This window comes from Schistocerca americana, chromosome 5 (genome assembly GCF_021461395.2).
Source record: "Schistocerca americana isolate TAMUIC-IGC-003095 chromosome 5, iqSchAmer2.1, whole genome shotgun sequence".
Taxonomy (NCBI): domain Eukaryota; kingdom Metazoa; phylum Arthropoda; class Insecta; order Orthoptera; family Acrididae; genus Schistocerca; species Schistocerca americana.
The window spans coordinates 283,456,451-283,528,539 of NC_060123.1; the positions used below are offsets into that span (position 1 = coordinate 283,456,451).

The 72,089-nt window shown below is 43.3% G+C and overlaps 9 non-coding genes across 9 annotated transcripts; 8 read left to right on the forward strand and 1 right to left on the reverse strand.

The window, feature by feature from the left end:
• Positions 1-18,542: 18,542 nt before the first annotated feature.
• On the reverse strand, positions 18,543-18,617 carry Trnas-cga. The gene has a single exon. It is a non-coding gene; the product is annotated as a tRNA-Ser (tRNA).
• Positions 18,618-19,318: 701 nt separating this feature from the next.
• Trnas-cga lies at positions 19,319-19,393 on the forward strand. The gene has a single exon. It is a non-coding gene; the product is annotated as a tRNA-Ser (tRNA).
• Positions 19,394-19,922: 529 nt separating this feature from the next.
• Trnas-cga lies at positions 19,923-19,997 on the forward strand. Its single transcript has one exon. It is a non-coding gene; the product is annotated as a tRNA-Ser (tRNA).
• A 529-nt stretch (positions 19,998-20,526) lies between these two features.
• Positions 20,527-20,601, forward strand: Trnas-cga. The gene has a single exon. It is a non-coding gene; the product is annotated as a tRNA-Ser (tRNA).
• Positions 20,602-21,130: 529 nt separating this feature from the next.
• Trnas-cga lies at positions 21,131-21,205 on the forward strand. The gene has a single exon. It is a non-coding gene; the product is annotated as a tRNA-Ser (tRNA).
• A 227-nt stretch (positions 21,206-21,432) lies between these two features.
• Trnas-cga lies at positions 21,433-21,507 on the forward strand. The gene has a single exon. It is a non-coding gene; the product is annotated as a tRNA-Ser (tRNA).
• Positions 21,508-21,734: 227 nt separating this feature from the next.
• Trnas-cga lies at positions 21,735-21,809 on the forward strand. Its single transcript has one exon. It is a non-coding gene; the product is annotated as a tRNA-Ser (tRNA).
• Positions 21,810-22,036: 227 nt separating this feature from the next.
• On the forward strand, positions 22,037-22,111 carry Trnas-cga. The gene has a single exon. It is a non-coding gene; the product is annotated as a tRNA-Ser (tRNA).
• A 227-nt stretch (positions 22,112-22,338) lies between these two features.
• On the forward strand, positions 22,339-22,413 carry Trnas-cga. The gene has a single exon. It is a non-coding gene; the product is annotated as a tRNA-Ser (tRNA).
• Positions 22,414-72,089: the final 49,676 nt, after the last annotated feature.

Genomic DNA, 72,089 nt, shown 5'->3' on the forward strand with positions numbered 1-72,089 from the left:
TCATTTTAAAAGAAGGGATAGCTTTGCTCATCCTACGTGTCAAGGTACAGAAACGACTGTATTTTTCAAAGTTTTTCGACTTTTTCTTATAATTTAAATTAAATATTTTGAAATATTCTCACGTAAGGGATGACATAGAGGTAGCAAATTTATGCTCCCGAGTCCAAGAACCTCGTTGCAACAGGAACCGCAGCTTACTTTACCACATGCATTGCGAATTCTCTTTCTTAAACAACACTGGGACAAGGGAACTACATCTGTTATAGTTATATGCTATCTTAGCGGTAGAGTGTTCACTCTTCAGTGAAACGATTGCATTAATTTTCCATTCTAATCTCCCTGTGAAAGAGTCGCTAGCAGGCATACCTACAATCAGTAAGACAACCGTAAGAAACTTCTTAACTATAAGTTTCGTTGCTACCTTGATTCTGTACTTTGTCGATCTAAAGATGAAAAACTCGCAGAACTGCACACTTTTTAATGTCTGTTTTTTCTGCTTCCGTCGATTGTATTAACTTAATTGTTGCACTGAATGATTTGTTACCTTGATTTAGTTACGTAGTTGCCCCTGATGCCAAAGCTGCACACTTTTGTCGTCGCCCTTCCTGTAACGCTGCTTCAGTATGACTGTGAACTAAACATAGACACAGACTGATACGAAGGTGAAAGTGTGTATTATCCAGCTAAGTTTTGAATATTTGAGATACTTTGTTTTATTGAGAGACTTTTTTCGTAACACTATTGTAAGTTGTAATTCATTTGTATTATTACAGTGCACACTACAAAGCATTTTTCGCTAGACTATGAACACAATACATAAATATAATAGATGTATTAGTCAGCAACAGTATAGTCCCCCACATTATCTAAAACAGCCTGATAAAGCTAGGGTAGTTTTTTGACTTCATGCATGTCGACAATTTATGATGATAGCACTTCGTCTCCTTGCACATTATTGTCACAAACGGTAAACTTGTGCGGTTCAGCATAACGGTCAGACAAATGGTCTCACGCTTTGTGCCACTGGCTGTACGTTCGTGGAGCAGTCGAAATATCTAAGAATAAGTTCAGTAGCAGAAGGTGTGACAGCTACCGGCTTTTGTCTTTGCGGCTACCCGCTACCAGGGATGTAAACACCCTGCCATGGAGAGAGATGACCACAAACAAACACCAGGGAGCAACTGAGACAGCAGCACAACAACAGTATGTCCGATTCCCCTTATCTTTCAGTATCAATGTCATGGATTCAGCAAATAACGACAGTCCTGATGATTTTTATCTAGTAAGTGGATTTGTGCGAAAATGGGTGAGGAAGTAGCCTGTTATAAGTGAACGCGACAGTGTTCAGCCCTCCAGACACACCGGGGGGTTCGGCAGAAGAGCCCAGTAGAGGGATCGAAACAACGAGCAGTGCAGAAATCTGAAGTGGAATACTACGCGGCCGAACGACTAAGAAGATTTTATGATCAGTGACATCGGCAGACTTACATTATCTATGTAATACGGAATTTCAGTTGAACGGAATGGACAGTGTCTTGAAAGGAGGATATAAGATGAACATCAACAAAAGCAAAACGAGGATAATGGAATGTAGTCAAATTAAATCGGGTGATGCTAGGGGATTAGATTAGGAAATGAGACACTTAAAGTAGGAAAGGAGTTTTGCTATTTAGGGAGTAAAATAACTGATGATGGTCGAAGTAGAGAGGATATAAAATGTAGACTGGCAATGGCAAGGAAATCGTTTCTGAAGAAGAGAAATTTGTTAACATCGAGTATAGATTTAAGTATCAGGAAGTCGTTTCTGAAAGTATTTGTATGGAGTGTAGCCATGCATGGAAGTGAAACATGGACGATAACCAGTTTGGACAAGAAGAGAATAGAAGCTTTCGAAATGTGGTGCTACAGAAGAATGCTGAAGATAAGGTGGGTAGATCACGTAACTAATGAGGAGGTGTTGAATAGGATTGGGGAGAAGAGAAGTTTGTGGCACAACTTGACTAGAAGAAGGGTTCGGTTGGTAGGACATGTTTTGAGGCATCAAGGGATCACAAATTTAGCATTGGAGGGCAGCGTGGAGGGTAAAAATCGTAGAGGGAGACCAAGAGATGAATACACTAAGCAGATTCAGAAGGATGTAGGTTGCAGTAGGTACTGGGAGATGAAGAAGCTTGCACAGGATAGAGTAGCATGGAGAGCTGCATCAAACCAGTCTCAGGACTGAAGACCACAACAACAACAACAAATTTCCCACTAGATGTCACGAGAGGGGGACCCGCCAGTATAAAAGGAGGCGGGGAGCCTAATGTTGTCAGTAGAGAAGCAGTGACAGAGGAATAGGACAGTTGATTGGTTGATTTGGGGGAGGAGATCAAATAGCGAGGTCATCGGTCTCATTTGATTATGGAAGGAAGTCGGCCGTGCCCTTTCAAAGGAAGCATTCCGGTATTTGCCTGAAGCGATTTAGGGAAATCACGGAAAACCTAAATCAGGATGGCCAGACGAGGGATTGAACCGCTGTCCTCCTGAATGCGAGTCGACTGTCCTAACCACTGCGCCACCTTGCTCGGTGAATGGGACAGCTCATTGACTTTGAACGTGGTTTAGTCGTTGGATGTTACCTGAATAAGATATCCATCAGGAACATTTCAGTCCTTCTAAAGCTGCCCAAGTCGACTATTGGTGATGTTATGATGAAGCAGAAACGCGACATAACAAGCACAGTTAATCCAAGACTATACAGACGTCTTGAAGTTACTGCTAGGCAACATCGAGGATTGGAGAGTCTGGCTGTAAAAATTGCAAGAAATAAGTGGAAGGAATCAAAGTGCTACCATGAGCCCAGCGAGCACAGCGTCGGGAGTTTAATAGAATGAGACACAATGCTCGAGCCTCTACTCATAAGCCACGTATTTCTGCAGTCAGTACCAGGCGATGTTTGGGTTATGTAAAGAGCGACGCCGCTGGACAGTGGATAACTGGAAACGAATGATTTGTAGTGCAGAATCATACTACACACAGCGGTAAACAGATGGAAGGGTCCGGGTATGGCAAATACCGACAGTTAAGTGCGTATGAGATAGTGTTACGGTATCGTGGTGTTTTTCGTGGTTATTGTGTAGTCCCATTACTGAATTTAGGAAAGTGCTAAATGTGGAAGAATATGAACGTATTTCACACCATTTTGTGTTACGTACAGTAGAGGAGCAGGTGGGAGACGATGGTTGTCGGTAGCAGCATGACAATGCATCCTGTCATAAAACAACATCAGTGAGGCAATGGTTTGAGTAGAATAACATTTCTGAAATGGACTGGCCTGCACGAGCCCAGAGCTGAACCATATGGAAAACCTTTGGGATGAGTCAGAACGTCGTCTTCGCACCAGATCCCAGCGCCCAACGTCACTACCTTCTCTGGTTTCGGCTCTTGTGGAAGAATGGGCTGTCCTTCATAGACGGACATTCAGATACCACACTGAAAAGTGTCCCTTGCAGAGTCACTCCATCATAATAAAGACGAAGGATGGACACTATTAAAGTCCACTAGTAGGTATCAGAATAATTTTGATCAGATAGTGTAGATAGTTACCTAGTTCATATAACCTGTGAGTGGTTGGAGTCGTGATAGCACTACTTCATACAGACATCGCCAAGCCATCAGTATAAATATATTGATGCATCAGTGTACAAAATGCTCAGAAAATGTTTGGAATCACTTTAAAGTCTTGCGTAGCTGGTGATTTGTAGAGCGGCAGCTCGTTCTCCATACTCTTTCGACCTCAACAAATCACAATATACAGCCACAAAAGTAGTGGAATCTAAGTGCAGTTCAATGGAGTGGGCTGTACAGTGCTATCAGTCTCCGGTGATGCCTATTTGCTTGCCCGGCGTGACTCTACCAGCAAAGCGGACGCAGAGATTCTTTTCTGCGCATTATAGAATTCGAAAGTACAAGCTACTCTCGATACGTCAGCTGATAAGGGATCCTGATGACTTACCGAATGCAACTCAACTGCTTTATCAGGAGATGGTTTAATGAAGACCTCTACGATTAGGAAATCTGCATAGGATTGTCGACACTGGATATTTTCACACACAAATGTACAACAACGACTAACAATCCGATCAGAAGTAGTTGAGATTTTACAGCGAATGGGTTGGAGCACTTCCACCGACAGAAAACCAAAGGGAATTGCACTGGCTTTGTGAGCTCCCAGTATGTTGCTGAGCAAAGATTTGTACTCGGCATTTCTCAAGTAGGAAGCTTTTCTATTCCTGAAAACTTTTCTTACGTCAAGAAACACATAACATTGGCCATTACTAAAATTAAGAACATAATTTTTAGGGTTCCGTACCTCAATTGGTAAAAACGGAAACTTTAAACGATCATTTCATTATCTGTCCGTCCGCCTGTCTGTCTGTCTATCTGCCTCTCCGACAGTGAAACACCCGTTTTCTCAGGGAAGGTTAGACTTATCAGGTTGAAGTCTATGTCACACATTAGGGTCTACTGTCCCTTTTGGATGCAAAAAATTGAAGCTTATAAGACAGTGTAATCAAAAGATACAGCCATTTATGTAATTTATTTTGATACTCACAGATTCACTCATCAAAACCCATAGGATACTTCGCATTAACCTAGAATCAAGAAATTTGGAGAGTAGCGAGGTTACACAGTACTAGTGAGGAAAAAAATCCTAAAATTGTTAATTTGTGATTAGATCACAGTTTTTCCCCATTTCGTATCTGATTGTCTGTCTGTCCGTCTGTTAAGACCCCTCTTTCCCAGGAAAGGGTAGACTATTAGGTTGAAATTTATTTCACATATTAAGGTCTTCTGTCCCTTGGTGATGTAAAAAATTGAAACTTCTAAGTCAGTGTAATCAAATGATATTTCTACTTAATTCACATATTTCATAATCGCAAACTGACTCATCAAAACTTCATCTACAGACATGATATCTGTCAAGAAGCAGGGTACCACAGTACATTTAAAGGAAAACATCCAATAATTGTTAATTTGTAACTATATCACACGAAAAAAATTATGTTTTTGTCATTTGTCACCCGAAGGTTTTTGTGTTCTCTTATGCCCCGTTTTTGTCAGGAATGTCTGTCTACAAAAAAGAGTCTTTCCTGTATCGATATCAATAACAGGCAAAAAATGCCGACATTCTTGATTCCCGGGGTGGATCAACTGTCTAAAAACATAATTAAGTTTGTTCGGAACCGACGGTGCGCGAGTACTACTCACACTTATCCTGGTATTTCACGCTTAGCCATACTACAGAGATATACCGAGGAGCCAAAAAATTATGACCACTACTCTCCGTGCGACCTGAACGTCTTCTGGTGACGTCACGGGCTCTTAAGTTGGCAAGGAAAGTATATATAATCTGTTGCAAAGAGGTGCACGATGACTTCCTAGTGGATCGTCGGAAGTCTGTAGGAGTTAGTCAACTTCGGCCCGCTCCTGTTTAGTTTACAGCTGCTGCCAACCTCAGCGATCTAATAGAGAACCTTGGGTATGTAGCCATTGCGAAGCGTTGATTGCGGTGAGTTGCGTTGTATCGCAAATACATCTCTTGATGAGTGACGAAGCGGTTTCTGGTTCATCGCGGGCAGCGCCAGATACTCATTCCACTCCTCGGAGTAGGCCAAGGAGTAGTACTTTACCGAGCGGAGCTATAAGAAATGCTTGGCAACGTTGCTGAATGTTGTGAGCAAGAGAGCAGAAATAAAGAGCTCTTCCGTCCTGTCTCTAAGCTAAAGTTGCCAACTGTCCCGATCTTCTAGGGATCGTCCCTACTTTTCCTTGACTGCCCCATGTCCCTACATGAGTATGACGGAACTTTCTCAAGCCCATAGTCTTTTGGTTTACTTTTGTAGTTTTCCTTTTTTATACCATACTACGTAATTTTTAATTTCGTCTTCGTAAGTTTATCATCTTATTCTTCTTAGCCAAAGCCAATACGTCTAAAATACACGAGAGAGTAACAAAACAATGTGTTTAAAAGTCTTCTGTTTCGCCGCCTCGTTTTCATACTACTTGGTGCTGAAGAGGCAGATTACAGTCATTTTAGGTTTACAAAAGTTCGAATCATATGTAAAATGCTCAGTAGAATAAGGGAAATACAAATAGCAATGGCTTTTACTACAATAATGACAATTACGTGATTCAGAAAGAAACCCGAAAGAAAAAAGAGAAAAGAATGTGGTCATTTCGTAATGAATGGTTAGAGGATAAACAATTCAAAATTTGAAACTTCATGGCAGGTTAAAACGTTGTGCCGGACAGAGACTCGCGCTCGGAACCTTTGCCTCTCGCGGGTAAACGCTCTATCGAATGAGCTACCTAAGCACGACACAGGACCCGTCCTCACAGCTGCACTAACGCCAGTTCTGATTTTGTAGGCGTCATCCCTACTTTTCCTTAACCGTCCCATGTCCCTACATGAGTATGAAGCGACTTCCTCTCGAAAGGCAAAGGTCCCGAGTTCGAGTCTCGGTCCGGCACACAGTTTTAATCTACCAGGTAGTTTCATATCAGCGTATACTCAGCTGCGGAGTGGAAGTGTCATTTTGGAATTCAAAAGTTGATTAGCTAAAGGTGACGATGAAAGGAAGGGAAATCGCACAGAATGTCCCGCTCCTTTCAATAAAAAGTGAGGGTGTCGGGACTGCTACATAAGACAACAAGTCTGACTATTAGCTGCAGCCCCAGCCCCAGCCCCACTGGTTTTCACCAATGTATAAGGTCAGAGCTGTTAATGTTTACATATTTTAAATTTCAAGTGTGGCGCTTGCGGTTTAGTTTTGGTGTGAAGATAAATACTGACGAACATTAGCAATACGTTTGAAGTATCCCGACGTTTTACTTGCCGAAGGTGGCAGTGTCCCGACTTCTCTGAGTTGCCAAAGGTGTCAATCCTACCCTCAGCCGGTGCGCCGAATAGTGATGTACACTGCAGCAAGCTTCAGCTCTGTGAAAAGACTTCGTAATTTTTTCAAAGCTAATCCTGGAAAATCTCCAGAACTTCCCAGCAGAAGGAGGTAAAGTCTAATTTTTCTGTTCCACAGAGTTTTGAAACTGCCTTCCTCCTTTTTTGAATTGGTTTAAAATGGTCATTTTGCTTGTGGGTGTAAAAGCAGTGTAGCACCAGCGCGGGACCCACGAGAAATAGGGGCTCCACAACGAGCTTGGGACGTCACACTGGTTGCCTTCAAGGTGTACGAGAAAGACAGGCCGCGGCGCGTGCGTCACAAAGGTAGGCCTGAGTTCGCTCGCACAACTCAGCAAACAAACTACGTTTCTACATCTGTTAACTCGAAACTAGGAGTATACATACAAACGGGAACTGCATCTCCTACTGGAATGAGTTATTGTGGATCTTACTGTTATTAGTCCTACAGTGATCGGAAGTCCATGGGCCTATTTATAAGTTGTTATGGCTGTATTGGGGTATAATAAAATTAAAATCTTGCCAAAATGATTATCAGTTACATAGGCACCACTTCTTGTATGAAATAAGGACTGTTAAGCAGAAGAGACTAAACACCACAAACAAGCCGGTATACCGTTTATATGGAATATTGATCTTAAATTAAATTTTGTTGTAGTACTATTAATCAGTAAGACTTCATAACAGCGGATTCCAGTAGAAAATACAATTCTAGTTTGTACGTACACGTCCAGCTGCAAGTTAACAGGTCCAGAAACGCATTTTATCTGCTGACCTGAACGAGCGAGCGAGTTCAGGCCTACCTTCGTGACAAACGCACCGCGGCCTGTCTTTCTCGGGGGCCTCGTGTTGCCTTCTCAGATACACTTCGCGAACGCTCGGCTCCGTCCGGAGCCTATGGGAAATCAGTGTCAATGCAAAGGTACCCACTAAACTTCATAACTTTTTAATGCGTTAGCCAGAGCTTGTACGCGCCGCCAGCTGTGCTGATTGTCCCCCCCCTCCCCACCTGCCCGCACCACACCCTAACGACCCTCATCGCACGGTAGCCTATGTGCCGGGAATCGGTGGGCGGAGCTCGATTCCGTCTGCGTCCCCACACCCCCACAGAATTCTTTCATCTCCTCTTGAACAGATCATAAGCGATGCAGAGACGACCGGGGACTCATTCTAGTGACGATATAGACCGCAAATGCGGAAATCCACTCTTATAAGCAACTTCGACAAAGGACAGATCCTTATGCCCAGCGTCTGCACTTCGGTCAGACAAAGCTGGTCGGCTGCTGGCGTGCTACTGTCTTGACCATCTAACGAATCGGAAATCCTCGGCTCATCACAGAACGTGGATGTAGGAGGCTAGTCTGTTCTTTAAAACAGGATAGGTGGCGATCTGACAGCAGGGTACAGTGCTGGGACATATACAAGTATTTAGTAGCACACCAATCAGCGCATTTTGTTGAACGTGAGGTTTCACAGCGGATGATACCTTCGTGTTCCCATATTGGCTCAACGACATCGTCAGCTACGACTGTGTCGCCTTATACTGCCGTCTTCAGGCAGACTGGTCACGGAAACAAACCTCTACCACTTCCTAGACGCAGGCGCTGACACTGTAAAATTGAACTTGATATGTCAAGCGGTTCCAGAGAAAAAAGTGTCTTAATAGATGGACAGAGAGACGGATGGATAAAAAAAGGAAAAAAATATTTAGTTCGTGTAATATAATTACAAGTTAGCAACTTCAGATATTTTCCTTTAGGTGTACAGTGAACATTGGTTCTTGCCAAATTTCGTGATTCTAGGTCAACGGGAAGTATCCAATATGTTTGGATGAGTGAGTTTTCGAGTGTAAAAAATGTGACATAAATATTTATTTCATTGATATAGAAGCTTAAAATTTTTCACCGACAAGGACCAGAGAGGTTAGTATGTGAGGTAAATTTGAACTTAGATGCGCCAACCTGTTCCAGAAAAAAAAAAGGATCTTAACAGACGGACAGACAGACATACGCATAAAAAAGGACAATTTTTTTTAAAACTTAAAGAATTACAAATTAACAGTTCTCGAAATTTTTCTTTTATCTGCACTGAGAAACCTTGCTTCTTGCCAAGTTTCATGATTCGGTGATCAATGATCCGTCTTGAAGTTTTTCAAGCACGCTCTAGAAATATGTACGGCGTCTTGCTTCTCAACGTTCCTGTTATATCCATTCGTGAGTCAAACAAACCTGCGACCATTGGAGCCACCTGTCTCCTGTTGATAGGACCATCAAATCCGATAACCGTACCTAACTCATTGTAGAACGTTAAGTATTTCTATGAAATGCTCCTAGCTTGGAGAAGAAAGTTCAATTCTTGCAACGGTCGTAGCTTTTGTTTAGACATTTCAGAACGACTGTGCGTAAGTGAGGATAACTCGACATCAGCTTTGCTAAATCTTGTACACCAGATAGTTTTATATTTGTACTTTCAGTAAAGTTCTTATCGATATTAGTCGTACTGCAAACAGAAGAAAAATATCATTTTTAAGATCTTAGTCGCTGATGTTGGATATGAAAGACATGAAAGGAGATTGTGTTGCCACCTTACATGTGTGATATAAGTTGTGTTGTGGTCTTCGCTCCGAAGACAGGTATGATGTAGCTCTCCATGCTACTCTACCCTGCCTCCTCATCTCCAAATAACTACTGCAACTTACACTATGTGATCAAAAGTATCCGGGCACCACCAAAAATATACGTTTTTCGTATTAGGTGCATTGTGCTGCCACATACTGCCAGGTACACCATATCAGCGACCTCAGTAGTTATTAGGCATAGTGAGAGAGCAGAATGGGGAGCTCCACAGAACTCATGGACTTCGAACGTGCTCAGCTGATTGGGTGTCACTTGTGTCATACGTCTGTACGCAAGATTTCCCCACTGTTAAACATCCCTAGATCCATTATTTCCGATGTGATAGTGAAGTGGAAACGTGAAGGGACACGTACAGCACAAAAGTGTACAGGCCGACCTCGTCTGTTGACTGACAGAGACCGCCGACAGTTGAAGAGGGTCGTAATGTGTAATAGGCAGACGTTTATCCAGACCATCACACAGGAATTCCAAACTGCATCAGGATCCACTGCAGTACAACCAAAGGAAGGGACGTCGAGCAGATGTGCAGAACTATAGACCTATATCTCTAACGTCAATCAGTTGTAGAATTTTGGAACACGTGTTGTGTTCGAGTATAATGACTTTTCTAATCTGTAGGAATCAGCATGGGTTTCGAAAAAGACGGTCATGTGAAACCCAGCTCGCGCTATTCGTCCACGAGACTCAGAGGGCCATAGACACGGGTTCACAGGTAGATGCCGTGTTTCTTGACTTACGCAAGGCGTTCGATACAGTTCCCCACAGTCGTTTAATGAACAAAGCAAGAGCATATGGACTATCAGACTAATTGTGTGATTGGATTGAGGAGTTCCTAGATAACAGGACGCAGCATGTCATTCTCAATGGAGAGAAGTCTTCCGAAGTAAGAGTGATTTCAGGTGTGCCGCAGGGGAGTGTCGTAGGACCGTTGCTATTCACAATATACATAAATGACCTTGTGGATGAGATCGGAAGTTCACTCAGGCTTTTTGCAGGTGATGCTGTGGTGTATCGAGAGGTTGTAACAATGGAAAATTGTACTGAAATGCAGGAGGATCTGCAGCGAATTGACGCATGGTGCAGGGAATGGCAATTGAATCTCAATGTAGACAAGTGTAATGTGCTGCGAATACACAGAAAGATAGATCCTTTATCATTTAGCTACAAAATAGCAGGTCAGCAACTGAAAGCAGTTAATACCATAAATTATCTGGGAGTACGCATTAGGAGTGATTTAAAATGGAATGATCATATAATGTTGATCGTCGGTAAAGCAGACGCCAGACTGAGATTCATTGGACGAATCCTAAGGAAATGCAATCCGAAACCAAAGGAAGTAGGTTACAGTACGCTTGTTCGCCCACTGCTTGAATACTGCTCAGCAGTGTGGGATCCGTACCAGATAGGGTTGATAGAAGATATAGAGAAGATCCAACGCAGAGCAGCGCGCTTCGTTACAGGATCATTTAGTAATCGCGAAAGCGTTACGGAGATGATAGATAAACTCCAGTGGAAGACTCTGCAGGAGAGACGCTCAGTAGCTCGGTACGGGCTTTTGTCAAAGTTTCGAGAACATACCTTCACCGAAGAGTCAAGCAGTATATTGCTCCCTCCTACGTATATCTCGCGAAGAGACCATGAGGATAAAATCAGAGAGATTAGAGCCCACACAGTGGCATAGCGACAATCTTTCTTTCCACGAACAATACTAGACTGGAATAGAAGGGAGAACCGATAGAGGTACTCAAGGTACCCTCCGCTACACACCGTCAGGTGGCTTGCGGAGTATGGATGTAGATGTAGATGAAGGACACAATTACAAAATTGTTAATTTGTAATTATATCAAACGAAAAAAATTATCATTTGTTGTCCTATTGTCTGTCTGCTCGTCTATCTGTTGAAACACCTTTTCTCTAGGAACGTGTACATGTATCAAGCTGAAATTTACGTCACGTGCTAACGTCGAAGGTCCCTTGGCGATGCAATAAATGTAATAAGCGTTTATGTCAATGTAATCAAGAGATACGGCCACTTTGTTACATATTTGATATTCACAAACTAACTCATCAAAACCTGTAGGTTACTTCTGTTGACCTACAATCATGAAATTCGGCCAGAACACAGGTTTCACAGTACAAGCAGTGTTTGCAATGTGTTTATATTATCCGATGTCGTGATTTATTTTTAAAAAAGTGAGTCCAACCAAAGTTCAAGTAGAGGACATATACGATTAAATTATTGAGCCAGTGGAAAATACTAGTAATAGAGTATTTTAATCAAAGCCGCAACAGTTAAGGAAGTTATAATTATGTCCTCGCTGGTTTTGTGGATGAGTCAAGCTTTCCTTAAGTACAAATTTTATGTACTGTAGAAGTGCATACTTGGGACAGTCTGTAATGCGCTCTCCAGATATCATGTTTACTATCTCTCTAAAAAGTAATAATAAATTCCTTTTCCTTATGGCTTTTTGATCCGAAACTTATGTACATTTTATGGACATTAGTGATCCTTCCTGCAGTTAAGAGTAATATTAGGCATAGAGAAAAAAATCAAATCTATATTTTTTTAAAGAAACTTTTTATTTGGTACACCATGAACAATGCCAAGTGAGGAAGTGTAAAGATCTGTGTATACCAGACTAAACTACGTACTTTTTGGGAAGTAATAGTTTTTAAGATTTTGGAACTGAATACAGCATGATATAAGATAATTTAAAGATAATACTGAGTGGCGGTAGGAAAATGGTTGACTTTTTAGCACTCACCACAATAAAATAATAGACGGCAGCAGAGTTAAGTAAGTACCATTGTTCACTCAAGAAAATTCTGACCCGTCTCTATGATACAATATTTTTATGACTTCAGCCGCCCTCCCCCCCCCCCCCCCCCCCCAGGACCAAAATCCTGTATTCGTCCCAAAACTCCCAGTTCTAAAGCATGTGACTCACATACCGGAGGACGGCGAATATAATTCCCATCCGCCCATCCGGATTGAGGCTTTCCGTGAATATCTGTAAATAACTTGAGGCAAACACCGAGATGGTTCTTTTAAAAAGTGCTGCTACCTATTTCCTCAGCCTTCCTTCCTCTACTCGAGTTGATACAATGCCCTAATGACATCGCCGCCGACGGGACATTAAACCTTAATCTTACACAGCTGTTTTTGACAGGATTGTTCCCACAAATCAGCAGTAACATCCATACTCTCAGACTACAAGGCCTTATATTCTGTATTAATCCATTCTAGAGGTTTATATTGCATCTGGAGAGGTTACGATTATGTTTTTAAGATATATTGTTACGCTTCTTGATCTTATGAACTGTGTTTGTCTGAGCTTTAAGAAAGCCTATCAAACTCTTAGAGCGTTAAGAACCTCAAAGAATCTCTTTTTAAGTGTAAAGATGTTTCTTACAAACGTGGAAGATCTTTGGAGTTACTTTGAAAGCACCCACGAAACAATTTTCACATCCTACAACCGTAACATGTCGTGACATACAAATTTGTACGAGTTCTGAAATACAGGACTGTTTCTCGATTAGTCTTTTGGCCGTACAGTGCCTTTAAGGACTAAATTTCAATAATGCCTTGATCTTTTTTTGCACAATATTGCATACGCCACTCATGACAAGTGCTCCGTCATAGCCTTGGTCGGAACGGTTGTTCACATGTAGTCCCCTTCATTCCGAACATTCAATTAACCGATATTCGTAACCTAAAGCAGATCGATCTTTTACCCGGGTCACAATGATTTGCAAAATAATATTTCATTGAAGATTTCGCTTGACTGATCAATGCTACCTATTTTTCTTCTTTTCAGGGGCTCCTAATTCTCTCAGGGACTCACCTGATCGTCCCAGACTATTTACGCCCGCGCTATTGTCACTGAATGGCCTTAATTCTGTGATATTATTTCTCGCATATCCTCTTCGAGTAAACAACATACCGCAGTGTAATGCAGTTCTCAACAACAAAGGGGTCTCAGCAGCGTCGTTGCCTAGCATTAGTTTGAGATGACGAGACTGGCAAGCAACAACCTCATCTGGTAAAAACTTATAGCACTTGGTTGTTCGTCCGTCCGTCTCTTAAGACTTGTTTTTCTCAGGAATAGGCACATGTCTCGTTGAAATTAATATCAAATACTAAGGACTACAGTTACTTAGCGGAATAAAATACTTATGCATCTAAGTTAATGCAATCAGAAGATATGGCCACATACTCTTATGTCACATAATTTGATACGAACTCGCTCGTGAAACCTATAGATGAACCATATATAATTAAATTTGTATGGAACCCTCTGAACGTGAGCTCTAGTCGCACTTGTCGCGTTTTTTTATTTGTTTTAATTTCATTCTTTTGGGCACCAGGGGACAACCGCCTCGGGTGCACGAAGCCAATTCGCCAATTGCGGCAGCGTAGCTATGCCCTTGGTATGGAACAGACTATCCCAGCAGGACGCTCACCGGCACCAGTGGGCAGGGGTGACCCAAAATATGACTAACGTGCAGTCAGTCAGTCGGGTCAGTGCCCACACGATCACACTGCCTTGGCAGAATGCCTGCAGGTAGGGGTGGTCAAGTTGTGTGGACACGTGCATAACTGAAGAGTGCGCAGCAGTTGTAAGTGGTGGAACTGGCCTTTCCCAGAATAGCATTCTATCTTCTTTACAGGATGCCTAAAAATCAGTTCCCATCAGACAATACAGTGCAGTGTGTGGTGTCATGCGTAGATACTGTTGGTGTACTTTACTTGCGTTAGTTATACTAGTTGCTATAGTGGAAAATAAACACTCCCTGGATGTCTGAGCCTCATTTTGAAGGCGCGCTGCAAAAGGCCCTGTATAGCATTGGAAACAGCGAGTAGGAGCTCCTTATGACGTAGTGGGGACTCACTGGCTTGCTCTTCAGTTTACCGACAGACTATAAAATATGAATGACTAGCAGGTAGCTGATAACTATCTGCCCCTGCCCGTGGTTGAGATGACAGGAGACGGTGCCCTATGAGGCAGCATTGGAACAGCCTGCTCTAGAGGATAGAGGCTCCTAAACAGTTGCACTAGTTATTTGGCTGAGCATTATGAAAGCACAGAAGTATCGAAGTGTTTGTGCATACAACACCCACTTACACAATATCTACTGAGTGAGAGGATTCTGTCAGAACCGATGCTGAGTCTTTCTGTGCAGTGAACATTGCTGCTGCTTTTTCAGAATTTCTTCTCCTAGGAAGTCCATTTTGTTGGTTCCTATTTAAAGAGTAAATTTTGAAGCAGCCAGTTGTCAGTAGTCACGAGCTGCTTCTGGTAAATCTGAAAGGAATTGTTAGCACCTCGACAATCACAAAAGCAAGAAGCAGTTCATACAGTAAAGATCTGCCAAGTCATTTTAGAATAATTGCAGTGCTCATTCGTGTAAACATGGGTCTCTGTGGTAGCTCGTATTTTTTATTTTTTATTTCATCACCACTCCCCCCTCTTTCACATGGTAAGCAGACTGGCATCCATCATATTGCTGCTCTTCAGCCAAACTTGTAAGATTGTCCACACTTTCATGCCTGCACAGTGAGTGTACTAATGTGTGCAAACTTAGCTTACCACTTAGCGCACAAATGGACAAAACATCTGAACTGTCTTCTCAAGTCCAGAGTGTTAAACAGACATTCTAACCAATTATGAACCTGGCCCTGTAAGGCAGCTAATATCATGTGCGGACTGTAACAAAATCATTAGAAATGCTGCTTTCATTTAACTAGAATGCTTGAATTAATAAAAGTGAAAGTTTGAGGTCTATTCTAGGAAGGCAAAACAGCTATTTCCTTTTTTAATCAACATATAATTTATCAACTGTGCTTTCAGCGGTCAAGTGATACACAACAATCATGTTCAATACTTTCAAGACTCAATAACAAAATATTTCTCTTGTACATATTGAATTGACAATTATTAAAATCGTTATCTGCCGCGCAGGATTAGCCGAGCGGTCTAGGGCCTGCAGTCATGAACTGTGTGGCTGGTCCCGGCGGAGGTTCGACTCCTCCCTCGGGCATGGGTGTGTGTGTTTGTCCTTAGGATAATTTAGGTTAAGTGGTGTGTAAGCTTAGGAGCTGATGACCTTAGCAGTTAAGTCCCATAAGATTTCACACACATTTGAACATTTGAATCGTTATCTCTATATATGAAAAAAATTTTATCACAGGAAAGAATGATTTTCGGTACATGGGATTACTGCAATTCCCTTTTGTTGATATAATATAATTATCATTTTCTGAGGATCTCATACTGCATCATACAGGCATTATGGATCAAGCTCATGTAAGGTACGTAAAATCCAGATGCCTTACAAACCATTTTAAATGTATACATACACCACCTTTAACATTTAAATGATGATAGTACTATCAACCACAAACGCCAAGGATGAGGCCTGTGCCCATACATTGGCATTGACGAAGATAGTGACACATCTGGAAAGTTCATTGAGGTCAGCTCCTAGTAGAAGCTGTGTGGATGACAAGGAAAGGAGTGTGGATTGATAAGAGACACAGGACAAAATATAAATTATTCACTATGTCTGAGAGTGAGCAAATGACGTTGTATTCGGAAGTGAGTGCAGGAAGGATGCAAAGGTGGGACAGGAGCCCGAGCTTGGTCTAAGGAAACAATATAGATAGTCTGGCTGTATCTGGTAGGATGGCTAGATATCAGTTCGAATCCGTGGTCAAATAGGTGGGGCCAGTTGAAGTCACCTATCGTAAATTTGTGGAGTCGGCAGATTTATCCAGGGCAACTCTGATGTTTTGCTTGCGCCCTCCTTTTCCTTCCCCACCACACCACGACAGTCGGATGTTGCTGTGCGGATCTTCTTACCTGTGTCACTGGCCATATCCACATGCATATCAGCAGTATCTACAACTGTCCCGGACACTGCACTAAGAAACGAAACAAATCGCAACATGTGAGAAAGCTACAATACGGGTCGTTAAAACTGCAACACCTGCATGGATAGAAAATAACGAAACTTATACATCAGGATGAGTACATGATTAAAATTGTGATTTGGGGATAACTGAAGCTGTATGTGATTTGGGAGTGTTGTGTTGTTGTTTTTTTTTTGTGGTGGTCCTCAGTCCGAAGACTGGTTGGATGCAGATCTACACGTTGCTCTATCCTGTACCACTTTTTTCATTTCTGAATACTTACTGCAACCTACATCGTTCTGAATCTGCTTACTGCATTCATCTCTTGGTACCACTCTACGGTTTTTACCCCTCGACGCCTCCCTCCAGTACTTAATTGGTGATACCTTGATGTCTTAGAATGTATCACTCTATCCCATCTTCTAGACAAGTTGCGCCACAGATTTCGTATCTCTCCATTTCCGTTCAGTATCTCCTTCCTAGTTACATGACTTACCCATAAAATCTTAAGCGTCTTCCGTAGCACCATAATTCAAAAGCGTCTATTATCTTTTTGTCTGAACTGTTTATCATCCATGTTTCCCTTCCATACATGACTGCACTCCAGACAACATCTTCAGAAAATACTTCCTAACACTTAAATCTATATTCGAAGTTAAAAAATTTCTCTTCTTCAGAAATGCTTTTATATCTATTAACAGGCTACATTTTATATTCTCTCTACTCCGGCCGCCATCAGTTATTTTGCTGCCTCATTATCAAAACTCACCTATTCCACTGAGTGTCTCATTTCCTAATCTAATGCCCTCAACATCACCTGATTGAATCCGACTACATTCCATTGTCCTTGGTTTACTTTTATTGATGTTAATCGTACATACTTCTCTCAGGACACCGTCCATTCCATTCAACTGCTCTTCCAAGTCCTTCGCTGTTTCTGACAGAATTAAGATGTCATTGGCAAACTTCAGCGTTTTTACTTCTTCTCCCTGAATTTTAATTTCTGCTCCAGAGTTTTCTTTGGTTACCTTTACTTCGTGTTCAATGTACATACTGAATAGCATCGGGAATAGGCTGCAACCCTGTCTCACTCACTTTTGAACCACTGCCTCCGTTTCATGCAGCTCGACTATTATAACTACCGTCTGGTTTATGTACAATTTGTAAATAGCCTTTCATTCCCCGTATTCTACCCTGTTACCTTCTGAATTTCGAGAGAGTATTCTAGGCAGTATTGCCAAAGGCCTTCTCAAAGTCTACAAATGCTATAAACGTGGCTTTGCCTTTTCTTAACCTATCCCTCTAAGGTAAGTCTCTTGATATTCAAACAGCTGCTTCTCTTTTCTACAAAGGCCTCTACTTTATCTGCAAGCGATGTCCATCTTTTCCCTATTGAAATAAGCTTCTAAATCCTTACATTTGTCCTCTAGCCATTCCTGCTTTGAGAATGTACAGGGTGCAGAGGAACAACAACAGCAACCTGCCTGGGCGCCGAGTAGGACTGTGATCGAGTGATAGACTCGGGTACGTCGTGCCGTGCTGTGTCGACTCTTTAGCCGAGTTCGTCAGTCATAGTGGCTGGCTAGTGGTGACCTCCAGTCTCTCGGCAACCCAAGTCTTTTCATTGTGTGACGTATCTGAGGAAGGTGCTGGCTAGGGCAACAATCGAACACCCTCTGTATCGAGGTAGGTCAGGACAGCACGGGTAACGTACACACTATTATGCTGAAAGATAACGACACGGAAACCTTGCAGATGAAGAGCAGCCACCCGTTTTAACATGTAAGGACTGTAACGCCTGCTGTCCAAACTGTCAGCTATGCATATAAGAGATCATTTTATGTTCTGGCTGAAACCAGATTAAACAGTAATGAAATTCTAAACTCAGATTGGAATGTATACCGCAGAGACAGGCTGGACAGTGAAGGGGGAGGCGTGTTTATAGCGATAAAAAGTGCAATAGTATCGAAGGAAATTGACGGAGATCGAAAATGAAATAATTTGGGTGAAACTTCCTGGCAGATTAAAACTGTGTTCCCGACCGAGACTCGAACTCGGGACCTTTGCCTTTCGCGGGCAAGTGCTCTACCAACTGAGCTACCGAAGCACGACTCACGCCCGGTACTCACAGCTTTACTTCTGCCAGTACCTCGTCTCCTACCTTCCAAACTTTACAGAAGCTCTCCTGCGAACCTTGCAGAACTAGCACTCCTGAAAGAAAGGATATTGCGGAGACATGGCTTAGCAAAGGTCCCGAGTTCGAGTCTCGGTCGGGAACACAGTTTTAATCTGCCAGGAAGTTTCATATCAGCGCACACTCCGCTGCAGAGTGAAAATCTCATTCTGGAAACATCCCCCAAGGCTGTGGCTAAGCCATGTCTCCGCAATATCCTTTCTTTCAGGAGTGCTAGTTCTGCAAGGTTCGCAGGAGAGCTTCTGTAAAGTTTGGAAGGTAGGAGACGAGGTACTGGCAGAAGTAAAGCTGTGAGTAGCGGGCGTGAGTCGTGCTTCGGTAGCTCAGTTGGTAGAGCACTTGCCCGCGAAAGGTAAAGGTCCCGAGTTCGAGTCTCGGTCGGGAACACAGTTTTCATCTGCCAGGAAGTTTCATATCAGCGCACACTCCGCTGCAGAGTGAAAATCTCATTCTGGAAACATCCCCCAAGGCTGTGGCTAAGCCATGTCTCCGCAATATCCTTTCTTTCAGGAGTGCTAGTTCTGCAAGGTTCGCAGGAGAGCTTCTGTAAAGTTTGGAAGGTAGGAGACGAGGTACTGGCAGAAGTAAAGCTGTGAGTACCGGGCGTGAGTCGTGCTTCGGTAGCTCAGTTGGTAGAGCACTTGCCCGCGAAAGGCAAAGGTCCCGAGTTCGAGTCTCGGTCGGGAACACAGTTTTACTCTGCCAGGAAGTTTCATATCAGCGCACACTCCGCTGCAGAGTGAAAATCTCATTCTGGAAACATCCCCCAAGGCTGTGGCTAAGCCATGTCTCCGCAATATCCTTTGTTTCAGGAGTGCTAGTTCTGCAAGGTTCGCAGGAGAGCTTCTGTAAAGTTTGGAAGGTAGGAGACGAGGTACTGGCAGAAGTAAAGCTGTGAGTACCGGGCGTGAGTCGTGCTTCGGTAGCTCAGTTGGTGGAGCACTTGCCCGCGAAAGGCAAAGGTCCCGAGTTCGAGTCTCGGTCGGGAACACAGTTTTAATCTGCCAGGAAGTTTCATATCAGCGCACACTCCGCTGCAGAGTGAAAATCTCATTCTGGAAACATCCCCCAAGGCTGTGGCTAAGCCATGTCTCCGCAATATCCTTTCTTTCAGGAGTGCTAGTTCTGCAAGGTTCGCAGGAGAGCTTCTGTAAAGTTTGGAAGGTAGGAGAAGAGGTACTGGCAGAAGTAAAGCTGTGAGTACCGGGCGTGAGTCGTGCTTCGGTAGCTCAGTTGGTAGAGCACTTGCCCGCGAAAGGCAAAGGTCCCGAGTTCGAGTCTCGGTCGGGAACACAGTTTTAATCTGCCAGGAAGTTTCATATTAGCGCACACTCCGCTGCAGAGTGAAAATCTCATTCTGGAAACATCCCCCAAGGCTGTGGCTAAGCCATGTCTCCGCAATATCCTTTGTTTCAGGAGTGCTAGTTCTGCAAGGTTCGCAGGAGAGCTTCTGTAAAGTTTGGAAGGTAGGAGACGAGGTACTGGCAGAAGTAAAGCTGTGAGTACCGGGCGTGAGTCGTGCTTCGGTAGCTCAGTTGGTAGAGCACTTGCCCGCGAAAGGCAAGGGTCCCGAGTTCGAGTCTCGGTCGGGAACACAGTTTTAATCTGCCAGGAAGTTTCATATCAGCGCACACTCCGCTGCAGAGTGAAAATCTCATTCTGGAAACATCCCCCAAGGCTGTGGCTAAGCCATGTCTCCGCAATACCCTTTGTTTCAGGAGTGCTAGTTCTGCAAGGTTCGCAGGAGAGCTTCTGTAAAGTTTGGAAGGTAGGCGACGAGGTACTGGCAGAAGTAAAGCTGTGAGTACCGGGCGTGAGTCGTGCTTCGATAGCTCAGTTGGTAGAGCACTTGCCCGCGAAAGGCAAAGGTCCCGAGTTCGAGTCTCGGTCGGGAACACAGTTTTAATCTGCCAGGAAGTTTCATATCAGCGCACACTCCGCTGCAGAGTGAAAATCTCATTCTGGAAACATCCCCCAAGGCTGTGGCTAAGCCATGTCTCCGCAATATCCTTTGTTTCAGGAGTGCTAGTTCTGCAAGGTTCGCAGGAGAGCTTCTGTAAAGTTTGGAAGGTAGGAGACGAGGTACTGGCAGAAGTAAAGCTGTGAGTACCGGGCGTGAGTCGTGCTTCGGTAGCTCAGTTGGTAGAGCACTTGCCCGCGAAAGGTAAAGGTCCCGAGTTCGAGTCTCGGTCGGGAACACAGTTTTAATCTGCCAGGAAGTTTCATATCAGCGCACACTCCGCTGCAGAGTGAAAATCTCATTCTGGAAACATCCCCCAAGGCTGTGGCTAAGCCATGTCTCCGCAATATCCTTTCTTTCAGGAGTGCTAGTTCTGCAAGGTTCGCAGGAGAGCTTCTGTAAAGTTTGGAAGGTAGGCGACGAGGTACTGGCAGAAGTAAAGCTGTGAGTACCGGGCGTGAGTCGTGCTTCGATAGCTCAGTTGGTAGAGCACTTGCCCGCGAAAGGCAAAGGTCCCGAGTTCGAGTCTCGGTCGGGAACATAGTTTTAATCTGCCAGGAAGTTTCATATCAGCGCACACTCCGCTGCAGAGTGAAAATCTCATTCTGGAAACATCCCCCAAGGCTGTGGCTAAGCCATGTCTCCGCAATATCCTTTGTTTCAGGAGTGCTAGTTCTGCAAGGTTCGCAGGAGAGCTTCTGTAAAGTTTGGAAGGTAGGAGACGAGGTACTGGCAGAAGTAAAGCTGTGAGTACCGGGCGTGAGTCGTGCTTCGGTAGCTCAGTTGGTAGAGCACTTGCCCGCGAAAGGCAAAGGTCCCGAGTTCGAGTCTCGGTCGGGAACACAGTTTTAATCTGCCAGGAAGTTTCATATCAGCGCACACTCCGCTGCAGAGTGAAAATCTCATTCTGGAAACATCCCCCAAGGCTGTGGCTAAGCCATGTCTCCGCAATATCCTTCCTTTCAGGAGTGCTAGTTCTGCAAGGTTCGCAGGAGAGCTTCTGTAAAGTTTGGAAGGTAGGAGACGAGGTACTGGCAGAAGTAAAGCTGTGAGTACCGGGCGTGAGTCGTGCTTCGGTAGCTCAGTTGGTAGAGCACTTGCCCGCGAAAGGCAAAGGTCCCGAGTTCGAGTCTCGGTCGGGAACACAGTTTTAATCTGCCAGGAAGTTTCATATCAGCGCACACTCCGCTGCAGAGTGAAAATCTCATTCTGGAAACATCCCCCAAGGCTGTGGCTAAGCCATGTCTCCGCAATATCCTTTGTTTCAGGAGTGCTAGTTCTGCAAGGTTCGCAGGAGAGCTTCTGTAAAGTTTGGAAGGTAGGAGACGAGGTACTGGCAGAAGTAAAGCTGTGAGTACCGGGCGTGAGTCGTGCTTCGGTAGCTCAGTTGGTAGAGCACTTGCCCGCGAAAGGCAAAGGTCCCGAGTTCGAGTCTCGGTCGGGAACACAGTTTTAATCTGCCAGGAAGTTTCATATCAGCGCACACTCCGCTGCAGAGTGAAAATCTCATTCTGGAAACATCCCCCAAGGCTGTGGCTAAGCCATGTCTCCGCAATACCCTTTGTTTCAGGAGTGCTAGTTCTGCAAGGTTCGCAGGAGAGCTTCTGTAAAGTTTGGAAGGTAGGAGACGAGGTACTGGCAGAAGTAAAGCTGTGAGTACCGGGCGTGAGTCGTGCTTCGGTAGCTCAGTTGGTAGAGCACTTGCCCGCGAAAGGCAAAGGTCCCGAGTTCGAGTCTCGGTCGGGAACACAGTTTTAATCTGCCAGGAAGTTTCATATCAGCGCACACTCCGCTACAGAGTGAAAATCTCATTCTGGAAACATCCCCCAAGGCTGTGGCTAAGCCATGTCTCCGCAATATCCTTTGTTTCAGGAGTGCTAGTTCTGCAAGGTTCGCAGGAGAGCTTCTGTAAAGTTTGGAAGGTAGGAGACGAGGTACTGGCAGAAGTAAAGCTGTGAGTACCGGGCGTGAGTCGTGCTTCGGTAGTTCAGTTGGTAGAGCACTTGCCCGCGAAAGGCAAAGGTCCCGAGTTCGAGTCTCGGTCGGGAACACAGTTTTAATCTGCCAGGAAGTTTCATATCAGCGCACACTCCGCTGCAGTGTGAAAATCTCATTCTGGAAATTTGGGTGAAGATCACGGTTAAATCAGGCTCAAACATGGTAACTGGATGTCTCTATAGGCCCCCTGGCTCAGCAACTGTTGTGGCAGAGCGCCTGAAGGAAAATTTGGAAAATATTTCTAGTAGATTTCCCGACCATGTTGTAGTTATGGGTGGAGATTTTAATTTGCAGAATATAGACTGGGAGCCTCAAACGTTCATAACGGGTGGCAGGGACAAAGAATCCAGTGAAATTATTTCAAGTGCTTTATCTGAAAACTACCTTGAGCTAACAGCTCAGAGAGCCAACTCGTGGAGATAACATATTGGACCCTCTGGTGACACACAGACCCGAACTATTTGAAACAGTTAACGCAGAACAGGGAATGAGCGATCATAATGCTGTTACTGCATCGATGATTTCAGCCGTAAATAGAAATGTTAAAAAAGGCAGGAAGATTTTTCTGTATAGCAAAAGTGACAAAAACCACTTTTCAGAGTACTTGACGGCTGAACATAAAAGTTTTGTCCCAAGTGCAGATAGTGTTGAGGATCAGTGGACAAAGTTCAAAACCATCGTACAATATGCATTAGATGAATATGCACCAAGCAAGAACGTAAGAGATGGAAAAGAACCACCGTGGTACAACAACCGAGTTATAAAACTGCTGCGGAAGCAAAGGGAACTTCACAGCAAACATAAACATAGCCAAAGCTTTGCAGACAAACAAAAATTACGCGAAGCGAAATGTAGTGTGAGGAGGGCTATGCGAGAGGCATTCAGTGAATTCGAAAATACTGACCTGGCAGAAAATCATAAGAAATTTTGGTCTATTGTCAAAGCGGTAGGTGGATCAAAACAAAATGTCCAGCCACTATGTGACCAAAATGGTACTGAAACAGAGGCTGACAGACTAAAGGCCGAAATACAAAATGTCTTTTCCCAAAGCTGTTTCACAGAGGAAGACTGCACTGTAGTTCCTTCTCTAGATTTTACGCACAGATGACAAAATGGTAGACATCGAAATAGACGACAGAGGGATAGAGAAACAATTGAAATCGCTCAAAAGAGGAAAGGCCGCTGGACCTGATGGGATACCAGTTCGATGACGCGAAGGAACTTGCCCCCCTTCTTGCAGCGGTGTATCGTAGGTCTCTAGAAGAGCGTAGCGTTCCAAAGGATTGGAAAATGGCCCAGGTCATCTCCGTTTTCAAGAAGGGACGTCGAACAGATGTGCAGAACTATAGACCTATATCTCTAACGTCGATCAGTTGTAGAATTTTGGAACACGTATTATGTTCGAGTATAATGACTTTTCTGGAGACTAGAAATCTACTCTGTAGGAATCAGCATGGGTTTCGAAAAAGACGGTCGTGTGAAACCCAGTTCGCGCTATTCGTCCACGAGACTCAGAGGGCCATAGACACGGGTTCACAGGTAGATGCCGTGTTTCTTGACTTACGCAAGGCGTTCGATACAGTTCCCCACAGTCGTTTAATGAAGAAAGTAAGAGCATATGGACTATCAGACCAATTGTGGGATTGGATTGAACAGTTCCTAGATAACAGAACGCAGCATTTCATTCTCAATGGAGAGAAGTCTTCCGAAGTAAGAGTGATTTCAGGTGTGCCGCAGGAGAGTGTCGTAGGACCGTTGCTATTCACAATATACATAAATGACCTTGTGGATGACATCGGAAGTTCACTGAGGCTTTTTGCGGATGATGCTGTTGTGTATCGAGAGGTTGTAACAATGGAAAATTGTACTGAAATGCAGGAGGATATGCAACGAATTGACGCAAGGTGCAGGAAATGGCAATTGAATCTCAATGTAGACAAGTGTAATGTGCTGCGAATACATAGAAAGAAAGATCCCTTATCATTTAGCTACAATATAGCAGGTGAGCAACTGGAAGCAGTTAATTCCGTGAATTATCTGGGGGTACGCATTAGGAGTGATTTAAAATGGAATGATCATATAAAGTTGATCGTCGGTAAAGTAGATGCCAGACTGAGATTGATTGGAAGAATCCTAAGGAAGTGCAATCCGAAAACAAAGGAAGTAGGTTACAGTACACGTGTTCGCCCACTCCTTGAGTATTTCTCACCAGTGTGGGATCCGTACCAGACAGGGTTGACAGAAGAGGTAGAGAAGATCCAACGAAGAGCAGCGCGCTTTGTTGCAGGATCTTTCAGTAATCGCGAAAGCGTTACGGAGATGATAGATAAACTCCAGTGGAAGACTGTGCAGGAGAGACGCTCAGTAGCTCGGTACGGGCTTTTGTTGAAGTTTCGAGAGCCTTCACCGAGGAGTCAAGCAGTATATTGCTCCCTCCTACGTGTATCTCACGAAAAGACCATGACGATAAAATCAGAGAGATTAGAGCACACACAGAGGCATAGCGACAATCATTCTTTCCACGAACAATACTAGACTGGAACAGAAGGGAGAACCGATAGTGGTACTCAAAGTACCCTCCGCCCCACAACGTCAGGTGGCTTGCGTAGTATGGATGTAGATGTAAATGTAGATACTCATTGGCACCTCATAACATAGCGCTAGGTGCTTGGCCAATCTGACGATGACGAATGCTTTTTGGCAACGTTTTTTCTCCTCTGAGTCTACAAATACGGATGCCTCCATTTTAATGTTGTACGCAGAAATGCAACTCACCTTTCCAGTCGACTGAAGCGCCACTGCTGGGCCGATTGTGAAGAGGTCAAACACCGCTGGGGTTTTACCCACTCCAGTCAATGCACGAGGGGCGTTCAGTTAGCAATGCAACACAATTTTTTCTCGGCCAGTTTCTGTTGAAGAGCGCGGAATATGTTGGGAACATCGCGGAATATTCCCACTTCAGGTTCTATAGTCTCATGAAGTTCCGACAACTGGCGGCGCTATACATAACCTTCAAAATGGGTATGTAACGGAGGTGCGTTCCAAGCAGAGAACTGTCGTTGAGTTTCTCTTGGGGGAAAACCAGCATCGTAGACGTTCATAGGCGCTTACAGAATGTCTACAGATACCTGGAAGTAAACAAAAGCACGGCGAGTCGTGGGTGAGGCATCTGTCATCATCGCAACAAGGTCGCTCGAGCCTGTCCTGTTTCTCGCGAGCCGGCTGGCCGCGCACAGCTGAGACTCGTGTCACGTTGGAGCGTGCGGAGACTCTCATTCGAGGTGATCGACGGCTCTCAATCAGACACCTCACTGCCCAACTGGACGTTTCTGTTGGTAGTTTTGACACACTCGTCCACCATCTGAGGTACTCAAAGGTGTGTGTGTCCCCTAGGATGCACCCTAATGCCCGGATCTCGCACCTTCCGACTTCCATCTCTTTGGCCCAATAAAGGTTGCACTCCACAGGGAACAGTACGTCGATGATGGAGAGGTTATTAATGCAGCAAGACGTTGGCTCCGACGTGACCAGTAGAGTGGTTCCATGCAGCATGCGGGAATGCGGGCCCTCCCTGTAATGTGGCGTCAGGCCATCGCATTGTACGGAGATTATGCTGACAAATAGGGCTTTGTAACCAAAAGAGCGGGGAATAATATGGTGTATTGGAATCCCGAATAAAACCAACATTCTTTCAGAGAAAAATTCTGAGGTATTACTTTTTGAACGCCCCTGGACATTGTCGGGATATGGAGCATAATTTATACTTTATCATACTTGTAACTCATTTTTAGAAGCTATTGATGGCATTATTGTAATTAACTTCAATGTAGCTTCGTTTCTGGACGACGACAGACGCGTTTTTCGTCACTGGTGTTGTCAAACCAAGTGATTTGGAGAATCTCTACGTTTTCGCAAATATGGGAAGCTGAACGAGTAGAATAAATTGTATTACATGTAGTTTACGAGTTGATTATTTATAAGTCAGTTGTTCAGTAATTAGTTTTGAACAGTTAACATGTCAGTTAAGTTGTGACGTAGGAAATTTCACTGCCTAACGTCAGTGCTAACAAAATCGGAAAGCGCACAACGTACCAAATTTTTTTCTTAACAATTATTTCTGAGCACAACGTACCCTGCAACATCGCTACAAGCTTTTCAGACTGTTTCTGACCATATTGTATAACAGGAGCAGTGAACTTCTGCAATGCATTTTCTCAGCAAAGTGAGACTGGTTACTGGAGCTTATAGAAGCTCTAAGAAATGCATATATTATTAACTAACAGGGAATATGGCTTGTGCTAGACTCACAGTCTGAATCTACACACTGTAGAGTAGTAATTAAATGATCATAGTAGCAGTGTGCAAGTAGATGAACCATTGTTCTTATAGCAATACTGTTACAAAAACTTTCAAAGTAATTAAATGACTGTCGCCTCTGCTTACATAAGAATGGTGCAAGTATTTTGTAGCGGGCAGGTGGAATTTAGTTGGTTCAGTAATCACATGTTGTTAGCTTTGCAAGTAGATGCTTCGCTTAAATAAATTGTTACATTCAAACCGACTGTTAGCTTCAAAGCTTACGCACTAGCTTCAATTAACACAGATTTGGTTTTACTACAAAACACATGAATTACAGTTTCTCTTGATTTAAGAATACACAATAGCTTTCCATGTAAGCCAGAGCTTATGCTTGTTTCCACAAACTTTATATTCTGCTTTTTCTTTCACCCTTGTCCCGCGTCCACGAAGCGTCGGCGTGGTTAATTTAGAGTTTGGCGTGGTTAAGTTAAGGGGTGGTCTGATTCTCTTTCTGTCGCCGTCCATCTGGGACGGCATATGTGTAATGTTACGTATATGAAAGTAAGTGAATTTTTTCTAAAAGTTTGCGAATTGTGTAAATAGGTCATGTCTTGACTACTAGCCCGGTATTGACGTAGAGGGAGTGGGAACCCGCCTAAAAGCCACAGTCAACGTGACCAGCACACCGAACTCGCCCTTAGTCTACCGAGCGGATTCGATCCGGGAACGGAGCAACGTTCTGTAAGCCGGCCAGAGTGGCCGTGCGGTTCTAGGCGCTACAGTCTGGAGCCGAGCGACCGCTCCGGTCGGAGGTTCGAATCCTGCCCCGGGCATGGATGTGTGTGGTGTCCTTAGGTTAGTTAGGTTTAATTAGTTATAAGTTCGAGGCGACTGATGACCTCAGATGTTAAGGAGGAGGAGGAGGAGGAGATTAGTGTTTAACGTCCCGTCGACAACGAGGTCATTAGAGACGGAGCGCAAGCTCGGGTGAGGGAAGGATGTGGAAGGAAATCGGCCGTGCCCTTTCAAAGGAACCATCCCGGCATTTGCCTGAAGCGATTTAGGGGAATCACGGAAAACCTGAATCAGGGTGGCCGGAGACGGGATTGAACCGTCGTCCTCCCGAATGCGAGTCCAGTGTGCTAACCACTGCGCCACCTCGCTCGGTCAGATGTTAAGTCCCATAGTGCTCAGAGCCAACGTTCTGTACCCTGAAGCAGCGCTGTAAGACGCAAGGCTATACGGGCGGGTTTCCACAAAGCGTATACTAGTTTTCAAGATTAAACTACTATAATAAGATTCTGGCGTGGCAAAGCTTTCAAATAAGAGTGTTTCACGGTATCCTTAGCGTCATTAATGTTTAAGGTGGATTATTTAATGGTAAGTCTGGCTTATGTCTGCACTGTGTGTACTGAACTGCCACAAACTGTATTCCAGAAGAAGAAGAAATACCAGGTAGTGAGTGATGTTGTTGATTAACGGCCAGTTTGCAGTTTGTTTTTGTGTTTTTGGATACCAAATACCTAAGTGTCACAGTCTAGGCACACGTTAACCACTTAGGAGCTATTGTATATGACCAGTATAAAAAATGGAACAAAATACGTAAATGAGTGAAACAGAGCGGCTTAGCAAATTTAAATTCTTATGTGGGAGAAAGTGTGTATGCTGCATACTGTGTATCTTATTCACAAAATTCTTCCAAAATTCGAAGTGATTAAACGGATTGGATCCTTCTAAACTACTGTGTAAAGGCGATCGTGTATTCAAAGTAATGAGCGTAATCAGTTAACTTATGTACACGACACTAGTTAGCTAACTGAATGCTAGATAACATTAAAGTCAGTTTCAAAGTGAGTAGGAGCGAGCGAGTGAGCGCTGTTAGACAAGTTTTCTATGTGACAAGGCTTATTATAATTGACACAAATCTCCGTGTTGATGGGTAGAAATTATTCTAAATTTGGATCGCTATATTTGTGGATTTCGGTGAATAGGGCATTGAAGGCAGGGCCGTTAGAAAGTGCAAATAAATATTCTGGCCCACCACTGTGACATAGCGTTTTAGCTGTGTTTCTCTAGATACGCATTTCTGTTGTAAATGTGCTTTTGACAGAGCGTGTGACCTTTCCGTTTTACATCTGTTGCAATTTTTCTAGTCCACTCTGATGCGTAGGTTCTCCAATATATTTAAATTTACTAACGTATTCTATTTTACCCATCTGTGTATTTTGTTCCATTTTTGTACTTGTCATGAATTTCGTTTCTTCACTTGACATTATGAGATCAGTCGCACTCGCTGATTTCTCTCTCTCTCTCTCTGTTACATTTTCTGAAAGTATTGTGAAATCGTTTGTGAAAGCCAGGCAGTTTACCTTAAATCCATGCCCGCTCCCCTTACTGCCCTTCCGCGATACTAATACGAGTTGCCCTCTTTGCCCACTGTCATATTGACGCTGTAATGACTTGCACGTTGTTCAGCTTACGTCTGTTGGATGCCAACAAAGACACTCCAGGCTAGGAAATCAGAGTCACAACTCAGAGAGCAAGCAAAAGTGGTAGTGTTTAGGTTACTGGAGGAAAGCCTGTGAATTTCATACACTCTGGGCAGCTATCCCAGGGGGGATGTTTCACTTCAGAGAATTAACTGGTAAGTGCATCAGCCGCCTAGACGCTGTTATAACGCGTCATGTTAGGAGCTGGCCATAAAAAGGCACGTCTTAGCAGCAATCTTGATACTTGACCCTGAGAACCGCTACGTCAATGGGTTTACACAGATTAGAGTGCTACAAGAGCGGTCTCCACTCACGAGTTCCTTGCTATAAGAGGAAGGGCAGTGACTTTTAGATTTAAGGTGAATGCTATTGCTATGAAACTTGGAGTTCGTTAATGTTAAGTCCAGAAACATCCATAACTACCATATAAGATGTAGGGAGGAGTCTGAATGTGATTGGCCCTAGAGGTGCAGAGTCTCTCATCAGAATGACGGAAGCTTGTGAAGTGCCGGTGGATTGGTTGGCCGACTACAGGAACGGAGAAATAGTGCGCTGCCAAAATACTTGAAAAACTCATGTTTTTTTATTCAGAGAGGAGTTCTCAGTCTGGTCGTTGGGGCGTCAGCTCCGTGTCGCTCGTTGCCGGCCTCCGTAAGCTCTGACAAGTCTGTTTCTCACTTCGAGTGTTTTTCTCCATACTGAGGTGACAAAGTCTTGGGATAGCGATATGCACATATACAGATGGAGGTAGTCTCGCGTACACAAGGTATAAAAAGGACAGTGCAGAGACGAAGCTCTCATTTGTATTCAGGTGATTTATCTGAAAACGTGTCCGGCATGCTTATGACCGCACGATGGCAATTAACAGACTTCGAACGTGGAATGGTTGTTGGAGCTAATGCATTGGACATTTCATTTCGGTCATTGCTAGGGAATTCAGTATTCCGAGATCCAGAGTGCAAGAGTATGCTAAGAATAGCAAATTTCAGGCATTAACTCTAACCATAGGCAAAACAGTGGCCGACGGCTTACACTTAATGCCGAGAGCGGTGGTATTTGTGTGGAGTTGTGAAGCAGAGCAGACAAGCACACTGTTTGAAATAACCGCAGAAACCTATGTGGGACGTGCGACGAACGTATGCGCTAGGCCAGGGGCGTGAAATATGGGGTTAATGGGCTATGACAGCAGACGACTGATGTGTGTGGCTTTGCCTACACCACGAAATCGCCTGTAGGGCCTCTCCTGGGCTCTTGATAATATCGGTTGGTCAGAAGAGCGCTGATTTCAGTTGGTAAGAGCTGACGGTAGTGTTCGAGTTTGGCGCAGACCCCACGAAGCCATGAACCCAAGTTGTCAAGACACTCTGCAAGCTGGTGGTGGTTCCATAATGGTGTGGCCTGTGTTCACATGGAATGACTAGGTCCTGGTTATGTTCGGTTACTTGGAGACCATTTTCAGCCTTTCATGGAACTTTTGTGGATGACAATGCTCCACGTAACTGGTTCAAATGGCTCTAAGCACTATGGGACTTAACATCGGAGGTCAACAGTCCCCTAGACTTAGAACTACTTAAACCTATCTAACCTAAGGACATCACACAACATCCATGCCAGAGGCAGGATTCGAACCTGCGACCGTAGCAGCAGCGCGGTTCCGGACTGAAGCGCCTAGAACCGCTCCGCCTTAGCGGCTGGCTGACGTAACTGGGGCACAATTGTTTGCGACTGATTTGAAGAATTTTCTGGACAGATCGCCCGACATGAATTCCACCGAAAATTCAGTGCGTGCACCTATTCCTGCAGTGCAGCACCTTCGCAACTATGTACGGCTATACAGGCAGTACGGCTCAATATTACTGCATGGAGCTTCCAGCGTTGATTTCATGTCACGTCAAATTGCTGTACTACTGCGGCCGAAAAGAGTTCTGACAAGATATTAGGACAATTTTTTTTCTTCATTTGTAAGTTGTTTCTAAATTGCTGCTAGTGTTGGCGTTAGCTCTCACTGCAGGGATTCAAATAATTTCTTCTGGCCGCGCGGTCTGAGGCGTCTTGCTCGGTCCGCGCGGCTCCCCACGTCTTAGGTTCGAGTCCTCCCTGAGGCATTGGTGCGTGTGTCGTCCTTAGCGTAAGTTAGTTTAAGTTAGATTAAGTAGCGTGTAAGCCAAGGGACCGACGACCTCAGCAGTTTGGTCTCACAAGAACTTATCACAAATTTCCAAAAATGCTTTCTGTTGTGCGAACAGTTGCCTCTATTGGTTTTTCTGTTTTTTGGAATTAGCCTTCAGCTTGTCAGTTTGTCTGACTGCTAATAAATAGAGTTAATCAGAACCCTGAGTATCCTCGAGTCTCCTGCTGAGAGCATCCTAACGAGTCTCAGACTCCGTGCGTGTCGTAGGTGCCTTGCGACAGCACTTGGTGCTGATACATGTAATTAGTCCCTGTTCACTGGAAGTTCGTTTTTCTGTATTTACTCCTAACCGCTAGTAAATTGCAGACGACCTATAGCCCCCAGTCTACCCTCAGTCCTGTGTTAGGACTCGCCACAGCAGCCAGTTTAGCTCAGGTGCTGGGTACAATCTTGATGTAGTATCCTCAGAGACCAATTTACGGGAACGAGTAAAAAGAAAGCTACGTACGGCGCGGCTGAGGACAGGTGAAGCGGAGCTGTGTTCGCCGAATGCCGTTGTGTTGGAGACGGCATACATCGACGTCGGCTGATTGAAAGCCGACTTTAGCTTCTCGTAAAATGCAGATGTGGCGACGCCGTCGGGATGAAAACGTCTGTACACAGCCTCCCGCTGCAAGAAGAGCAAAACGCGCACACCCTGCCAGTGCGTTCGCGTGCGCCAGAAAAAAGAACTTGAGACGAGGGCGGCGGAGACGCATATTAACATCTCGCCGGTGAAATACGGCGGCCGCGGTAATAAGCATAGCGCACGGCCGCACCGAGCGCTTTATGTGTATGTTTTAATAAGCGGCTCTGGCCGGGTCCGGACCGCGCTGGTGATTCAGCCGGCGCGTCGTAAAAGCGCAGCGCGGCGCAGCCTACGGCCAGCGGCCGGTGGTCGGGGGCACACCCAGACGCCGTGCCGACTGCCGACTGCGGCTCGCAACCTGGGGTGGGCCGGCTGGCGGCCGGATGGCTCTTCTACGCCCACGGGGCGACGCCCACCCGGCTCCCCGGAGGGGCAACAGTACACAGGGTCGCGCCAAAAGACGGGCAACTGCAGGGGCCGACGAACGCACGACGTGCAGCGCACTTCTGCTTCCCTACGTGCGAGGAAAGATGGATCACTGACGCTCACGAGAAGGCTACACTACAGGAGAGCGGTCAAGATTATTCAGCGACTACACCTATGCTCTGCTATAGTCGGATCCACGAACGATGGCTGCTCGCGCATTTCGAGACAAGGACGGGGAATCCATTGCTGCCGGTTCCAAGCGACAGTTGAGGTACGCGCACGTACGTGCTTTGCTCTTAACGCAAGCTTGTATCCAGCAAATTATGTCTCTCGCTAGCTTGTGTAGAACTTGTCGCTTACCACCACCATCAGCCATGATAACTCGCAACAAATGGAATAAAAATTCACTAAATAGCTCTCCATGATCACGTTAAAGGGCTGCACTGGATTCAACATTCACAGCACTCAGAATACTGCTGTACGCTCATTGGCTGTCGGAGAATGCGTGACGTAGGTGCGCAGAACGACGCTAAACTTGATCGCCATCGTTCGTGCCTCCAACTATAGCCATTATACAGTATGTGGAGAACGGCACTTTTGGTACTACTCACGTCCCGTCTTTTCTGTTCAAAATTGCCTCTTCGTTCGGCAATCTCATTCTTATCCACTATACACTGAGGTGATAAAAGTCATGGAATAGCGACAAGAATACATATACCGAGTGATCAAAAAGTCAGTAAAAATTTGAAAACTGAATAAATCACGGAATAATGTAGATATAGAGGTGCAAATTGACACACGTGCTTGGAATGACATGGGGTTTTATTACAACCAAAAAAATACAAAAGTTAAAAAAAATGTCTGACAGATGGCGCTTCATCTGATGAGAATATCAATAATTAGCATAACAAAGTAAAACAAAGCCAAGATGATGTTCTTTACAGGAAATGCTCAATATGTCCACCATCATTCCTCAACAATAGCTGCAGTCGACGCATAATGTTGTGAACAGCACTGTAAAGCATGTCCGGAGTTATGGTGAGGCATTGGCGTCGGATGTTGTCTTTCAGCATCCCTAGAGATGTCGGTCGATCACGATACACTTGCGACTTCAGGTAACCCCAAAGCCAATAATCGCACGTACTGAGGTCTGGTGACCTGGGAGGCCAAACATGACGAAAGTGGCGGCTGAGCACACGATCATCACCAAACGACGCGCACAAGAGGTCTTTCACGCGTCTAGCAATATGGGGTGGTTCTAATAAAGCCCCATGTCATTCCAAGCTGGTGTGTCAATTTTTACCTCTCTATTTATACTGACTTATTGATCACCCGGTAGATGGCTATAGTATCACGTACACGATATATAAAAGGGCGGTGCATTGTCGGAGCAGTCATTTGTACTTAGATGATTCATTTGAAAAGGTTTCCGACGTGATTATGGCCATACGACGGGAGTTAACAGGCGCTGAACGTGGAATGGTAGGTGGAGCTAGACGCTTGAAACATTCCATTTCGGAAATCTGTAGCGAATTCAATATTCAGCCGTCCACAGTGTCAACAGTGTGTCGAGAATTCCACATTCCAGACATTACCTCCCACCTCGGACAACGCAATGGCAAGCGGGCGTCACTCGACGACCGAGAGCGGCGGCATTTTCGTAGATTTGTGAGTCCTAACAGACAAGCAACACTGCGTGAAATAACAGCAGAAATCAACATGGGACGTGTCCGTCAGCATGGTGGGGAGAAATTAGTCGTTGAAGGGGTATAGCAGCATACTACATGCACGAACACCTTTCCTAACAGCACAACATCGCCTGCAGCACCTCTTCCGACTCGTGACCATATCAGTTGGACCCTAGACGCCTGGTCAGGTGAGCCTCGATTTCAGTTGGTAAGAGCTGACGATAGGGTTCGACAGTGGCGCAGACCCCACGGAGCCATGGACCCAAGTTATCAATAAGCTAGTGTGCTAGCTGGCTCCATAACCGTGTGGGCTCTGTTTATATGGAATAGACTGGGTTCTGGTTATGTTCGGCTAGCTCAAGACCATTTGCAGCCATTCATGGACTTTATGTTCCCAAATAAAGATGGAATATTTATGGATGACAATGCGCAATGTCAGCCTGCCATAGGTGATGGCGGCTGGTTTGAAGAACATTCTGGACAGTTCAAGCGAATGATGCGGGTGCCCAAATCGCCCGACATGAATCCCATCGAACATTTATGGGACATAGTGGAAAAGTCAGTTTGTTAAAAAAATCCGGCACCGGCAAAACTTTCGCAATTGTGAGCGGCTATAGAGGCAGCATGGCTCAAAATATGTGCAGGGAACTTCCATTGACTTCTTGAGTCCATACCACATCGTGTTGCTGCACAACGCCGGGTAAAAAGACGTCTGACACGATATTAGGGCCGGCCTCTGTGACCGAGCGGTTCTAGGCGCTTAAGTCTGGAACTGCGCTGCTGCTACGGTCGCAGGTTCGAATCCTGCCTCGGGCATGGATCTGTGTGATGTCCTTAGGTTAGTTAGGTTTAAGTAGTTCTAAGTTATAGGGGACTGCTGACCTCAGATGTTAAGTGCCATAGTGCTTAGAGCCATTTGAACCATTTGAACGATATTAGGAGGTATCTCATCACATTTCACCTCAGTGTATAGTGATACAGATTACGGGTCAGACTGCGTTTCTAATTTCGTTCTAGGGTTTGAAGGATAAAATTTATTACATAGCTCAAAAGTTCATGGTTTATTATTCGCTATTCAGTTCACTTCATATCACCACACTAGATTTAATGTTGTAAACCACGCTCCTGTACTGACAAAATTCGAGTTATAATGCAAGGTGAGCACATTTGGTGCCCTGTAATTTACCCCCACAAAGTGAATGTGAGCCAGGGATAACACGATCTGACCTTTTCACTAACGAGCAGGGAAGTGAAGCTCACGTAAAGCGCAACAAGAGGAGGAAAAGTTGCTCTGAAGTAATGCAGCTAAATATTAGAAACGTGCATGAAACTTTTAAACCCATGCAACACAAATTCCAAGTGTTGTAAATTGCACCTTATCGGGCTGATTTGTGCACTGACAAATTTCTTTGTCATTTGTTACGGAGTTTGCCTACTAACCCATAAATATTTAGTCGGTGTGCTGAACGCAATAGTCCGCAGTCGCGTACTTTCAGCGGCCGAAAATGTAGCAGTAATTGCATCAATGCTGACTTAATTCATTTGCTGGAATCTGTTTATGAAATTGAAAGTTTAACATGTAACGTATGTGCAAAGTAACCATGAATGCAAGTTCTAGAGTAAGCAAGAAAGTACGTGAGACGTCTAACATGAATGCAAATACAGGGTGTTTCAAAAATGACCGGTATATTTGAAACGGCAATAAAAACTAAACGAGCAGCGATAGAAATACACCGTTTGTTGCAATATGCTTAGGACAACAGTACATTTTCAGGCAGACAAACTTTCGAAATTACAGTAGTTACAATTTTCAACAACAGATGGCGCTGCGGTCTGGGAAACTCTATAGTACGATATTTTCCACATATCCACCATGCGTAGCAATAATATGGCGTAGTCTCTGAATGAAATTACCCGAAACCTTTGACAACGTGTCTGGCGGAATGGCTTCACATGCATATGAGATGTACTGCTTCAGCTGTTCAATTGTTTCTGGATTCTGGCGGTACACCTGGTCTTTCAAGTGTCCCCACAGAAAGAAGTCACAGGGTTCATGGTTCAAAAATGGTTCAAATGGCTCTGAGCACTATGGGACTCAACTGCTGAGGTCATTAGTCCCCTAGAACTTAGAACTAGTTAAACCTAACTAACCTAAGGACATCACAAACATCCATGCCCGAGGTAGGATTCGAACCTGTGACAGTAGCGAGGGGTTCATGTCTGGCGAATAGGGAGGCCAATCCACGCCGCCTCCTGTATGTTTCGCATAGCCCAAAGCAATCACACGATCATCGAAATATTCATTCAGGAAATTAAAGACGTCGGCCGTGCGATGTGGCTGGGCACCATCTTGCATAAACCACGAGGTGTTCGCAGTGTCGTCTAAGGCAGTTTGTACCGCCACAAATTCACGAAGAATATCCAGATAGCGTGATGCAGTAATCGTTTCGGATCTGAAAAATGGGCCAATGATTCCTTTGGAAGAAATGGCGGCCCAGACCAGTACTTTTTGAGGATGCAGGGACGATGGGACTGCAACATGGGGCTTTTCGGTTCCCCATATGCGCCAGTTCTGTTTATTGACGAAGCCATCCAGGTAAAAATAAGCTTCGTCAGTAAACCAAATGCTGCCCACATGCATATCGCCGTCATCAATCCTGTGCACTATATCGTTAGCGAATGTCTCTCGTGCAGCAATGGTAGCGGCGCTGAGGGGTTGCCGCGTTTGAATTTTGTATGGATAGAGGTGTAAACTCTGGCGCATGAGACGATACGTGGACGTTGGCGTCATTTGGACCGCAGCTGTAACATGGCGAACGGAAACCCGAGTCCACTGTTGGATCACCTGCTGCACTAGCTGCGCGTTGCCCTCTGTGGTTGCCGTACGCAGTCGCCCTACCTTTCCAGCACGTTCATCCGTCACGTTCCCAGTCCGTTGAAATTTTTCAAACAGATCCTTTATTGTATCGCTTTTCGGTCCTTTGGTTACATTAAACCTCCGTTGAAAACTTCGTCTTGTTGCAACAACACTGTGTTCTAGGTGGTGGAATTCCAACACCAGAAAAATCCTCTGTTCTAAGGAATAAACCATGTTGTCTACAGCACACTTCCACGTTGTGAACAGCACACGCTTACAGCAGAAAGACGGTGTACAGAATGGCGCACCCACAGACTGCGTTGTCTTCTATATCTTTCACATCACTTGCAGCGCCATCTGCTGTTGAAAATTGTAACTACTGTAATTTCGAAAGTTTGTCCGCCTGAAAATGTACTGTTGTCCCAAGCATATTGCAACAAACGGTGTATTTCTATCGCTGCTCGTTTAGTTTTTATTGCCGTTTCAAATATACCGGTCATTTTTTAAACACCCTGTACATGTGGTTGAGACTGGTAATACCAGGAAAATGCAGTAGACATACCACATAATTTACTAGTATATTATTTTTAAAATTTTCGAGGGTGGCGATGGATAAACATCGAATAAGAATAGTTAACGTTTCTTCCGAACAACGTCTCAGATACGTAAAGTAATATCACAGACCTCTGAAAACTTGGAAATGGCTTCTTGTAAGTCACTTGAGTTTACAGTTGCCTAATCCGGGAACAGATTCAGGACACCATGTGTTCTGAAAAAAGTAAAATGTGAACAAAGGCGGGGTATTGTAAATGTGAAATCTGACCCTCCAGGTTAGCCATGCGCTCTAACGCACGGCTTTCCGTACTGGGAAGGAGCGCCTGGTCAACGGCACGAATCGGCCCGGCGGACTTGTGTCGAAGTCCTGTGAGCCGGCCAGTCTGTGGATGGTTTTCGGGCGGTTTTCCATGTGCCTCGGTGAATGGGGGCTGGTTACCCTTATTCCGCCTCAGCTACACTATGTTGGCGATTGCTGCGCAAACAAGTTATCCACGTACCATCACTCTACCACGCAAGCATAGGGGTACACTCGTGTGGTGTGAGACGTTCCCTGGGGGGGGGGGGGGGGGGGGGGGGTCCACCGGGGGCCGAACCGCACATTAACCATGAAAGAGTGGTTCGGTGTGAGGGGGGGGGGGGGGGAAGGTGTGGAGGGGTGAAGCGGACTGCGGTAGTCGTCGTGGGGTTGTGGACCACTGCGGCTGCGGTGGGGGCGGAGCCTCTCCGTCGTTTCTAGGCCCCCGGTTAACATACAATACAATACGATACAAATCTTAAATCTGCATACAAAAGTAAACGGAAACAAGTCGGTCTCACCTAACCTGGTTCCCAGTTACAAGTACTCAATTTCAAAGCGTGCGGGTGGTTGAAATCTTACCATAAAACGGGTGTTTGCTGGTCAAATGGATTCATATTTATGTTGGACTAAATGTTTACAAAACTGTTTGCTACAGCATACGGCCACGTACGACAAACAAAATGGAAATTGATGTGTCTCGCAAAACTTGTCAGAAGAGAACTGGGACCAGCCGCCTACCGTTTTCATTGCTCAAAGCCTGTCAAAGTCTGCAGCTCTCGATAAGATAGACCAGGACTTCATATATTATTCCTAGATTTGGTAACGAAACCTCTTTCTAGCAGAAAGAGACGTCACGTATTTCAATGTCTATGATCAAACAAGTGACTTCCTCCGAGCGTGGAGCAGTTCTGCAGCAACGAAAGGAGCCCGTTCTCGAACTCCGTCACTCACTGTTACATTTGCAAATAGTGCGTAGTTAGAATGACTGTATAAGCTTGCGTACGAGTTCTAATTTCTCTGATTTTCTCTCCGCGGTCATTCTACCAGATGTAAGAAGACTGAGGTAAGGTGTTGTCTGTTCTGCAGCACCACCCACGTGAGTCCCATGTTATGTAGTCCGTCTCCATCTAGCTCAGTTTGTTGGCAGCCCACAGTTCGCGAGAAGGTCGCAGGAGGCCAGTCAGTGTTATTCTGCATCTACACCTTACGGTATGTGGTGGAAGTTACTACTGGTACTACCACAATCATTTCTCACCCGGCTCTCGCACCACTTTCGTATTTCATTTGTGAATGGTTCGTGGGCAGGACTATTATTGGTAAGCCTCTATGGGATCTCTGTCTTCTCTGAACTAGTCGTGATAATTTGGTTAGATGTATATGGGAGGAAGTAATACTTTGTTTTACTCTTCTTGGAACGCTCTCTCTCGGAATCTTAACAGTAAAATCCTCAAACTTGCACAACTCTTCTTTTGTAGTGACTACCATTGGCGTCTAATGACTCTGATAACTTCTCCGTTGAGTGCCTGAACACCCCAAAAACAGCAATAACAACAACAACAAGCTACAGACTTTGACAGCATATCTGTGACACTCTTGAGCTTAGTAAACGAACTCCATACAGCTGATGGTTGTTCGTATTCGCAACTGCGAATATATTTAATGTATCCCGAGAAAGTGTACTGTCAAATTTCAAAAACTAACTTTAAATGATAGCTCTAGGAATCTACTACAAGCTCCTAGATGTAGCTCCCATTGGGATCAAAAGTGTAACAGATTAAATACGGCACGCATAGAGGCATTTAAAGAACCATTTTTCCTGTTCTCCATACATGAAAGCAACGGGAAAAAGCCCTAAATACTGGTACAGTGGGACATAACCAAAACCAAGTACTTCACGGTGATCTGCAGAGTTAGATGCAGAAGTTGATATAACTTTCATTTACCTCGTTTGAACACTAAACCGACTGCTGTCTTACGCGGAAGTTCGTGATCGTAGGAACTTGTCAGTAGACTTCATTGCTGGCTACTGCAGCTAATCACGGTATTAAGGAGACTCAAGATCAAAGATCACGTCTATTGTCCACCCCATACGATGGAATCAGTGTACCCCAATCGTCTGCGTTTAGAGTAGACAGTGTGCAAGTGTGATGGTGGTCTCTGAATATTCGCGTAGCGTGGATATGAGACAGGACGTGGGTACCAGTCCGGTATTCACCTAGTGGGATGTGAAATAGCACCTTAAAATCGCAACCAGGCTGGTAGCTCACCAACCCTCGTAGTTAATCCACTGAACGGATTCCATCCACTTCTGATTTGCCTCCTCGTATGCCAGAAGCTGCGCGTTAAGGCACCTCCACACAGAAGACTTTATACGTGCAGCTATTTCGTCTTTGTTGCTTTTTAGTTTCTTCGGTTTTTGAGAACTTGCACACGATGAGGAACTGTTTCCTGACAGCAGACTCGTTTTCACGGGTTTTTGTAGTGGAGTTTATCTAGTGAGCGCGAAGCAGGAAGTGACCCACCCCCCTTTTCTATGTCCCCTCCCTCCATCAGCTCCCCTTTTTCTTTCTTTTCCTCTCCTCCCCCCGTTTTTCCCTTTATAGGTCCGGGTCCCCCCCCCCCTTCATCTGCCGCCGTGTCACATGTATAGTGCTGTTCAGTGTTGTGCATCCCCTGTCAGTGTTGCGAACAGCCACCATACCGTCGCTAGTTGTGTTTTTATCTCGCGCGAACAGAAACTAGACTGTCGCCATGTTTTTTTAACAGTGGATGTCTCCTTCCTGTGTGTCTTCATCCGCATCGTCAACACTCTCACCACTGTTCTGTTTAACTTTCTCTCGGCTGTAGAGCAGCGTATTAAGCTGCTGTTGCCGGCCGGTGTGGCCGTGCGGTTAAAGGCGATTCAGTCTGGAACCGCGTGACCGCTACGGTCGCAGGTTCGAATCCTGCCTCGGGCATGGAAGTGTGTGTTGTCCTTAGGTTAGTTAGGTTTAATTAGTTCTAAGTTCTAGGCGACTGATGACCTCAGAAGTTAAGTCGCATAGTGCTCCGAGCCATTTGAACCATTTTTTTTAAGCTGCTGTTATCCCGCTCCTCCCCATGTGAGTGTGTGTGTGTGTGGGGGGGGGGGGGGGGGGGGGAATCGAAAATCAATTAAGAAAGAAAAAACAGGAAGTGGGGGTTCACAGTTTCGGACCTGAGTTGGCGGACATGTTCTGGCTATCGAGTCAGTGTGTATTCGCGTCCTGGTTGGTTGGTTTGGGGAAGGAGACCAGACAGCGTGGTCATCGGTCTCATCGGATTAGGGAAGAATGGGGAAGGAAGTCGGACGTGCCCTTTCAGAGGAACCATCCCGGCATTTGCCTGGAGTGATTTAGGGAAATCACGGAAAACCTAAATCAGGATGGCCGGTCGCGGGATTGAACCGTCGTCCTCCCGAATGCGAGTCCAGTGTCTAACCACTGCGCCACCTCGCTCGGTTTCGCGTCCTCTCCGACGCATTCCTGGCAGGCTTGTTGTATGCTAAGGCGACAACGATGTCAACAGGTTTCCTGGCGGAAGATTGTTCTATGGATGTATTGTGGAAGTGGCTGTATTCAGATGGTGCTCCGTAATAATACCGTTTTATAGCTTGTGGAATAAGCATAAAGTAGAAGCTATTGTGAAGATGGTGCTCTGAGATGTTGGAAAACAGTGTTTCCCGGAAGTGTCAAACTCCAGTAAAGCTGATGCGTTAGACTCTCCATAATTTACTGAATTTTAGTCTCTTTTTAGCTTCACGTATTTTACTGCGGGTTGCTCATGCATCAGAGGGTCATGCCATGTTGGAACCGATGTAATGTGATGTGGTGACATTTAGCTAAACAGGACGCTTCGACATTCGAGAAGACAGTTGCCAAAAGTAGTGTATTGATAAACTTCGTGTAATCCTTCTCGAACTTCTACACTGCTAAGGATGTTGTCTATATATTATTATTATTATTTCCGTCGAGACCCTGTAAGATCACGCACAGCATTCTGCCTCATTTGAGCGTTCTTTCTGATCTTCCAAGATTTTCTTTTCTTATTTTTTCTCCATGGAATCTCTTTCTATCTTCAGTCCACTTCGCCGCAGGTTTCTTTGGAACTGCATTCTCTGACTTGATATTCCACTTGCGTATCTTGTCCCTGTATACATTTCTATCCTCAATTTCTATTGGATCGGTTTTTGCTACTTCGCCTGCCGGTGTGGCCGTGCGGTTCTAGGCGCTTCAGTTTGGAACCGCGTGACCGCTACGGTCGCAGGTTCGAATCCTGCCTCGGGCATGGACGTGTGTGATGTCCTTAGGTTAGTTAGGTTTAATTAGTTCTAAGTTCTAAGCGACTGATGACCTCAGCAGTTAAGTCGCATAGTGCTCAGAGACATTTTTTTTTGCTGCTTCTAGATCCAGTTTGACTTATGTGATCCATGGCAATGTTTATTTTACCCCTTGTATGTATGTTAGAATTCTCTTGGTGAGTCGTTTTGGTGATAGCCTGATGATGTCCCCATAGAACTTCAACCTTCTGTTTCTGACATCTGCTGCTATGTTTGACATCTTCTCTGTAGCTTTACTCTAGTGTAATCTGTGTACTCTTCTGTCAGCTTTGGGCCGAGAATTTTCCTCATGATTTTTCTCTCTTCCTTCCGTATGCTTTCTACGTCACTTTTCGTATGGAATGTCGACTCACTTGCATACAGTATTTCAGGCTTGATTACTGTGTTGTAGTGTCTGACTTTGGTGTGAATGGACATGCATGTTTTATTATATACGTGCTGTGTCTTGCTGAACGCTCTCTTTATTTTTTGTAGTCAGGTCTTTGTGTGACTTTTTCTTCTCCTGTAGTATCTTTGATTTCATCTAGATACCTGAAGTGTGCAACTCTGTTTACTTTGCCGTATTTTGTGTCTAATTTTGATGTGTTTAATTTTGAGCAGAAAACTTCAGAATTCTCGAAAGAGATTTGCAGCCCAACTTTTCCGTGCGTTCTTTTAGTACCTCTATATGTTTGCTGTTGCATCGTCGTCTGATGGTCTATGGCCAGGTCGTCTGCGAAAGCTAGATTTGATATTTCTGTTTTGTCCCGGCATCTTCCTAGTCGTATTGGTTTCCTGTGTCCTTCAGTTTTCAGTTATTTTTCCTATTCCCTCATTACTTTATCCAGGACTAGGTTGAATAATAGTGGGGATAATCCGTAGACTTGGCGTGTTCCAGTTTTGATCATGAATGGATCAGAGATTTCATCCATGAGTTTATCTTTCGATTTTGTGTCAGCTAATGTCTGTCTGATTAATCGAAGTGTTTTTGGGTCGAGTCCGAGTTCTTCCAAGACGCCGAACAAGGATTGTCGGTGAACAGAATCATACAATTTCTTGAAATCTATGAAGATGCAAATGGTTGGCTCATTCCTGATGGCCTTATATTTTGGAATTGCTTTGAGATTGAGGATTTGTTCTGTGCATGAACGTCCGGGGCGAAAGCCTGCCTGATATTCACAAATTTTGTGTTGTAACTGTTCTTGTGTTCTTTGGAGAAAACGCTGAGAAAATTTTGTAGGTGACTTGTAGCAGGGAGATTCCTCTGTAGTTGTTCACATTCGTCCTATCTCCTTTCTTGTGCAGTGGATGGATAAGTGCACATTTCCAGTCGCTAGGAAGTTTTTCTGTTTTACAGATAGTAGAGATTATTTGCGTAAACTCCTGTAGTGACTTTGGTCCAAGGGTTTTTAGTACTTCCGCAATGATGCCGTCTTCACTAGAAGTCCTGTTCTTTTTTAGTTTAGGTATGTGCTTGTTGATTTCTTCACATGTTGTTGGGAGTGATTCTGGTTGGATGGAGGTACAGTTTTGTACTGGAAATCTTGTTACAGGTTTATGACAGTTAAGGAGATCGGAGAAATAACGTGCCTGTTCTTGACGATTGTCTTGGTTAGTTAGTACTAGTTTTCCATGTGGTTTCCTGATGCACTGAATTTGAGGTGTGTACGTGCTGATAATAAAATGGCTCTCAGCACTATGGGACTTAACTTCCGAGGTCATCAGTCCATAGAACTTAGAACTACTTAAACCTAACTAACCTAAGGACATCACACACATCCATGCCCAAGGCACGATTCGAACCTGCGACTGTAGCGGTCGCGCGGTTCCAGACATAAGCGCCTAGAACCGCTCGGCCACTCCGGTCGGCTGCTGATAATCCTTGAGAAAATCCTGTAGAATTCTCTCGTGTTGTGGTTGTGGAAGTTTACCTCTGTAGTATCCAGTTGCTCCTTCACGTACTTTCGCTTCGTTTGCCTAGTACGTTTTGCACCCTGTTTTCTTTATTCTTGGAAACAACGTAGGTTTTCTGGAGATTTTTTACTATTGTAGTCCTGAAAAACCTGTTTGTGTATTTCTAGTGCCTTTTCACACTCTGAGTCCCACCAATGGTGTTTATGTTCTTTTTCTGTGGTATTAGTTCTTTTGCGTTTTATATGATCTTTATTTGGAATTCTCCCATGTGTTTGTTGGTTTGTTTTCCCATTCTTGTTTTACATTCTGTTCCATGATCTTTTTTGTGTCAAACTTATCTATGTTCGTTACTTTCTGATGGATTTTCTTGGGTGTAGATTTTATCTTGACTCGAGTTAGATAGTGGTCTGACTCAATATTGACACCTCTGCGTACTTGAACGTCATGGATCTCCTTCTGGATTGGGTACGAAATCGCTACATGATCTATTTGGAATTCTCGCATCTCTTGTGAAGGTGAGATTTCCCAAGGGATGTTGACGTAATCCTTAGGTTATTATGCTGGCATAGTTCGATGTGCCTAATGCCATTTCTGTTTGTTTATTTGTGGGCCGGAAACTTTCCCATAGTTCTTTTATGACGTTTTGCTCTGCCGATTTGTGCGTTGAAATCACCGAACAAAATTTTCTTATCGTATTTGGGTATCTTAGTCATCACTGTCTCTAGTGTTGCCCAGAATTTCTCTGTTGATATGGGGTCTTTTTTGTTATCCTCGTTTGTGGGGGCGTGTACGTTGATCATGGTGTGTCTCTTGTTTGCACACTGTAAGTGCCTTGTCGTTAACCTGTTGTTTATTGGACTGACTTCTCTAATTGAATTGATTATCTTCTTATGTTCCATGAAGGCCATGCACCGTTGGCGACTCGTCTGTCCGTCTTGCTCTAGAAGATACGGTAGTCCCCATAATCCATTGTGTCTTCGTCTGTCATTTGGATCTCCTGCAGGACAATTATCACTGTCTTTTGTTTGTTGAGCTCTAATGTTAGGTTGTGCAGTTTTCCTGGTTGGATCAGTGCGTTTATGTTGAAGTATCCAAGAAACGTAAATTTTTTGTGTGGAAGTTTGCCAGAGAATTCCGACCTTCCCTGTGATCGTGTAAGTCCAGGTTCCCCAGAATCTGATTTCCTGGTTGCCTTCCGTTGACGGGTGGATTGGTCACCACCTGGGGTATTCTTGTTACTCCTCGCATAACTCGTAGTTGCTTGTAATATATATATACAGGGTGTCCCATTTATTTTGACAAGCCTTAATAACTGTCCAGATGCAAATTACAAAATGTTTTACGCAAATGTACTTTAGCCGTCGGGAGGACATCAATCAGTGTGATTGTCTTCATTGTAACTTTGTTTTTTACAAAGGTATGAACTTTTTTAAATGACACCCTGTATTTTTTATTCGGCAAATCATTTCCTCTCCTAAAGACCTATTCAAGATTGTGTCACAGTGTACCAGTCACTGAAACACAACGTTGTTAACTGCGTAACACAACACCGACTTTGAGCCTGGGATCGAAAACTCGTCCACTTTCAGGAGTTTTCAGAAAACAAATGAATACCAAGTAAAAACATAACACAAAATTGACTTTGACTCTCCTATACCATGCCCAGGAGTAGAACATTCAAGAGTGCTCAAATTGGTGACCCTGGACACCGATACACCGGTGCACTCGTTGAATGAAAGAATTATGTACTGCTTTCAGTGTTACCTGCTGAACAGAATTACATACAAGCACGATACGTTCCTGCATGTCCTCTGGAGTTGTTGGAATATCGCGATATACAGCGTCTTTAATGCATCCCCAAAGAAAAAAGGCCAGAGGATTTAAATCAGGAGACCTAGCAGGCCAAGTAACTGTTCCTCCTCTACCAATACATCTGGCACCATACCTTCGGTTCAGTACAAGACGTACACGCAAGGCATTATGTGCTCGACATCCATCGTGTTGATACCACATAAGCATTATGGTTCTTAACGGCACTGCATCCAGAAGAGGAGGAAGAATTCGTCTGAGGAGTTGGCATACGCTGTGCCGTTTGGTCTACCATTAATGAAAAAAGGGTCAATAATTATAGTACCAAGCATCCGACACCAGACGTTATTTCTCCACTGACTGATCTTTCATCTGTCTAAGCCATCGTGGGTTGTCGCTAAACCAATAATGCACGTTCCTTGTATTTACCTGTACTTTGTTTGATAAATCGATAAATAGAACATTGGAGAAGAAGTCCGGGTTGGCGAGGATTTGCTGCTGTGCCCACTGACAGAACTATACACGATTCCGGAAATCCTTCCCAGGCAATTCTTGATGTAGGTGTACAAGGTAAGGATGGAACAGGTGACGTGTAAGAATACGATGTGCACTGGTTTTAGGAATGCCAATCTGGTGTTCAAGTTGTAGTGGGCTCGCATGTGGATTCATAGTAACGGAAGCGAGAACAGTAATTCGGCAGATTCGTCTGTGCGAGTGCTACGATGATTGCGTTGTCGTGGGTTGAAACTTACCGTTTGCTGAAGCGTCGCAACAAGACGAGAAAACATTCGTCGGGAAGGTGGGTTCCTGTCGGGATATCGCTCTCTGTACAGTTCCGCTCCCTGCGTAGCATTTCGCATACCTTCAACAACAACAATAAAATAAACATGTCGATGCAGTTTATAGGAAGGACAGCCTTTACTGTATGCCTACTCCACACAACAGTATTTAAAAGGACCAAATTACTGTACTAAATGTGCCCGTACATAAGAAAAGAGTACTGGAATTACTGTTCCGCTAACGTATATTCCCCGTGGATGAGTAGCATTTCTACACTACTGGCCATTAAAATTGCTACACCAAGAAGAAATGCAGATGATAAACGGCTATTCATTGGACAAATATATTATACTAGAACTGACATGTGATTACATTTTCATGCAATTTGGGTGCATAGATCCTGAGAAATCAGTACCCAGAATAACCGTCACTGGCCGTAATATCGGCCTTGATACGCCTGGGAATTGCGTCAAACAGAGCTTGGATGGCGTGTACAGGTACAGCTGCCCATGCAGCTTCAACACGATACCACAGTTCATAAAGAGTAGTGACTGGCGTATTGTGACGAGCCAGTTGCTCGGCCACCATTGACCAAACGTTTCCAATTGGTGAGAGATCTGGAGAATGTGCTGGCCACGGCAGCAGTCGAACATTTTCTGTATCCAGAAGGGCCCGTACAGGACCTGCAACATGCGGTCGTGCATTATCCTACTGAAATGTAGGGTTTCGCAGGGATCGAATGAAGGGTAGCGCCACGGGTCGTAACACATCTGAAATGTAACGTCCACTGTTCAAAGTGCCATCAATGCGAACAAGAGGTGACAGCGATGTGTAACCAATGGCACCCCATACCATCACGCCGGGTGATACGCCAATATGGCGATGACGAATACATGCCTCCAGTGTGTGTTCACCGCGATGTTGCCAAATACGGATGCGACCATCATGATTCTGTAAACAGAACCTGGATTCATTCGAAAAAATGACGTTTTGCCGTTCGTGCACCCAGATGCGTCGTTGAGTACACCATCGCAGCCATGGTCTCTGAGTTGATAGTCCATGCTGCTGCAAACGTCGTCGAACTGTTCGTGCACTTGCAAACGTTCCCATTTGTTGACTCAGGGATCGAGACGTGGCTGCACGATCCGTTACAGCCATGCGGAGAAGATGCCTGTCATCTCGACTGCTAGTGATATGAGACCGTTGGGATCCAGCACGGCGTTCCGTATTACCCTCCTGAACCCACCGATTCCATATTCTGCCAACAGTCATTGGATCTCAACCAACGTGAGCAGGAATGTCGCGATACGATAAACCGCAATCGCTATAGGCTACAATCCGACCTTTATCAAAGCCGGAAACGTGATGGTACGCTTTTCTCCTCCTTACACGAGGCATCACAACAACGTTTCACCAGGCAAGGCCGGTCAACTGCTGTTTGTGTATGAGAAATCGGTTGGAAACTTTCCTCATGTCAGCGCGTTGTAGGTGTCGCCACCGGCGCCAACCTTGTCTGAATGCTCTGAAAAGCTAATCATTTGCATATCACAGCATCTTCTACCTGTCGGTCAAATTTCGTGTCTTTAGCACGTCATCTTCGTGATGTAGCAGTTTTAACATCCAGTATTGTATATTTGGCATCACGTATCCCCCACGTGGCACAGACACTTCCTATCCCGCCATCGATGGCCCGCCGCATGCTAGCGGCATTTGTTTGCCACGTTATTCAAGAAAAGGTACGAAAACCTCACCCTCCCGCGGTGCAGGGGTGGTTTAGGTCCTTATCATGTGCCTGACAGAGAGGTAGGCCTTTTCATTGGCTCTCACGTGACGTTGTGGCGCCGTACTCCTACGTGTCTTACCAGCCTATTGCTGGAGGCCCTTGCACCACACTCTCTCGAAGCACCTATCCAAATTTCGGAAGTTCCGCCGCCCTTATTTTACTACCGCCACTTTTTCCTTGGACTGAGCTACGTCCGTGCTTGTGATACTGCCGCGCAACTGATATCCACTAAGTCGATCTTTGGTTTCCTTCAACAGCACAGGTCACCGAATGTGGTGGAGGGGAAGCTTCCCCAATTCGACTGGCGTGCCATTTGGCGCTCGGTGTCGCTCCTTATCTTGGCACTGACGTCCACTCTCCATGGTACCTTACTGTCAGTGGGAAGCAAGTGTGCCGCTCACACGTTCACAGGACTTACCTCGCAGACACCCATGTGTGTCAACTGTTATGGACACAGACGAGCACTGCCTGGTGTGCAGATCGGCAGAGTTTCGAGTCCTCCCTCGGGCTTGGGTGTATTTGCTGTTCTTAGCATAAGTTAATTTAAGTTTGTTTAAGTAGTCTGTGAGTCTAGGGACCGATGACCTCAGAAGTTTCGTCACTTCGGAATTCCCACACGTTTGAACATTTGAACTCTGTGATGTGGATTTGTGGTCACGCAGCACACTACTTGCTTACTGATGTCGAAAAATGTGTCCTTACTTTTGGCAGTTCCTCAATGAAAGCCACTATGCAGTTGTCGCAATCTAAAATACACACAGTTTTTCGCCAGTTTCCTCTGCAGTGTCTTTCTCAACCCACCCCAGAGCTGGGAAGTTCCCGTCATGAAGAGTTGATCCCCGCGTCTTCCACACTTCGACCCTATATTATTCAGTGGTAATCGGAAAGTTCTTCTTAGTCTGACGCCTTGCTGCGTCCTCTTCCTCGCGTGACGCCGGGTTCCTGATATTCTCGGTGGTATTAATGACAAAAGTAAAGAAATAAAGAAGTAATAAATAAATAAAAAACAACGAAAATAATATAAAAAATAAAGCTAAAAGAATAAAGAAAGATTGTAGAGCACTTGCCTGCGGAAGGCAAAGGTCTCAAGTTCGAGTCTCGGTCCGGCACACGGTTTTAATCTGCCAAGAAGTTTCAATATTTTTTCTAATTTCCTGAAGAACATGGTTTTTTATTTTTAAAAGCATTGATATTTGTGGTGTCACCGCCAGACACCACACTTGCTAGGTGGTAGCCTTTAAATCGGCCGCGGTCCGGTAGTATACGTCGGACCCGCGTGTCGCCACTATCAGTGATTGCAGACCGAGCGCCGCCACACGGCAGGTCTAGAGGGACGTCCTAGCTCTCGTCCCAGTTGTACAGCCGACTTTGCTAGCGATGGTTCACTGACAAATTACGCTCTCATTTGCCGAGACGATAGTTAGCATAGCTTTCAGCTACGTCATTTGCTACGACCTAGCAAGGCGCCATTATCAATTGCTATTTATCTTGTGATGCATGTACCGTCAGACCGATGTTCACCAATTATGGATTAAAGTTAAGTATTCCAGAAGCTACGTACTATTTTTGCTACTATAAGACCTTGACCTGTTCCAGACCTCACGCCTGCCTGCGTGAGGTAAACGCGTGCCCTTCGGCCTCCCGTCCTCGTGGATTGGCTGTCTTGCCAGTCCACAAAAATATTTTCATTTGTTTTGCCATTACCTGCGATGTTTTACTCATATAGGAGTCGTTTATTTTTTGTTCTCTACAACAAACACATTTTTTATTTCAGGAAGATCATTTACTTACTTCATTCAAGACACTTCTGTTACGGAAATAGGAATAATAATGCTGACGAAGATACACCGACCGCAGCTCGTGGTCGTGCGGTAGCGTTCTCGCTTCCCGCGCCCGGGTTCCCGGGTTCGATTCCCGGCGGGGTCAGGGATTTTCTCTGCCTCGTGATGACTGGGTGTTGTGTGATGTCCTTAGGTTAGTTAGGTTTAAGTAGTTCTAAGTTCTATGGGACTGATGACCGTAGATGTTAAGTCCCATAGTGCTCAGAGCCATTTGCGCCATTTTTTGAAGACACACCGACAGAGGTGCTTACGGCGAGCGTAAGGAAGGGCTCAAGAGATGGACATAGGCTCTTAAACAAACAAGAAACAGAAAAAAAAACTACTGACAAAAACAAAAAAGAACTGGAGCCCAATAGAACGACTTTTACCAGGGCATTGTGGCACACGAAATAATAATAATAATAGTAATGATAATAATAATGATAACCTATAAACTTAAGTTTGAACGGAGTCCTCAGAATGCGACTCCTAATCGCACTTGTCAGGTTTTTTCTTTTTTTGGTAAACTTTGCCCTGATGGGTTACATGTATCAGTACTCTTCACATAACATGCAGCGCGAGAAAAGGTCACTAAGCCCTTACATACGTAATTATATGAGACGAAATGCGGATTAAAAACGTAAAGATCAGAGTGTGCTCGATATCTGGTCTTTGCGTTTTCAGTTCGCTATATATTACGAGTAGCCCATAAATATAAATCGCAAGTGGAAAGGCACACTTCCATCATAAATTTCCGCATTCTACCGTGTAGCCAGTTCGTGCAGTTGGCTGCCACGTGATTTTATCTCAGTGGTTAAAAGTCAAGTAAAAAGAACACGTGTTGGATAGACAGCTAGTGAATATCGATGTGGACTAAGAAGGAAAGGAATTTATCGAGCAGGCTGTAGTGAACCTCAAGAGAATCAGTATTGTGTAGCTACATATGCGTAAGGTCCGGGTTCGATTCGCACATCAGGCAACCATATTTAACAAGCACAAAGGTATCCTCTTTGCCACTGGTACCGCAAATTGAACAATGTAGGGTACGCAACATGGTTCCAAATCCACCATTACACATGACGTCCCTTCACCACCTACTTTAGAACAGTTGGTGTGCGTTGAGGCATGACAGAGGTACTATTTGCGCCAGGTAGTAACTATAACACGGATTTTAATTGCTACACGATTTTTTTTATTTTATTTATGGGCGATTCGTCATGTATGGTTAACGGTTACTTATTTCTTACTAAATCTGGATCTGAGATATTGTAAATATTGATGCTGTACTGGGATTCGAACTCAGATCTCTCCTTTCGCTGGGTTTGACGCCTTTGAGACGATAGAGTTCCATTGGTTCAGTGTTTCCCCAATTACAAAAAACAAATACTAATAAAAAAAAGGTTGAATGGCGCGAGATTCGATTCGGCGACCTTCGGATTACAAACCCGAGCGCTTACCGCTGCACCACGACGCTGTAGAAAATTACTAATCGTAGAGAGTATTTCACCGCAACGGTTTCTTTTAACTGTCGATTTTCTCGACAACGGCTGTGAAGTGCATCTTGGTGCTTTGCCACAGTACACCTCTGGCCATGAGCTTTTATTATGCGCAGTATGAATCGAATCTGAATTTCACAATTGGCGGCCTCCCCTCGTAAGAAGTGTAACAAAATAGTTGTGTTAAAAGTATGTCACTAGAAACAACTTTGTAAAATTAAGACCTACTTAGTTGTTTCTTTTTTTTCATTTCTGGTTGTGTAAAGATTTGTTCCCAGATCGTACAGAACACACTGAAACACACTTCGTACCATACCTTGCTTTTCAAATTAGCATTAGAATAATCTTTTAGAGCTTTACTGAACGATCATTTACGACGACAAATTCACTATCTATGTCTTCTTCCGTCACAACAGTAGTTTTGTAACCTTCAAAGCTTCCAGTTGCAGAGAACAGAGAGACGGCAACTAAAATGTCGGCGGTGTGCATGTTCTATGAGAGGGGAGACAGAACAAAGACAGTTTCGTCGCCTTCCTGTCGGCCGCTAGAGCAACTGAAAAACTACTCTTCTGACCCGTCGCACTGTGTTCGCACCTATTATCATTTACAGACCTTATAGGAAAGACGCTATAGTTACGCGACAAATCGGCTCCTGTGTGCGCCCGCCCTTAACGCGCTCAGATAATCGGACGGGTCGTAAACTTCACCTTTGACCTTACCCGAGAGAAAAAAGCATAGTGGCGTCAAATTAGACGAACACCCAAGGCAACCGATTTTCATCGAGCAGGAAGGAGCTAGTACCTTCCCTTGCATAAGCTAGTAGTAAGCCTAGACGTTTTGGAAAACTTACGAATATTGCAATAAAACCTTAGTGTTGCCAGTTGTAAGTTAATATGAAGGGCTTATTTCAATAGTGGTGCAAGTCAATTTTTGTTCATTTTGAGATACAGAGTCCTAAAGTTCAATGAGCGCTGAAAAATCTGCAGTTGAGATATCAGAAATACCGGGTGATCGAAAAGTCAGTATAAATTTGAAAACTTCATAAACCACGGAATAATGTAGATAGAGAGGTAAAAATTGACACACATGCTTGGAATGACGTGGGGTTCTATTAGAACCGAAAATAAAACAGAGTACTGCTAGACGCGTGAAAGACCTCTTGCGCCCGTCGTTTGGTGATGATCTTGTGCTCAGCCGCCACTTTCGTCATGCTTGGCCTCTCAGGTCCCCAGACCTCAATCCGCGCGATTATTGGCTTTGGGGTTACCTGAAGTCGCAAGTGTATCATGATCGACCGACACCTCTAGGGATGCTGAAAGACAACATCCGACGCCAATGCCTCACCATAACTACGGACATGCTTTACAGTGCCGTTCACAAGATTATTCCTCGACTACAGCTATTGTTGAGGAATGATGGTGGACATATTGAGCATTTCCTGTAAAGAACATCATCTTTGCTTTGTCGTACTTTGTTATGCTAATTATTGCTATTCTAATCAGATGTAGCGCCATCTGTCGGAAATTTTTTGGACGTTTGTATTTTTTTGGTTCTAATAAAAACCCATGTCATTCCAAGCATGTGTGTCAATTTGTACCTCTCTAGCTACATTATTCAGTCATTTATTCAGTTTTCAAATTGATACTAACTTTTTGATCACCCGGTATTCAAGCATATGGCTTCTTGCTAGAGATGAACCTTTCTTTCTGTTTGGTTGCTTCATTAATTTCAGAAGCATTATAGGAAGAAAAGTGGAGGTAATCGACTTGTACCACTATTGAAATAAGCCCTTCATATGTGCTGTTTAGAAGGTTTTGGGAACAGTATCCTTGTTTAAAACCAATTGCCCCTTAGTTTCATTGGATATTTGTGTAACGAAAAGATATGGTTTCGGGAAATTTCCGCCGCTTGCTAGTGTATGAAATTTACGCAATTTGAGCTGTAGTATACTCTTAAAACATCGGTCACACCAAATTTCAATGCATATCTACGTGAATAAACGCTTAGTTTTGCAGTGTCACACGTAGCTTATTTCTCAGTAAAACGGCGCTTGTGATTTAGAGTTACTGTAACTAACTAACATACGGAGTTGCAGTCTGCATTTATTGTAAATTAACGTTATTGTCAGATTTGTTAACCATAATCTAAAACCGTTTCAGAGAAACAGTAAATTTTATACCATGCTTTTCTGTTATCATAATAGATATCTCGTTTTGACTGTTAATCGCTTCAGTTACTGGAAAATTTTGGAGGATATCAGACCCACAAATTAAGGGAGAATGAGCACGCTTATTTTAAAGTTATTGGTTTACTCTTCTGTAAAATATTGTATCAGCCTTTAACATTAAGATCTTCATCCATCACAAAGAAACTTTCTTTCTAACTTCCAATAGCATAGTTTTTATATAGTAAATTTTAAGCACAAGATGGTTGTTCTAGTAGTAAATAAACATGTAATGGAGAAGTCATGCCAAGCTGTAATACGCACAACCCTTAATTATTGATTTAGTTAAATGGAAATGTTAAGCATTGTTACTGAGTAGATTCTTTTTCAGCTCATAAGTTATTCAAAATTCTTTAAATCTTTTTTAAATTACATATTAGATTACGGTAAAAAAAGATAGCATTACTAAAATGGCTATGTAAGAATATCGAAGCATAGGGCCTGCCACACATCAAAGAAAATTCGATGACGGAGAAATTGAAAATTCACGTATTTTAGAGAGCGATCAAGAATCGCGCTCTGAAAGTGCTACAGAGACTGTAATTGATGATTATTTGTGTGAAGTTGATATACATCCCTCAAGTAATGTAGTTATTCAACCCGATAATGTTTCATGTGAGGTTAATGTTCCAGTGGACGATACTTCACATGAATCGGATGTGCAAATAAGTGATCAACCAGTTGACCCGATTACTATAATGTTTCGAAATTTTAAAGCAATGGAAAATAACATACTGGGGCAACTGCGGAAGCCGTCCACACAACTGAAGAAAAAATTAGCTTTTGACTTTAACGATTTATCACAGCAATTTGATGCTTTGACAGTTGAAATTTTACAACTAATAACGGCCTACAATGGACTCCTGGAAGCCATATATTCTTTGTCTAAGGAATAAACACAATTAAAAGCTAGAGTATAAAAATTAGACTATGAAGTTGATAATTTTGTGGAAGGACATGGGAGTAAGTACAGAAACAATTTGACGATCATTGTAAGAAGACGGTTGATGACCTTCCGCAATGGCTTTCACGAAGGATGTAGGAATTAATAACAAACTTTATTCAGAAATGGACTGTGTGGTAAATTAATCGGTCACATCCACGAAGTTCGAAGGGAAATATCCTGTGAATCAATATAATCAGACTGAGCACAAATGAAATCTACTTCAAACAAAGATTTGCCGCAATGGCGTGACCAAGTAACAATGCACATCACAACCGTGCAACAGGAACTGTCTGTATTTAGAGGAGCAGTTCAAGGCACACAACCAACTGTTAACAGAACATGTGATAGCTACAACAGTCCTGCTGTGCATCACATGATGTAAGGTAACGATATGAATTTGCAATAATCGCTTTTCAAACCGTGTACCATATGTGGTTGGAGTCATACCTTCACTGTCCTCTGTTTTAGCTGAGGAATACTTACTTAAGCACAACCGTTTCTGATGTTTTTGCCAGATAAATGTATCTCACATCGAGATGGGTTCATAAAGACTTTGAGAGGTACACTGCTACTACAGTCTAGGAGTTAACAGCAAAATATGCGCTACACAACAGGCTATACTCAGGGTGAGGGCAACTCAAACGGCAGAATCTTACTAAACGTATTAACAGTTTGGAAGAGCATTTTTATCTAAATATTGTCACGATGCCAACAAAAAATCTTAGCAAACAGGTATTCAATCCTGAAATACATGGGTTGGTTAGAAATTAATGGCAACACGGTTGTGATTGACTCCAGATTTTATTGACAGGTGTTCTTTTTACTACATACCCTCAATATAATGACCCCACATCTCGGCCACCTTCCTCCACACACACGGAAGGCCTCATACACGGTCAGCGCGCCCACCTCTGTCGATGTCTCGCAAGGACTGCCCTATGGCACTGATGATGCCTTCTCTTGTGTTCTAGAGCGTACTACGAAGAGGTTGCTTCATTCTGGCGACCAGGTCGTAAACGCACGGAGTCATATCGGGTGCCGGCCGTTGTGGCCGAGCGGCTCTAGGCACTTCAGTCCGGAACCACGCTGCTGCTCCGGTCGCAGGTTCGAATCCTGCCTCCGGCATGGATGTGTGTGATGTCCTTAGGTTGATTAGGTTTAAGTAGTTCTAAGTCTAGGGGACTGATGACCTCAGATATTAAGTCCTATAGTGCTCAGAGCCATTTGAACCATCATATCAGGTGAACACAGTGAATTTTCCAGTATTTCCCACTCCCATGCACGCAGGAGCTGCTGGATGGGGTTCGCCGTGCGGCATTGAGCATTGCCATGAAGAATGATGGGATGCGGTGCCTGAATGGAACATTGTTGTGTGCATCGACGACTTGCTCCACGCATTTGTTTCTTCTTACCTAAACACACTGTTAGGGCGCCTGAATTGGCCTCGCGCAATTTCAGACAGTACACGCAGCAACTGACTCAAACACAACTGTCACCGCTCACTGCATTACTTCAGTTGACCTGATGTCAGCTACAGACAGCAGGCATGAAATGTGACGCACATCTTCACGTTACGGCAACATTGTCGCTACTTTTTATGCAACCCATGTATTTCATGCGAAATAGGGTACAGTTTGTAGATATTTTGAGAAGTACTTAGACGAAACTTGCTATTTGGACGAGCCAATTTCTCATGAAGATGTATAGAGAATTCTAAAGGCGTATCTGCCATTAGTCATTCACTAGAAATTGGGACATATATCGAAAGAAAACCAAGAACATTCTGTAACCGTATTTCAGTTTATAGACCTGATCTATGAAATAAAGGTCAATCGTAATAACAATATTGAGCACAATAGCGAATCACAGTCAGATCAGTTGTGTACACTTAAGCACAATCCAGACTGGCCGAATGGCTATCGAGCTGCCTAAGTGGATTCACCTTCTGTGTCGTCAGGGTATGATGCACAACATACTGACCACCGTTAGCTGGATATCAGTAATGACAAAAGAAGGTACAGTAATCGATATCGTCGTGTTGCCACGGAAAATGGGGGGGGGGGGGGCAGTTGTATGGAAATAACAACAATGGTTACTGGAATTCACATAATGAAAACCAGTACCGAAGGAATATGAATAATACTCACCTGCAAAATAATCAGATACCTCATGGTCCCCCTGATAGCAACTGGCAAAATGAAGGCCCATCCGTAAATATTATTGAGGTGGTGTGGTGTGCGTACTGTAAGACCTTCGGTACACACACCATCAGATTATTTGACTTGTCACTCTAAAGAAGTAGGCGAGTATCAGCAATATGTCTCATGGTCTTATCGTGGCGTGTTTGTCTTCTGCCGTTATGTCAGAGGATAGAAATGCCACTTGCGCACTTGGAGTAATAGATTGACGGTGACCAACTTTAGACAGAACTTGATTAATTTTCACACACATTTATTAAAATAATAAAAAGCATGAAATTACTTAACTTGATTCTGGATGCTATTTACAATTGACAATCTGAAGTTCCTTTGGTCTTGGTACGTTAATCTTATTCTCACATATCTCTGACACTTGACAAAGTGTCTATACATTTATCTTCATGGCTATGTACAGGAATATGATAATCTTATCAGGCGCAGACTGAAACTTGACTATAGACTGGTACAGACTAATGCAGACTGGCACAGACTAATGCAGACTGACTAATCGGAGGTCTGTACACTCGTTATAATACCTCAACGTTCAGGTATCACTGCGCGAGTGTGATCCGCGAGGGGAAAAGGTTCGACGTTAGCAGCAATCTCATTGGCTGCGTTACATATTAATATGCGGATCGGCGGAAACAGAATTTGGTCCGTCTCTAAGACAGCGCCATCTCGTAGTGCGGAGACAGACGAGCGCTGCGCCTGTGCTGTTGTGCTTAGCGGGGCGCGCTCTAATGGGAAAGTTGTGTATGCGCTGACTACGCGGAACTATGTACACAACAGGTGGCCAATGAACCACAGCCGACTACCGACAATGAAGTATCGTCAAAGCAGTTGTCATAAAAGTTTTCAGAGAATCATACCGCGTCATAAGGTAAAAAAAACGGTTACAGTGGCCTTCTTCTGGATCTACTACTATAATTTGTCCTTGCCGGTCACTTGAGACAGAGAGAGCAGGAATTTTGTTCTAAATGATTGCTACGGTGGAGGGAGTGGGGATCTGCTGTTGTCTATTGCTTCTTGGACCGCTCTTTTTTTTTTTAATGAATGGTGCTTATCGGCGAATGATGCGTGGGCCCCTGTTTTCCTGCAACTGAAGGAAGGCAGCGCGGCGGCAATTACTCGCCGTTAGCGTTATGTGTCACGTGTTGTCGGTGCGGCCTGTTGGATTCTGAGGCTGGCATCCAGGATGGGGCAAGCTTGTATCCATTCTCCCTGTTGATGTTGTTGGGCTGTTTCATTATTTATGTGGTCTCTCTGATCTTGCGTTTGTCCGCAGCTCGTGGTCGTTTGGTAGCGTTTTCGCTTCCCACGCCCGGGTTCCCGGGTTCGATTCACGGCGGGGTTAGGGATTTTCTCTGCCTCGTGATGACTGGGTGTTGTGTGATGGCCTTAGGTTAGTTAGGTTTAAGTAGTTCTAAGTTCTAGGGGACTGATGACCATAGATGTTTAGTCCCATAGTGCTCAGAGCCATTTTTTTTTTATCTTACGTTTCGTCAAAGTCGGCTGCTTAGCTAGTAGGTGGGTTTCCTTAAACTTGATTTCCTTGCCATAGTCTTGCCTGTGTTCGGTCACTGCAGACTTGCTGTGTTGCCCCAAACGAATGTAGCGCTCATGTTCTCTTATGCGAGTTGCTATTGACCCGCCGGCCTCACCGATGTACGCTTCTCCACACTGAAATTCCACCTCGCACACAACTGAATCTGTCTCGTCCTTTGGGGAGCCTATCACATCCTGAATCTCTAGGCTGCTGTGATAGACGTGATGGACACAAACCAGATGGAGGGGTTTACCAGTCCTGTCAGTGACATTTTTCACGTAATGTCAGCCCACTGCAGGCTGCAGCTTGTCGATTTCTTGCCTATATCGATTTCTTTTGTTGATTGCCATGGCTGTCCGAATGATCTATGATTGTAGCCATTGGCGACGAACACTGTGTGCAGCCTTTTGAGCTCATGTGTTATACTTCGTGCTTCGTTTAGGCGCAGCGGACGGATGGCCAAAGAACGGATAACTGAGTTCTTCTGCGCTAGGTAGTGGTTGGACTGGGCGTGCAAATACCTGTGTGTACGTTTGACTTCCAGTAACCTAGTGTGGTTTCCGACAGAACAGATACCTAGCATTCATATAATTGATTCATCTGGATGGACGACGAATGCATCTTCTTCAGTGAGGATGCACGATTACGTCTGACCTCCAACGGGAATCTCTAAGTAACGAGCATGGTGAACATGGACAGGGATCGCGGATATGTGGAGCTGGGAGGGAATGTGGGTCGGCTGAGAGGCGTGCCGAGATAGTCCGCGCAGTTGAGATAAACACTCCATCGGGATGATGCAGTGGTTAACGCAGGTGCCTACTAAGCAGGAGATCCTGTGTTCGTATCTCGATCCTGCACACATTTTCGCTCGTCACCGTCGATTCCGTGTAAAATCCTGATGCAGCTGACATCAGCAATACCTTCACTTTCCTTTCCTTTCTTGCCCCGCCACCTTTAGTTTATATAAAATATTTGTTAAACCTGTCTAGCTGCTTTTCACCATGAGGCCATATAGCGAAAACGAGCGAGGTGGCACAATGGTTAGCACACTGGACTCGCATTCTGGAGAGCAACGGATCAAATCCGCGTCCGGAAACCCGGATGATTAAGGTATCCACGAATCCCTAAATCGCTTCAAATAAATACCGGGATAGTCCCTTTGAAAGGGCACAGCCGATTTCTTCTCCATCCTTGACACAATCCGAGCTTGCAGTCCGTTTCTAATGACCACGATGTTCATGGGGCGTTAAACATATAACGAACGTGTCTTGCACGTATCTGAACAGCATCGTGGGCGTAAAGGGGCAGAACAAAGTGCAGTTGCTTCAAAGGTCTCCATGAATATATATGCTGCTAACGGGGATAAGGGTGATCTCATTACGACGCTGTCTGCTGCTCATAGTATTTTCCTTGCCATTTGAAGTATGTTGACGACAAACATAGCTCAACGAGGTCGCATATATCGGCGATATATGCTCTTGTAGGATGCGAACAGTTCTGTCTACTGACACGTTTGAGAACAATGACTTGACGTCGAAGCTGACCATGAAGTCCGTGGGTATGTATTCTATGAAGCTTCTCGAGTTCTTGACATAAGAGTCAGTTTTGTCTACTAGGGGTCTTAGTTTACAGGCTAGATATTTTGCCAAAATTGTAGACGAGTTGATCCCGTTCTTTACTGATTTAAAAGGATAATTTTCGTTATGTATCTGAGGCACTCCGTAGATTCTAGGAGCTCCTGGTACTCTGGGAAGGAGTCTTTTTGCTGTGTCAGCGTCAATTATGAACTCTCTGACTGAGGTCTGCATCTTTTGAATCATCTTGTTCATGGGGTCCGTCTTTGGTTCATTGTAGATGCGATCTTCTAATAATTCCTTCATATTGTCTTCATATTGCACAGTTTCCAAAGTAATAGTGGCATTGCCATTTGTCTGCCTGTAATATCACATTATCTTCTTTGATCGCTACTCTTCCTCCCAACTAAGATTGTTCTTTGTTGGCTTGGCAAGCAGCAAAATTCAAACGATTTCTGGCCTAATTTTCTCACCTTCTATCTTTGACGAAAAAGCTGGTGCAATAAATATGTATGTGTATCAAATGGACGTGATACCACATGACACACTTTGCCAAAAATCATACTGCATCCTGTGGGCGATATGAGAGGCTGTTGCCTGAGAAATAAAACAAATACTTCTTTGGAAGATAACATACACGTTGGGTAGAATTTATTGAACCTTTTTAACACATAGTAACACAACGTCTTATACACTGTCAGATATATTAATTAATAGCGAAGAAGTCAACGATTGGATAAGTCTACTGTCACACCTGCCCGAAGAATAATCTACGCTGGAAGAAAAGATAACAGAAACACTAAATATACTCACTGAACATGTCAGTATCAGAAAGAACAGTTATGGTGGAAAGTTAGTAGGTGTAGAGGAATATTTAGGTGGAGAAAACATATTGCTTAAATCGTACCCAAAACCTTTCGTCCTAAAGAAAGTAAATAATGAATGGCAGCTACTGTATACTGGAACATACAAGATTATCCGAATGCCACATTGATAGAGCTACCTTTTGGCTTTCTGAAAACAAACAAAATTAAAGTAATTTACTGTCACCAAGATTTGAAAACATACTTGCTCGGGTAGTAGTGATGGTTGCATTCCTTGAATAGAGAAGACGTATAACGCACAAATTCTTGACCAGACGTTCACGTGGAAACGTACTCTAAACAACTTGCTGTGTGAAAGTGAACAAGGAAATCGATTATTTTTATGATGTTGCTGAACTATCTAGTCCCTGAAGAGAAATTCACAAACGTAAACCATTATCTGATTAGTTTTATTGTAGTATATAAATATTTCTATGTACAGCAAATGCCTTCTAAGTCTGAAAGAGAAAAACAGTCTATATCGTAAGAAGATACACTGTGTGTATAGCACGTCAGTGTGTGACATTAATGGACACTTAGGATAGAGAAGTGCTTTGGTACAAAACCAAAACTTAGTCTACGAAGAGACTGTTACTTTTCTTTGATGGAAGTTAAGCAAATAATATTATCTTCAGGGTAATCACTACCATTCCTATAGAAAAAAAGTATCTATATATGTAGATATTAGTCTTTATGTTGTACAGTGCATGTTGAATGGTTATTTGACCTTGACACTTAAATGATTGAAGTTGATAGGAGCTCTTGAGCGGAGTACTGGAAGCGAAATGTAAATATTTGTAATTAAATAATGGTTTTGAGATAGCAGTGTTGTAATTAAATAGTTTAAATTAATAAAATGAAGATTAATGAGCCTGAATAAGGCCTAGTTCTAGTCTATTAACTTTAAATAGGAAAGTAAATATAGTTAAATGATGTATAAATATTTTAATGTGAAATTTGTGCATATACTAAGATACGGTGCCTCTTTGATTGAGCCTATCTTTGGAATTTTCAGTTTGATGTGTGTGTTTTGTATTTTCGCAGGGTCATTATTCTGCCGTAACCAGATGAATTTCGTTCACGGAATAGGTAAAAATCTGTGGCCCAAACTTTCAATGGTGCTGAGTCTGTATGGTAGCAAGTTCTTGAAGTGGAATCGTCCTAATCATCACCTAAATAATAGTTAAATGATAGAAGGGTGCCATCACGCAATGTAAATATTTCTGTAAAAGACAAGTAAAGAATGTTAAGAGAAATGTTAAAGCTAAATTCTCTGTACTTATCAGATGAAAAGATTTTTGCATTCTGTTGAGAATAAGAGATCCACGGTCTAACATAACCACCTTCCGATTAATTAATTGAACTTCACGACATTTAAACAAACTGACTAATTTAAAAACATTTTGTTGCCAATTTAAATAAACTTTAGAAGGCTGACTACTTTGCTTTTGTAAGGGAAATCTCCACAACGTTGCAGAAACTGTACATTTGGGTGCTTAATAAACTTCCAGATAGTGCTGAGAGGCATAACATGCAGCACTGCTTACATATTTTCTTGACAGTAGGTGCTCTTTTGATCGCATTCTTTACAAACTAGTTTTATCGAATACAAGTAGATAGTTTCATTACAAAATCTTCTGTCATCACAATTTTGACTGAATAATAATAAGTATAGTTCCATGTATTGAATTTTAGGTTATGAGGCGAAAATAAACTGATGAAGTACGGTTACCAGTACTTAACACAAAATTACAAGTTTCTTCTCAATTGTTGAATAACTTTTTCTGTTAACATAAACTAGAAAACTTTACAGACTGCGGAATAAGATTACAAGCTTCACATTTTATACAAAAACCTTGTTTTTCAGAATTTCAAAAAAGGTTATTTGCTTATATCGGAAATTTCTAGAAGATGTAATTACAAAATTTATTACAGGCATTTTGAGTCTGGCATCTTTAATAATATAATTCCCTTAGACCCTACGTCACTGTAATTAATCTGGTATCGTGAAAAATTTAAAACTGTTATTTTGGCTTTACACGAAATAATCGAATTTTAGTGATTAACTTGCTAATTTGTTACAAGCTCGAATTTGACGCTAACATTATCATAACATCATCACTTATTGTTTCAAAAGTTACTAAATTAGTTTTCCCATAACCGTTATAAAACTGCTGATTCCGAAGTAATGCATTACTGGCAGTTAAGATTCTGGCTAATTATTTTTACCTGGCAGGCTATTTAACTGATTAGTTATGCTACATAGTGTTTGTAACGTATGCATTAGTATCTAATCGTAAATTATGAAGCAAAAGTTGTTTCATTACATACTGTGTTACGTGTGATGTGGATCGGGTGGTACACCGAGAAGATATCTTGGAGCAGTTCCCAATTGTCCCTCAATCACTCCTATTACAGTCGGGACGAACGTTGATATGTAGAAGCAATATAAACGACAGAGCTATAAAATTAAAGTCTGTGTGCAAGCTGTTGTGGAATCTGTGCTTACTCTTAGTAGCGTTTCAGTGGTGAAGTTGGCAGTTTGTTTTGCATGGTGTATTTCTAGCCCTACAGATAGTGCTCAAAGGCTTGAAATAATCCATTTTCGTGGAAGTTAAATGTGGAATTGCGTGTAACCGGCGATAGGAAAACGGCAAAGTACACTCAAAACTAAAAAAGTGAGTGGGAAAGTGAAACGAAATTTAGTGTCGGTTACAACATAGTAATTTTTCGTATTTTATGGTTGTCAAAGTGAAATAAATACTTGTTCGAGAGGGAAAACTATGCTTGATAGACACGCGGACACGCAGAAACATGTGCATTTTTTGTGAAACTGATGCGACAGAAAACTTTAACTTCATTTGCGTAACAAGACGCAAACGCGAGCAACAAAGTTAATGAGGCGGAAATGAGGTTCTGCACATTTATAGCTGAACACAATGTATCTTTAAACATTATTTGCTTTCATTTCTGAATCGGTATGTTCCGATTCACAAACAGCGAAAGAAGTTACAGACAATAGAACGAAGGCCACAGCTATTGTGAAACATCTTACACTTGGTGACAAAGACACGCTCTGTGATTTGCTTTGCAGCGGCATATTTTCCAAGTATTGTGGCTAGTAACGAAATTTAGCAATTATATACTGAATGGCGTTGCTCCGGAACACTGAACTTGATTACGACCCTGCTGCTAAGTACAAGAATTTTGGAAATTTATGGATATTAAAATGTACGCAGACTCAAAATCTGTGTAGTTGTTAAATTTGTCGTATGCTTGCTAAGTCTTCCCCACTGTAGTGCTGTTGCAGAGAAGCTACTTTCAGCAAATGAGGTTATGAACACCAAAGACAGAAATAAATTATCTACTACGACATTTGTGGGTTAATGCACACACGGACTCGTGAAAAATTCCGAGTGTTTCCTTTGACACTACAAATTCAGAAGAGTCATAAAGTGATATGATTGCTGACAGTGATGAACATTAAACACTTCACTTTTCAGTGGGAAAATTTCATGACGCATGTACACGGTGAGTGATTTTCATCTAGTTTCTTGCGTTGTGGCTAATCCAAGCGATGTAAACATTTTTATGGACCTAACTGCTAATACTTCCTTTCAATTATAATCTATGAATAGGTAAATTGTGTGTGTTAAGATATTTTCGAAAAATTTTAATTGAAATGTCTCATAAAGCACAGTAATGAAAATCATGCACAGTGGCACCTATGGACTTTTAATGTTGACTCATTACATCGTACTGCTTTTTATGTGCTCTTATTTTATTGTATGGTAATAATAATAATAATATAATCATCACATAAAAGGTAAATACAGTTACATTATTATGAAACCATGTAGCAGTAATTTCCTAATTAAGCGCGATTTTTGTATATATGGTCTATTTGATAAAGTACAATTGTGCACTGTTAGCTTCGAGAATGGGCTGCAAAAATTCTGACATTGTGTTTCTTTCGGTGTATTCTTCCTGTATGAAAAATTTCAAAGCAGGTTTCGACATGTCGGACCGGACCAGTCCCCTGCTAACCAACGGGCCGGTGTTCACAAGCATGCGGCAGTACAATTTACCCAATAGTTACAGATCTACCAAGTTGTGACTGCCCAGTTGCCCAGTCACCAAATGAAGAGCAGTCACCCCTTTTTCTCGTGGCTTGCTGCAGTTACTAGGAGCATGCCTCAGCACTCGCTTGTCTGCCTGACCTAGCCACGCGACGGCAACTTGGCCGCAACATGACACCCAACCAAATCCTCCATTTTTGAATATCTTGCATAACAGAGTCACAACTTGTAATGATACAACTGCCGAGAACTTAGAGGAAACCTCCGTTGACTAGTCTCCAAGTTTCTCAGTCATACTGTAACGATCAGACGATACTTTAATCAGCCAACAATCAGTTGCTGTAATTAAAGTTTTGTTAGCGGTGGTCGTCACAAGAAGACATCTTGCGTTACATTACTGAATACTTTCTTTCAAAGCTATACAGATAATTCGCACTCATGACATTTAGCTCCTGACAGGATCACGTAGAAGATTTAACGCTAGTTTACAAAAATAATTGACCTTTTTGAGTGATCAATCTTGTGACTGGTTTGATGCGGCCAGCCACGCATTCCTCTCTTGCTCCAACTCCTTAATTACAACCCAGCACTTCCACTCTGCGTCCTCAGTTATTTGATGGATGTATTCTAATTTCTGTCTTCCCCTACAGTTTTTACCCTCTTAAATTCCCTCTAGTACCGAGGAGGTTACTTCCTGATGACTTGATACATGTGCGATCACCCTGTTCTTTCTTATTGTCAATGTTTCTCATACGATCACCGAGTGAGGTAGCGCAGTGGTTAGCACACTGGACTCTCATTCGGGAGGACGACGGTTCAATCTCGCGTCCGCCCATCCTGATTTAGGTTTTCCGTGATTTCCCTAAATCGCTCCAGGCAAATGCCGGGATGGTTACTTTCAAAGGACACGGCCAACTTCCTTCCTCGTCCTTCCCTAAACCGATAAGACCGATGACCTCGGTGTTCGGTCTTTTCCTCCAAACAACCCAACCCAACCTATATGATCCCATCCTTGCCGATTAAAGGGAGCTGTAACACCCTATCCGACAATGTTAAATTTAGTACCTTGGCTTCCCTGTATTTCAGGGACCACTGTAGCCATTTACATGAAACTTTTACAGGACTTTAAACTGTATGTTCTGAGTCTACTGAACTACAATAATTGCATTTCAGCCACTGATTTAGGAAATACAATTTTTTCATAACATGGTTAAAATTTTGTACACTTTTTTTGTACGTTATCCTAAATAATTTTGATTATACATAACATTATGATCTTCTTTTAGTTCAGTAGACTCACGATATATATGTTATTACTCCCTGAAAATTTGAATGTTCTATTCGAAGTTGCTTCTGACATTTAGGGAAAATGCAACAGAAAATCTAAATTTTCAGGAAAGGCTTCTAAAGATTCAGAAGTCTGCAACTCACTTAATATCTGCTTAATTTTTTAGTTTTAGTCACTCAGCAGCAGCCTGCACCATATTGTACATCATCCTCTCGATCTTTTTCCAAGTACTTTCGTCTTTTCTTCTTTCTGGACTCCATAGTGGCCAACTATGCTGCATACTCCGCTTTATCAAAGTGAACCTTGTCCATCCGTTCAAGTTCTCTGATGCAGTTTGCTCCAGGATTAATTCCCTTATGCTGTATCACTTTCACCCTACCAATGTTGCCTTCATTAAAAGCAATAACAGCAATACTGACCACCGACTTTAGTGTCTTCATTCTAACAAAAACATTTTTTGGTATGAGTTCATACAAGATTATTGAACGACTCATTGGGATTATGAGTATGACCATGCAGACACTTCTTCAGTAACTCAGGATTTGCCAAGTCTCTGTAAGCAGGTTTTATGATATCCATGACTGCTGCTGGGATGGAATGTTTACGGCTGTATGAAGTATTTGAGTATTGAGCATTATGGTAATTGCACCATGAATCAGGTCCAGTAGGGCAACGGTGGTGTATTGGTTTTTCATCAGTTGACAGTCTGTGGAAGAAGGTAGCCCATACTGCTTGCTTCACTTTCAACAAATCCTCTGTATTATTTGTAATGGCCATCTCATAATAGTGCTGCAGTGCGTCAGTCATTTTGTCTGTCAGTCTGCCTCTTATGTTTTTACCATCAGAAAATTTCTTGTCTCTCAAACTTTGTTTCAACTTCCTCAGCCTGGTGCCCACACAGCCTTCTATATAAAAAGTTACCTATTTTATTTGATCTCGAAGTAATGCAAGTAAAAATTTTAACATTTTCAACTGGTGTAGATTAAAAATAAAAAATAAAATTAAATACTTATCATGTGAGATTATAAGTGATATCTATATCATTTTATTCAGAAAATTTGCAAGTATCATAATGAGATAAAAATCCGAGAATGTGCAAAAAAAATTTTTTGTTCTAACTCCTCTTAAGCCGAGGACCTTCTCATCATCCCACCAGATTTTCAACATTCTTCTGAAGCAGCACATCTCGAACTTTTCGATTCACTTCTGTCCCGGTTTTCCCACAGTCTATGTTTCACTACCGCACAATACTCTGCTCCAAACGTCCGTTCTCAAAAATTTCTTCTTTCTATTAAAATATATACTTGCTACTAGTAGACTTCTCTAGGGCAGGAATGTCATGTTAACCTTTGCTGGCCTGGTTTCTGAAGTCCTCCTTGTTTCACCTGTCATGGGTTACTTTGCTTCCAGGTTGCAAGAATTCCTTAACTTCTTCTACTTCGTAGCTGCCAATTTTGATGTTAAGTTTTTCGCTATTCTCGCTGCTGCTGCTGCTTCTAGTTACTTTCGTCTTTCCCGTGTTTACTCTTAATCCACATTCTGTACTCATCAGACTGTTCATTCCATTCAACAGAGCCTGATATTGTTCTTCATTTACATTGAGGATAGCAATATCATCAGTGAATCTTATCATTCACGTCCTTTCACCCTGAATTTTAATCTCCCTCTGGATCCTTCCTTTTGTTTCCGTCATTACCTCACCGATGTAGAGATTGAATAGTAGGGGCGACAGGGTACATCCATGTGTTACGCCCTTTTTAATCTGGATACTTCATTCTTTCTCTTCCACTCTTATTGTTCCCTCTTGGTGCTTATACATATTATGTATCACCTGTCTTTTCCTATAGCTAAGTACTGTTTTTCTCAGTACTTTGAGCATCTCCCACCATTTGACATTGTCGAACGCTTTTTCCAGGTCAACAAGTCCTATAAATGTGCCGTGGTCTTTCTTCAGTCTTGCATCCCCTAGCAAGTGCCATGTCAGTTCTGCCTCCCTGGTGCCTTCGCTTTCCTGATGTCTGTATTGTTGCAGACGTATTTTTTAATCTCCGAAAAGTAATGATTCGAAATATAAAAGAGGGGAAAAATATTAATTTCAAATTGTTCCGAATTGTGGTAGGAAGCAAATCCTTAGTCAATGTTTAAGGAAGAAAATCTGTTTCAAATCGCCGTCAAAGTGCTTCCGAAGCGCCACACAGCTTCAACATCAGGGGAATGTAGTACCCAGATGACGGATTCGAAAATGGTGTAGGCACAGAGCAGTCATTTAATGGCGCGGAGTCCACAAATCGCTCTTGCCGTGGTAAAACAACAAAAATTATATGCTATACATTCGTCAGGTGTAGATAGGTGCCGGTCGCGGTGGCCGAGCGGTTCTAGGCGCTTCAGACCGGAACCATTTGACTGCTACGGTCGCAGGTTCGAATCCTGCCTCGGGCATGGATGTGTGTAATGTCCTTAGGTTAGTTAGTTTTAAGTAGTTCTAAGTTCTAGGGGACTGATGACCTCAGATGTTAAGTCCCATAGTGCTTAGAGCCATTTGAATCATTTGTAGATATGTATCCATTTTAGGCTGACGTAATTTTATTTGCACCATGTTAGGGCTTCTGCTAACTTTATTTACAATGATTAATAACAGTTACTTAGCGAATATTACGATGCGGAATAACTATTTTTTTTTCAAAGAATGTATGAATTTATTTGTTCCCAATATTTAATCAAAAGTTAAACTGGGAGACCGACACAAATAATAATGCTGAGAAAAAGAAAACAGAATTAGCATACTGAAGAAATTATCTGGTTGATCCAGGATGGTGTTCAACAACAAGACCAGTTTTAATGTATACTATCCAGGTACTGGTTGTGGCTACAACCAGGAATATTAACAGGTTAGAAAACCCCAGAAGTAAGCATTAAGAAGTATAACTAGTGAAGTAAAACCAATTTCTTTAGCATCCACGAGCCTTCTGACCGGATTGGAACCTATTGACTAAGTGTCCAAAACCTTGCATGCAGACTGAAGTGACGAATGAAAATTTGTACCAACTCTGGGATTCGATTCCCCCTCACTTGGCAGACGCGCTAGCTACTACGCCACTCTGGCACCGTGGCTTTCCACAACTACAACGACTACCCTAGCACGTATCTCTCCTCAGTGCTAATTCCCATTCACGCCTCACTCCAGTGGTATTACCCATAAACTCGAACAGCACTGCATAGGCTCTCCAACTGTATTGGAACAGAGCATTAGAATCGAACGAAAAGGGGTATCCTGCTAGAAAGCTACGTATAGGTACTTTAATATAATGTAACTATAACAATTTTCAGTCTCTATTGATCCATTGGGGACGTGGGACAGCGACTGGTCGAATATTTAACAAAGAAATTCGCCAAACAGCCGTGCAAATTGAGAAGTTGTTTTGTTTTATTTTCGCTACCAGATTCGTCAATTCGATATGTCATCTTCAGGCCCCATATTTTTGAGAGGTGCATATGAGGCCTGAAGATGGCATATTGAATTGCCGAAGCTGGTAGCAAAGATAAAATAAGTTGTCAATTTGCACGGCTGTTCGGCGAATTTATTTGTTAAATAACAATTTTTATTCGCCGCTTCAGTCTGCATATGTAGACCATACGTGTTTGAAAATTGAAACGGTCTCTGGAACTGTATAGTTTCATTTGATTTACTTGTCCAAATGTTAGCACTGCTTCAGTACGAGAAACTGTCTCGTCTATCCAATGATATTAAGTGGCTGTAATATAATGATGCATGAAATAATAATAGCAGACAACTGAAAAAGTAAATTAGCTTCATCCCAAAAGTAAAGACACAAATTCAAAATATCAACTACCGAAAGTTGACGCTGAAAACATTATTTTTCCATTTTACCGAATTCTGCTTCTTCAGTTGCAGTACCAGCTAGACATAATCATAAGTAATATGAAACAGATAAGTTAATAACGAGAGCTACAGAATAGGAAACAATAACTGCAACATAACTCAAAGCTCAGTCGCTCCACACTTCCACAGATTCTTCAGTTACGGAAAAGGAAGGCACCGTTGGCGTAGCAGTACACAGCAAAAGTTCCTCATTCTGTCAGACTTTAAGACCGCGCCAATCAAATTTTGAAGTTGTTGTAGAACCAATCAGAATTGCAAGTCAGATAAACAAGTATTTACACACATTCGACAAAGTAGTTACATTTTGCGATTCCGTAACATCAACATCGGCAGTTATCAAAACACAATACCCAAAAATCGTTCAAGTTAAAGAAGTCCAACAAGTTGTCAAATGTGTACAACAGAAGAACAAGACAACTGAAACTCGGTTGATACCATCTCACTACGCCTTAGATGGTAATGAAAATGCAGATTTTCTAGCCGAAAAGGGCACAAAAATTAAACAGACTGGAAAAATGAACGAGTCGTATTTTGCAGTGAAACGTGTTATTAACGACGCATTTAAAAAACAATGAAAACGATCCAGTAAAATTTGATGTGAGGGAAAGATCTGGAAAAACGTCATGGATGACTCGGTAGTGTCTGATCGAGCAAGAAGAGAACAAGCAGCCGTATTCCGCTTGACTACTAAACATGAGTCTTTGACCGTCAATTTGCATAAGATCTCCATCCTGCCGTCTCCAGAATTTGTTCTGCGTCACAAGACTGGCTCGATTATGAACAAAGAACATGTAAAAGAATGTACAAAGTTAAGTGATTATAATTCAGAATTAACAAACTTGTATTGGAGTGCAAGAAGACGAATGAAAATAAGTCGAGTGCCAGAACGTGAACCTAACAATAGTATTTCGGTGTTTTGCATACAAATCAAACGAATCGAAAGTGAGATTATTGTGTTTTCAGTTGGATTCAATGTTTACTACTAATTCCTATGTAAAATTATAGCATTTATTTATTCCTCGTTGCAACAATTGTATTCAGTGGAGCTGAGTGACGCCTGCAGCATCGGGACATTATTAACATAATCAGATGCATATTCAAGAGACAAGTGATGATTTTTGTTCCAATAAATTAACAGTTTTCAACAAAATTTCACTTAGGTCCCTGCGGCTCACACAACTTCATAAAGACATTCCGGCGACATACAAGGCACATCTTTAAACGGAACAACCCTTCCCGTCATTTTCGGAAACTCAGTTTGGACAGTAAATCTGGCAATACCTTCCGGTGTGACATACTCGATAAAACAGCCACTGAACGGTGAGATTAACGGATATAAGCGTATCTCCACCTTTCCGCTGTATTCAAAATGGACACTCACGTAACAGTAATTGTTCCCGGAGCACCAGTTCAGAAATCGCACTTTAATTCTCGAAAACATGCAGTCACCTTGGATTTATAGTCTCTGTTCCTAACCTTGTGCAAGATATTAGTTA